General features: G+C 37.7%; 2 protein-coding genes and 1 pseudogene across 2 annotated transcripts; 1 reads left to right on the top strand and 2 right to left on the bottom strand.

The window, feature by feature from the left end:
- Positions 1 to 5,044: 5,044 nt before the first annotated feature.
- On the bottom strand, positions 5,045 to 7,183 carry EMB3131 (Pentatricopeptide repeat (PPR-like) superfamily protein). Its single transcript, XM_089981715.1, has one exon. It carries the CDS (start codon positions 7,181 to 7,183, stop codon positions 5,045 to 5,047), a length of 2,139 nt encoding a protein of 712 aa, XP_089837841.1.
- Positions 7,184 to 25,503: 18,320 nt separating this feature from the next.
- LOC149819987 (ubiquitin carboxyl-terminal hydrolase 24-like) lies at positions 25,504 to 44,024 on the top strand. The gene is made up of 7 exons (XM_089982549.1): positions 25,504 to 25,891; positions 28,601 to 29,623; positions 29,735 to 29,922; positions 34,192 to 34,439; positions 35,454 to 35,596; positions 43,323 to 43,499; positions 43,583 to 44,024. Exons 1-7 carry the CDS (start codon positions 25,877 to 25,879, stop codon positions 43,769 to 43,771), a joined length of 1,983 nt encoding a protein of 660 aa, XP_089838675.1. The 5' UTR covers positions 25,504 to 25,876; the 3' UTR covers positions 43,772 to 44,024.
- A 1,657-nt stretch (positions 44,025 to 45,681) lies between these two features.
- Positions 45,682 to 45,777, bottom strand: LOC149819986 (U6 spliceosomal RNA; annotated as a pseudogene).
- Between the last annotated feature and the right edge of the window lie 26,312 nt (positions 45,778 to 72,089).

The raw sequence follows: 72,089 nt of genomic DNA, 5'->3' as shown, positions 1-72,089 counted from the left end.
CATGTACAATACAAGTGGTTGTGAACATCAAATCTTCTTGAATTTGAATAAATGTTAATATTAACCTCAATGTCGAAAATCATCATATTATGTGACTAATAGATGCAAACCTAGTCAAGTATAATACTGGTTGCTACAAACATAGAATCTTTTTTATTTAATATTAATGCTAACCTTAATGATAAAAACCATCACATCTGTGATTAATAAGTATAGGCAGTTGTAGACACACTAATTTTGACCAAGTCACTTCTATGCCAAAATCACATGACAGAATCTAGTGTTTTAAGATCATTTTAAAATTGTTCTAAATTCAACTTTACTTTTTATCTTTAAAATGGCATCCTCAAAGTTTTTTACTCAAAAGGTGAAAAAAAATTAAAGAATTTCATCTTTTAAACGAGTCAAAAATCAGACCAATTCCAATCAAAAGTTATTACCAAAACAAGGTAACTTATTCAGTAAAAATCTTATTTTTCATGTATGACCTAATTTGAGTGTAATTTTGACCACCAAAATTATGCAATCTGGTTTTGTACTCAAAATATGATTTAAAGTAAATGATTTCATCTTTTCAACGCACTAAATTGTGCCTCGATCTGACATCAATATAGAAAGTTATGGCTAAAATAAGCCAACCTATCAAACCTATTATAGCTTAGTTGCTAACGACACATCAAGAGTGTCATTAGGAACTTTGAAATGTCGTTAGACAGTCATTGGATAGTCATTAGAACTGTTGAATTGTCATTAACAATGGCTTCAACTTGGAATTTCTATTAGCATTGAGCCATGTACCGTTAGCATTATATGTCATTAGTGAACCATTTTGTCTAGGTTTACATGCAAAGAAATGCTAAACCTCCAACTTTCTACTTTCATCTCAAAAACTTTAGAATTGCATTTGTTGAACCTAGATTGAATTCTAGAATCCCAGAAAGCTCTCCAATATATCTTCTTATCCTAGAACCTTAGCTTATAAGCTAAGAAACTTTTAACCAATAAAAAAGAGACCTTCTAGCCATCATCCAACCAGATCTCTCCATGTCATCTGTCGGCATATCTTGATCTTCAGATATTGGATACCTACGAATAGGATCTGTCTCCACCAAAAAAATCTACCCTAACCCAACATTTGGCATTTGAGATCTAAAAACACTAATACTTTGTTGCATTTACTACTCACCCTTAGCTTCTTAGAGCTCAGCACCCCAACTCTTCTCAAGTAGGTCTATCCTAGTGGAGCCCACTTAGCCTAGTCTAGGTCTAGATTTCCTATCTAACTTAACCTATTAGAGCACATGCCTAGCTGGCATTTCTACATGCCCATCAATGTCATCTTAAGAAAGGGCTACCTAAGTGTTAGAACCTCTCTGATATTTGAATTTGAAGGTTCGAAAGAAGGTCCAGAAGGTAGGTTCGAATTCGAAACAGACGAGTACTTCAATTTGAGCTTGACGAACTCAAGAGGATCAAGCCTGATATTTTTGGATCGTGGGACCTTAAGAGCACATGTCGGGGGTTGTTGAACCCTACTAGACATGGTGAAAAAGAGGTCTAAGGGTAACCATGGAGGCGGTTTGGAAGAAAATGGGAAAACAGGGTTATTCAACTAAATCGAGTAGATGTGATTTCATATGAGTAAGTGATTCGAGTATAGTTTTAGTCCAGATCTGAGATGCTCTAGTCCAAGGGTTCTAGGGTTACCTAGGAATATGTGAGAAGGTCTAAGATAGGTCTTAGACATAAAAATAAGTTGTGGGAGATCAGGGGTTATCGGTTTAGAAAATTCAACAATTTCAGGCACCCAATAGGATATAGTTTTGGGTTTGGGGACCTAAGAAATTAATGAAAGGTAAAATAAGGTTATGAAAGGTTTGTAGAGGTACTTGAGAGGTTTGTAGCAGTCTGAGATGTTATTTACCATGTTCTAGAATGTGTACACACAATCTACAATGAAGAAAGGTCGTTCAGCTCATCAAAAAAGCAAAATGCATGATCTGGTCTTTGGGTAAAGTTTGGGTTTCAATGGAGAATTGGACGTCCCATCTAGAGAGGTCTGATATGCAGAGAGGTCCATGGAGAACCAGAGAGTCGTGAGAGAGAAAAGTGAGAATAGAGTGAGAAGAGAAAAAGAAGAGAGAGATGTTAGAGAGAGAGGGATGGCTAAAGAAATATATGAGGAACTCAATTCAATTTATTCATGCCCTAATGCGCTCTTCTAGACCTCCTTATATAGAAAGAGTTGGGGTTGAGTCCTAATCAAAAAATTCTACATCTAATTAAGAAAAGTCAAAATCACACATAACTAGGACTCCTATTTAATTAAGAATTCTATATAATTAACTGAACCATATAAGGACATCTAATTAAATTTATCCAATTCATCTTCTAGAAGGGGAGAACATCCTCTGAGACTCTCTCGATTCATGCTCTCCACATGTGGGCCTCATCCAGTTAATTGACTTGCTATCTGGTGGTGCGTGTCCAGCTTCTCTTCTTTTGATTAGAGTTCTGAATCCATGTTATCTTCCCTTAGAAAAGCTTCTTGAGCTGCCATGTTACCTTCTTGGGTCCCACACACTGATTATTGACACTCATGGGTCTCTCTTGATTGATGATGTCATAATTAGAACAAGTAATTATGTTGATTGCTATGTATTTGTTATTATACTCTATATCTTGCCTTTCATTGAACGAAGGGTTCCAGGTATTATAACAACACAGGTAAAGGTCAACTACAGGTATTATACTGTAGTGTTTTTGCTTCCCTTTGTCTGAGAAAAATAGAGAATTTTGGGTTGATATCTTGTTTTCTGCACCATTTGTATTCTGAAAGTGCATATTGTTTTGCAGGAGCTAAAAGCCCATAGAGTAGCTTTATCTGAGAACCAAACGATGTATGCATCACCTTCCACGCGAGTGGAGGCATGCGGTGAAGAACAACATCCCCCTTCATGCCAATTGTCGATGCAGTGGCTGAAGCTCATCTTCCCCAAACAATTCATTATTGAAAATATCTATAACTGATGATGTGAAGGGGGTCTATTGCATGGCAATCAACAGTCTTATGTGAGTGCTAGTGATCCATTTAAATACTGTTTGTGATCCATTTAAATAATAGACTTACAACATATTGCTAATAAAGCTCATATTGTTCTTAATCCCACGACATGTAACAATGCCCAGCTAAGGATTAATTCAGTCATGATATCATATGCAAATTCCAAGTTGTATCTGCGTGTAACTATGCATCCAAATGCTTAAAGACCTACATCCGACCAATTTTGGTGGCAACATAGAGTTCTTCTCTCCTTTTTTTTTCTTGTTTTTTGGCACAGTCTGACGCCTTAGTTTATACGAATTTGAACAACTAGCCATGATCAAATTAGCTTAAACATAATAAAAGTAACTTGTTTCCAATTACTTAGAAATATGAAAAATGTTTCTCTGATTTGTTGGGTTACAACTACTAAAGCAAGCCCTGGCCAGCAGTCTGGTGTGATAAGTCATGTTTTCCTTCAATTAATTCCTGGAATATCCTGATTTTGCACAAGCAGAAGCAAAGGAGTTGGGTTCCAGTGTGCAGGATTGCATTTTAGCATTTTCAGGGGACGAGCATTTTCGCATCTGTGTTCCAATGTGCAGGATTGCATGAAGTTCACGTGCACCCATCTGATCAGCATTGTGTGTTCAAGTACCTGTAAAACACATTCTATAAACTGTATGAAGAAATGGACGAGTGATTTGTTCTTCTTCTCACTAACACGATGACGCAAGAAGGAAAACAATGTTCGACGCCAGAAACAACTGATTGCCCAAGAGGAGGAGACGCCCGAAACCACAGATGGCCCAAGAGGAGATGGCCAATGCCGAAAATCACTCAGGAGGAGGATCTTGTTAATTAAGGTCGGGTAACCTGGAGATTAGGGATGGTAGTGAACCAGGGGGGAAACGGGGCCCCGCCTTGCCTCACCCTGTTTGGATCGAGGATGGAGGACATGAAATGGGGATAGAGGCGAGGATGAAGGTTAAAATCAAAACCTGTGCAATGATGGACTTATGCTTTTCCCCGCCCTGTCCCCGATCCTTGTTTAGGGATGGCAGTGGATCGAGGGGAAACGGGTCCCTCATCCGGTTTGGATCAGGGGTGAACAACATGAAATAGAGATGGAAGTTAAAATCAAAACCCGTACAGGAATGGAGGGCAGGAATAGGATTTTGAGACAGAGTAAGGGTGGGGTCCTTGTCCCAATAGATGGAGAGAGAGATGAAAACACTAAGGGGTTGAGTTTGTAGGGTATGTTCAATTTTGGTTTTGAAAAAAAAATAAAAATAAACGCTGTTTCATACACCATTTTGGCATCAGGCTCCAAAGTAACCGACGTCCGTCTCCGTCGTCGATTTACTCTCAGGTCACGTGTCACGCACTGAGGTGCTTAATTTACGTTTTTTGTGCAATCATATTGCACCCGATCCGGACCCAAACTTGGCCGTCTTTTTTAATGTACTTCTTTAACCATGTATTAATGTCTCTCCGGAGACATCCCATAAAATTGGAACCATGGTACTAATTCTTTATTGAATCTTTGCTGTTTCACGTATTGCTAACCATGCTCGATTGGGCTCGACTCCTCAAAAGCCTGTTTGGTCTTGTAGGTTGAGCTCAGTGAGCTGAACCACAAGCCAAGGTACAATCACGGGCGGGGTGTTCAGCTCAGCTCGGCTCGGCTCGACTTGACTTGGTTTATGTAGGCTCGTATATACGTAATGTAGAAGCGTTGCCGAGATATGAAGCATTCATGGCAATGAAGAAGTCCAGATAATCAGGCTCCAAAATACATGAGAACAAATAGTAAATTATATTACATAACAGACTTCTCCGTGAAAATATGCCTCTCAAATATTCAGATCAGAGTGTGAGGTGTAAGCCAACATGATGCTGCTCTGTACATTGAAAAACAAAAAGGAAAAGAGAAACTTTTGAGAAAGGAACTAGCACCTCTTCTACCACAGGCAGAAATCAATCAGCTGTTCCCCAAATTCAACTAGGATTTGGACCAAAAAACTTCAGCCCAGAATAAACCAAGTCCATTGTAGTCTTTCTTAGATGTTCATTTAGTAATTCATTATACATTACCAAATTTGCATCTGTAATTGTATTGTTTCTCTCCATAAAAGCAAACACCTTCCGTGCTTCTTCAGCAGTTCCATGCTTGCACAGACCATTTATAATGGCACAATATATAATGTCTTCTGGTGGAATATCCTGTTGCATCATCTCATCCAACACCTCTATCACCTTTTCTGACTTGCCTGACTTACAAGCATGGAGGATGGTAAGTGTATATTTGAAGACCATTGGTCCACTGGTTACATTTCCCAAACAATCTTGAACTAAAAATAAAGCTGCTGTAATCTCTCCACTCCTACAAAGGCATTTAACAAGAGAGCAATATGAAGCAACACTAGGCACCCAAGACATCTCCTTCATCTTATTATAATACAAACATGCATTTAACATCTCACCACTATCAACCAAGCAAACAATTATTTTGCTATGTGTGAAAGAATTAGGTTCAAAAGCTGAAGCCTTCATTTCCTCAAAGAGAGACAGTGCCATTGACAGCTTCCCAATGCTATGAAGCCCACTTATAAGAACATTGTATATTGAACTGCTGCAATACCCCTTCGTCTTTAACTCGTTGAACACTTCCAATGCTTTCAACACTGTCTCATCCTTGCTCACCATGAAAGAGAAAAAACCAAACAGAACGTCATTAGCATCTAATCCCAGCTCAGAGATCTGCTTGAGCAAACTGCAAATGGCGTCTATTGTTTTTCTTTCTGCGTACCATAGAAGCAATGGCCTAACCGTTGCAGTGCTAGGGACAAGACCTTCATGAATCACCATTTGTAAAACGTTATTTGCCTTATCGATTTTGCCCTCATTACACAATCCCTCTATCAACGAATCATAAATCGGCAAATCTGCTCTGTACCCCATTTCATTCATCTCCTTATAAAGGATACAAGCACAGTTCGTCCTGCCAACACTGACCAGAGAGGTGATCAAACACCCATAAACCAAACGATCAACCAACAACCTCTTTGATTTCATCTCTGCAAACAACTCATAGGCCTTCTCCACATCACCCACCTTACAAATCCCACTAACCATAGTAGTATAAGCCATTACATCAGGCTCAACACCATCCTTAACCATCTCCTCCCAGATCCTCGATGCTCCATCCAAATTACCGCCACGAACCAACGTCCTTATCATCGCCGTGTACGCGAAAACATCAGGTTTACACAAATTGCTTCGCATTCGTCCCAATATATCGAAAGCGTCATCGATTCTACCAGCTTTACAAAGACCCTTTATAAGAATCATGAAGGTAATGCTCTCTTCCACATACCCATCGTTTCTAAAATCATCGTAGACACCCAATGCCAAATCCAAATGCTGGGTTTTAACAAGAGCATCTAGAACCCTATTGTAGAGGAAAACACTGGGTTTGCACCCAAATTTCTTCATCTTTTGATACACAAAATGAACCCTAAGGCCTCTACCGGCATCGGAATGCATCCTGATCAAAATCTCGAATTGCTTCTCACTCGGTTCTCTGCCATACGATTTCATGAGCTCGACAACCTGATCGGCCGCCCGGTACCAATTCGATCGGTTCAGGCAATAAGCCAAGGCATTGAAAGTAGAGAAATTGTGGTGGAAACCCTTCTGCTTACCTGCCCAGCTGAAGAACTTAGAAGAAACCCGGGGATCGTCGCACGCCTTGAGCACCTCCGCCACCACGTTGGGGTTCACCCTCCGGAGCTTCCGCAGATCGGCGATGACCTCGTCGCCCCAATTCTTGTGCCGGCGGAAGCTGTCGACGACGTACCGGGAGATCGGCGACAGTCTGCGACCGGAGGCGAGGAATTTCTCGGATGGGTTGTTTCGAATCGGTGTCTGATGGACGGAATCGGGGTCCCAGAGGCGGAAATCGAAGGTGGGTAGTTGGGAATGGCGGTTTCCGGCGGGTTTCTTCACGTTGGTGTTGGGGAGGAACACGGTCTTCCGGTTGGTGAAGAAACCGCCGAAGACGACGGGGCGGTTCTGAGAGGGAACCCTGTGGCCGTAGAAGAAGTTGTACTTCTTGGGGATCGTTGAGGGCGGCATTTCCCTTCGTCCCTCTCCTTCCTTCTTCCTGCATCTGGTTCGGCGTTCACTAGCTAGAGTAGAAACTCGAATCCCGCGACTCTGCCCACCGGTAGGGATATCAACGGGTCGAATCTGGGTTTACTGGATTCGTTTTTTTCTGATGTACATACATCGGATTTGAAGTCCGTTAAGCTATTTCCTGTACTGAATCCAAGTCCGAATCCAAAATTGCTTACCGAATCTGATATCCGAATCCGCTTGCATACTTGGTTTTGGACTAGTTTACAGTATACCGGATAGGATATCGTTGGGTCGGGTTTTACTTGGACCCAACCCATACTGACCCCTATAGTCTCAGGGTTTGGTGATAAAGAAGGAGGTCCGATTAGAATCTGGATCAGACCCAAAGGATCCCATTAATCTATGGAGCCGAGTATGGTTTATCAAAGTCCATACCAAACCTAGGGCCCAACCCAAGTTTCGATTAAGATCCGCAATTATTCAATGTAAAAAGAGATAAAAAAACTTATTATTTTGACAGGTCCGGTTCAATCGATTCTTATAGGACCCAGGAATGGTTTCTCTTATGGTGTCCTATTGGACTGGTGTCCGAACCGAGTACCATCACCTCAAATCCGGTTCGGGTTTGGTTCCACCTGAGTCCGAACCAGATCTAACCCATTGACACCCCTAATACCCTAAACTGAATCTACATTCAAACCCGATACTCAATTGAAATTAAACTTATACCTGAATCTGACAACAGCAACACAAGATCATAGCCAAGAAAATTTAATTTAAATGCTCTTAACAATGAAAATGTAATTTCACATTAAACTCACCTCTCTTTCATAAAATTTCACACATTCATACCATATATGGTTCATACATCTAAAAACAAAATAAATTGCAAAAAAAAAAAAAGATGAATCCCTCTTTCCACCAAATGCACCAATGAAGCCATAAACAATGCTTTCCTTCTCCTTTGTAAGGGAGAACATTATGCTAATGCACTAGGCCATAGACTCTCATAATTAGACTTTTCCTTTCCAAAGCTTGATTCAAACAAGCAACTATATCCTTCCCTGCATCTCAATAGCACAATCCATTGTTATTAAGCTAAACTCTACAATAAATGGCATACTTAAAGATAACATAATAGTAAAAACATAAAATTGTTTTGGGTTGCAACAAAATCCTTGTATTTGTTTCCACTAGTCAAGAATTTTCCTGGATAATGAAATAGAAGAGATTAAGCTATGAAAAATAGTATTTATTAGCATCAAACCAATGTCCACTTATGTTTGTCCTAACTTTTGAGTATATGTTGTCTAGTCATGCAACTAAACAAATTGTTCCTGATAACCAAAGTAAAGGGCTACCCTAGCTCACTTTGCATTGTGTTTTTATGAAAAATTCTAAGACGCAAACATATGATGATAAGGCAAAATTGAGCAAGTAAAAACTAGTTTGTTTCTTGAGTGGTGTAACTTCTCAAGTTTTTTTTAGAAGAGTGTAACTGCTCAAGTTAAAACAAATTTTCCTACCTTCATAAATCTACTCCAAAGCAAGGTTGGTCATGTCATATTGCAAATTTATCTAATCAATTTCTTAGTAACTCTAGATTCCATGATGTGTTAAGTGGTAACCATATTGATTTTTCTAAAAATCATGCATTGAATGAGTTCTCAGATTTGTTCAATTCAAGACGTTTCTCTATTATGTGATAAAAAGAAAATTCCAACAAATATAGATAAAACACATACAAAAGTTTTTATTCTTTAGGAGCACCTTATCTCCATTATGATGATTACAATATTAATCATAGACTACTCGCTGTTCCAGCGACAACAAAACCCTTTGTACACTTAATTAAAATACCATAATCAATGAAAATTTCCTTCACATGAAAAGAAAATGTGAAACCGATGTCCGGTTTCCTAACATGAGGCAGGTGAAACCTCCCTCCTCAGGTTTCAACAAATATCCCAAGCACATAGGCAATGAATTCAAACAATTCCTATAACAATTATGTAATAGTATAACATCATGCAACAACCAATAGAAAACTTGCCTTCTTGAAAGCTACGTTTTTTTTCCTATAACACCAAGCAACAACAAAAAAAAATAATAAGCATTTGGCTTTTTCTACAATACAAAATAAATTGACTGTTCTCCTTGTAATGACCCCAAACTCACTCCTGAAAAAATTGTGAATGTATTTTTTTAAACGAATATATGTTTTTAAATCACTACTGAAAGACAAACCCATAGATTTGGGGTACATCACAGATTTATATCACCAACTCATATTCATTCCAAACCAAAAGTTTATTTAACAAAGATTTAATGTAAATCAAATCCAATATTAATAGACTCAAACATTATGTCCAAAAGTTTAACAAAAACAAATCCCAACATAGTTAGAATCTCAGCAGCCTATCATAAACGTCGCTGCATCTAGTAATTCAGCTTCACAATCAACATACTCAGCTAATTCTGAAATTCAATACCTGAAAAAGGTTTTTAAAAATGGGGTAAGAACCAAAGTTCACGTACGAGACCCTCTCAAAAATTCAATAGTAAAAAAAGAAACATATATCAAAACAAACATAAGTTTAAGAAATCCTTAAAACATAATTCACAATTAAGATATGCTTGCAATATAAACCAATTTAATACAGGTAATTAAAAGTCGTATGCTACATAAACCAATGCATAGTTGATGCATGAACCAATGCATAATTGATGTTTGAACCAATGCATATTTAATGAATGACTCTTTATCTAATTATTAACCAATGCTTTTAAATGCATGTTAATACTTAATGCACCTCAATTAAGTTTTTATCTCGCACAAATTTTCTGGATACTACAAACGAGTCAAATCTCAAGGTTCAAAGCAGTCCCCAACTGCATTTTAAACACATAATGTGTATGTTATTAACTGGGGCTCACACATGTTTCGACTAACATCGAGAATCATCACCTTATGTTGGAACATTCAGAATCATCACCTAATGCCAGGATGACAAGGGCATTATCACCCTTTGATGTCACTTTTCTTGATATACCAATAACTACAAGTGAGTCAAACAACATCACCCACAGGCAAAGTAGTGGAAGTTCTCTATAACCGTGGTGAGGAACATAAACCACCTATTGGGTTCTTGAGGTAAACAGTGCACACGACATTCAGTATCCTTATAGTCTTCTATGACCACCATCCAAGGATCTTACCATTTCAGAAGGCTACCATGAAAGAAAAATAATTACATTGTTTGGGTCTCTTATACTTTTCTTAAATTATTAAAGGTTCTTTGCACAAGAACAACATGCAAATCAACAAGCATTATCTGATTGGGCCCAATCGATTATAACAGTGTAATATGTATCCCACATGTGAAATTAAATCATAAGCATCATAAATTAACATGCCAATGCATTTCATGATTATATAACTATCAGGGCACAATACATAGCCTCAACAAGCTCACGAGCGGTTCAACCAAATCCACCCCACAATCAGAACACAATCGCATATTGACCTTTGGTTCACATGAATACATAAGTGTGTATTCACCTTAGATGAAATAAATACATGCTCACGTTCTTAGCTAAACCTAGGTTCATATCATAGTCAAAAGAAATTACACCACTTAATTTAACGCAGACTTAGAACCAAGATAGAAAAAAAGAATCGAGTTTATGAGCTTTGGTTTAAAAAATATAATTTTAACCGCAACCCAAAATTGAGTTTTATAAACATACTAGCAAAAATGTTGGACTTCAAAACAAAATCCCAGATTTAAACCACTAAACAAAAATCCAAATTTAAGTAATAAATTCCAGACTTAACTTGAACTTGCTTAACTAAATTCAGATTTATTTCAATTAAGTCAAAAACTTAGATTTTCACTTGAATCAAAAACTCTGATTTAATAAACTAAGATTCGGGTATATTTAAATCTAAACCAAGTTTAATTAATCCACTAAAATTGATTTTTAGAAGTTAGTTAAGACTTGGATTTTGTTTTTATAAAGTCTCAATTCATATTTTATTAGATCATAAAACCAATTTAAACTATCTAGATAAAGAATTAGATTTTATTAAACCACATAACTAGTTTTAATCTAATCGGGAAACACAGATTTAATTTAATCAAAATCTAATTTTAACTAATCTCATGAGAACCCAGACCTTTACTTAGTTTACAACTAGTTTTAACAAATCAGATAAAAACTCTAACTTAAATATAACTCCAGATTTAATGAATCAAATAAAAACTTAGATTTTATTAGATACTAATCACAATACAAAATTTCCAAAATGCACGACTGAAACAGTTCTCTCTCTCTGTATATATATATATATATATATATATATATATATATATATATATATATATATGTTGGGGTCGTCCGAGATCACCTCCCCTGTTGGCGCCGGTGACCCTGTACTGTGACAGAAAAACAAAGACACGACAAAGATAAAGGTTGTTAGGTAAACAACAAAAGCACATGGGAGGTGTTGTGTACCTGAGGCAGCCATTGACGGGTTGTTGTTGTCGAGAATCGAAGGTCGCTGGAGCAGAGGAAGACTAATTGGATTCTAATGATCAATCAGGTCAAGGAGATTTGTCTGCTCAGACGGACTGTAGCCAACAAGCGCAGGCTTCCGAATGCAACCGGTGAGTCGACCTCTTCCCGCTTTAGTTTGCACACACGCACTTTTCTGATAGCAGATGCTTCATAAAAAGGTTGCTCATGACACCCTTATATAGTGCATAGGGTGGGAACGGTTTACGTAACCGTTCCCCCTTGATCCTATGTTGGTTTATCGGAAGAGATCATCCCAGATGAGGGGATGAATCCACGTCGTGGATAACCACCAGGTAAATCATAGTGGTTAATCCAACATTCTCCCACTTGATTCGACGATAAACCCTTTAACTAGAAAACATTATGGGAATAACTTGATGAATAGAATGGCTTTTTTATTCTATTCTATAGGTCCTTAGTTGAATCTCTAATCCTTATGAGATTAACAACAAAAACAATGAGAATCAAGAACTGAAAGTGATCACTTTATTTATATGCATATGTTAAAAAAAGTTTAACAAGCCCATCCTTATTACATGTTCGGAATATAATCTCAGTGTTAGCCCTTTAGTAAGATGATCAACGATCATCTCTTTGGTACCAATATTAATAATATGCACTAAGTGATTCTATGTACTTTCTTTAACAACAAAATACTTCAATTTCATATGCTTACATGACGTAGTACTTTTTTTGTTGTTCAAAAAAGACACCGCAACTTCATTATCACAGTAGACCTTCAGTGGCTTCCTAATGGAATCAACCACCTTTAACTGTGATATAAAATTCTTTAACCATATAGCCTGCAAGGTAGTCTCATATAATGCTATGAATTCTGCCTTTATGGTGTGGGCAACATTGGTCGTCTGCTTCTCACTCTTCCAAGAGATCGCGCCCCCAGCAAGTAAGAAGATGTACCCAGTAGAAGACTTTCTACTATCAAGGCATCCTCCTAAGTCCACATCTGAGTGGCCAATGACCTCGAGGTGATCAACTTTATGATATGTCAACATATAGTCTTTTGTCCCTCGCAAGCACTGCAAGACTTTTTTGGCAACCTTCCAATAGGGTAAACCTAGGTTAGACTGAAATTTGTCAAGCACTCCTACTGCAAAAGAAATATCTGATCGGGAACATGTTTGCGCGTACTGCAAGCTGCCAACAACTAATGCATATGGATAAGCACTCATCTGTGCTTTGTCACTTTCGTCCCGTGGACAATCCTTTAGGCTCAGCTTGTCACCTTTTCATATGGGTGTTGAACTAGGAGAATAATTCTCTATCTCATATCGTTTTAACACCTTATCTATATAAGATCTTTGGGAGAGGCCTAGGAAATCTTTTGCTCTGTCTCGACGAATTTCAATGTCAAGAACATAAACAACCTCACTCATATCTTTCATATCAAAATATGATGCAAGAAACTGTTTTGTCTCTGAAAGCAACTTTATATCATTGGTTGCAAGTAAAATGTCATCCACATACAACATCAATATAATGAACTTACTCCCACTTTCCTTAAAGTATATACATTGGTCAATAATTTTTTTACTTGTTTCACTTCACAACCAATCACTTCACAATTTTGGAGTCAAACCTACTTTAATACTCATCAAGGACACATCTCCACATATTAGATGTTGATTTATATGAAACCATGAATTATAAAATAGCTAAAATATTGGGTGTCATCTGTGTCAAAATAGGGCACTTGGGTGCATTTACCTTCCACCATATCATAATATCGATTGCATTGTTTCTAGGGTATACTACATCTCTTAAGTACAAGTCCAATTAATTCATTGAGACTCTAAAGATTTATTAAAGAATTCATATAGGCCACACAACAACGAGCGATCCACCACAACTGTTAATTTTCATATCAATTGTCCTTTAAGAGAATTATGATTTGCACAAGTTGAATCATAATATCATACTCGTTATAAATAAAGGTTAGACAATCTCTAATATTCTTAATACGATAATTGTGTTATCACAAATGTATAATTATTATAATAGTACTCAATTATTATCATCTTGTAACGAGGATCAAGGACAACTGCCACTATCAACTTTAAGTTGCAAATGTCTCAATATTTGTCAAAATTTTCTTTCATGCTTAGAGCTATTATTAAAAGACATAAATTAGAGTTACAACACAAATAATCAAATTCTAACTTTATTTTACAAAACTCTTTGAAATAAATGTTAGATGTTGGATTCTTTATTGAAAAAATGATATTAGTAGCATCATAAAAAATACTTCAAATGTTCATATACAATAAGAGTTTTTCTCCACTCTTCCTTGGTTGGTGCCAAGTTATATTGGTTGTCAAGCTCATGAAGATGGCTGAATGCATCTCTATACTTGAATAACACATCGAACATTAGAAATGTTGAATTCCAACAAGTGACCACATCAAAGCATAGTTTCCTTTCACAAGCAATTTTATACTGCCAAACAACTCTATCATAATTATTTTCTCTTATTTGTGACCCCTTAATATATTTATTACTTCTTCAAATTTTGTAAAGAACTTTATAAATTTCTTTCAAACCATTTTTTATAACTAAGTTCAAGATATGAGCTCAACAACTCACATGGAATTTTTTTTTTAAAGATAGTCAATCTATCATTCTAGACATAATATTGTGATTTGTAAAAACAATTGTATAAAGTGAAAATAAGTTGGTATCAATATTTCACTTTAATAAACACATTGTAAGAGCTGAAACAAGATTTTTTACCTTTATGTGGACTGAAAACAACTCCAAAATTGATGTTTTTTGTGTTCAACTGCCACTTGTCATCAATAAAATGAGTAGTTAAGCACATATAACCATAATGTTGACAAAAAGTCTGTATATTTGATGTAAGTGATTCTACAAGCAAATTTGTTAAATATATTTGAAGTTGTCATTTCAACCTCATAAATCTTTAGATAATATGTTCAGATAATGTTACGTGATATCAATTTAAAATGGGGTTGTAATCCTTTGGCAAAATTATGAAAACCAGCATGACCAAATATAACAAACGAATACTCATGAAGAATTAACATGTTTGTTATATTGATATGGCTCTGATATTGATCAAACTTAAAAGTGGTAATATCATGTCTCATCCATCAACAAGTTGTTATTGGCATGAATGATCATTAGTTTTTTTGGGACAAACATTCAAATGGTTGATGTCACTTTTGTTGTCCCCAATAAGTGCATTTTTTACAATGTCGGCACGTAGCAGTAGCTTGACGATCACACTTTTTTTCCTTTTTAAAATCTTCTCAAACAAGAGATCTTAATTTTCTTCGTAGCATGCAAACTATATTACTTGCCACATTAGTATTAGGTTTATAAGATTAGTCTTTAGGAGTAGACATGTTGGCAATATAGATAGTCAGTATTTTCAAGATTCTTTGAAAAGCTAAGGATCTTATTATTTGAAAAACAATACAATTTTTTCCCCTAAGACTAATCAAGAAAATGAAAGAACTATTCAATATTAACTAAGAATCACAAAGGGTCACAGGTACAGAACCAGTAACAAATATAGACTAATAAACTGGTACAAGCGTAGACTACTCAATCTAAGCATGCATGTAAATGCAAATAGAGGTACACATAGATTGATGTGCATTAACAAACAAACACTGTTGGGAGGGACGAATGAGTGTTCTATCGAGGGCATGAAAATAACATAGAAAATAGGGGATTAGGCACTTGCTGGTAGAGGTGATGTTCGTGTAGCCTCCAAGAGTACACCTTTATCACTAGGGCCACAACTGGCAAGCCCACCAATAGTGATACCAGGGACGATTGAGTGTAGGGATGGCAGTGGGGCGGGGCAGGGCGGGGGACAAGGTCTCCACCCCCGCCCCGCCTCAAGATTTTATCCTCCACCCCCGCCTTCATCCCCGACGGGGAATGAATTTTATCCTCCATCCCCGCCGTCATCCCCGTTTCATGTCCTCCATCCCCGGTTCAAACGGGGATGAGGCGGGGCGGGGAAAAGTGCACGTCCATCCCCGCCTCCACCCCCGGACGGGGATGGATTTTAACCTTCGTCCCCGCCTCCATCCCCGTTTCATACCCTTCATCCCGGTCCAAACGGGGCGGGGCCCTGCTTTCCCCCGGTCCACTGCTATCCCTAATTGAGTGTCCTATCTCTATTATTCTTTGTGAACAACAAATGGAAAATGGAAAGGGCTTCTTGAGCTTATGCATCCGATGAGCAAACATGAGTTGCTACCCCCTTCATTCTAGTGAACCACAACTTGTGACTACATCGTTTGGTGAAATGCAGTGCACCTCCTTCATCTCTCTTGACCCTCAGCTATGCTGCACTCCACTGCTCCAAAGCACCAAGTGTTGGGCGATACCCTGTGTAAATAAATAGACAGGGAGCGTACCTGGATTCGCCATTGATCGTGTAGGTGATTCGGCGTTCTCCTCAGCCGGTCGACGCCCACAATGAGCCCAGGCCTAATGTCGACGGTGAGCAGGACCCGTTTTACTGCGCCTGAATGCAGAACTGAATTTGGGCAGGATATGGCTATGAACTCTCATCAACTTCGTAGCCCCTAACCCCATATATATAATGGAGAATTGGGCAGTTACGTGAATGTGGTCTCTCCACATTCACGTAACTCCCACCCACTACCTCCATTATTCAGTCACTTACGTGACCCACTAACATGGTGTCAAACCGGGTCAGACTGCGGGTTGGACCCGTAACCCATAATGTCCAACATTCTCCCACTTGACCCATTGACACCAAAAGTGTACTAAATCGAGGTGTATACCGTTATCTCGATTTAATTCTTCATGTGGGTTCATATGCCACCCTTTATCACAAGGATAAATCGTATGAGTCAAGGATATGAACACCCCCTTTGTGAAATGTCATATTTCCTTGTACTACACTACAATTCACCTTCAGTGCTTAGGCATGTAAAGAAATTACCTTTATGAATAGGTTGGTCTCTCACCTATTCAATTGGTCCTTTAATATTGTTATTCTGTTATTCTCTCTAACCCATATGAGAGATCATTTATGCAAAATCAACAATAACTCAAAACCTTAGAGAATCAAAACATGAACACAAATGTGATTACATAATGTATTGTCATACATCAGAATGAATCAAAAAGACCCATCCCCTTTACATGTTGGGAATACAATCCCGGTGCTAGCCCTTTAGTAAGGGGATCCACAGTCATTTCCTTCGTCCCAATTGTATCAATACATACCAGATGATTCTCAGTCCTTTCTTTAACAACAAAATATTTTAACTCCATGTGTCGACACGATGTTGAGCTCTTGTTGTTATTTGAAAAGGACACGGCTGCTTCATTATCACAAAAGATCTTTAGTGGTCTCTCAATAGAGTCCACTATACCAAGACCCATAATGAAGTTCCTTATCCAAATGGCCTGTGACGAAGTCTCGTATAGAGCAATAAATTCCGCCTCCATGGTATGAGCAACAGTGGTAGACTGCTTTCCGCTTCTCCATGAGACAGCACCACCCGCTAGAAGGAAAATGTATCCAGTAGTGGATTTTCTACTGTCAATACATCCCCCTAAGTCCGCATCAGAGTATCCAACGACCTCTAGGTTGTCAGCTTTCTTGTAGGTCAACATATAGTCTTTCGTTCCTTGTAAATAGCGCATGACCTTCTTCGCTGCCTTCCAGTGCGCAATGCCTGGATTTGACTGATATCTACCAAGCATTCCCACAGCAAATGCTATATCAGGTCGAGTGCAGGTCTGCGCGTACTGTAAACTCCCAACTGCTGAAGCATATGGGACATCATCCATCTGAGCCTTCGCAATATCATCCTGAGGACAGTCCTTCAAGCTTAATTTATCCCCTTTCACTATAGGTGCCGAACTAGGAGAACAATTCTCCATCCCATATCTTTTAAGAACCTTAAGGATATAGGATTTCTGAGATAGGCCAAGGACACCCTTAGTTCTGTTACGACGGATCTCGATTCCAAGGACATAAGTGGCCTCACCCATGTCTTTCATATCGAAATGAGAGGAAAGAAAGTCTTTTGTTTCATATAAAAGACTCAAATCATCAGTTGCAAGAAGAATATCGTCAACATATAAAACCAAAATTATGAACTTACTCCCACTAGTCTTAATGTAAATACACTGATCAACAATGTTTTCAGTGAATCCAAAGTTCATTATAACCTGATTGAACTTCTTATACCACTGGCGGGAGGCCTGTTTAAGTCCATAAATTGACTTATTCAATTTGCAAACTAAGTTATTTGAGTCATCTATACTGAAACCAGGAGGTTGTTGCATGTATACCTCCTCATCCAGATTCCCATTCAGGAAGACAGTTTTCACATCCATCTGATGTAGCTCTAAATCAAAATGAGCTACGAGGGCCATGATTATCCTTAATGAATCTTTAGTTGAGACAGGAGAAAAAGTCTCATTATAATCAATGCCCTCTATCTGTGTGAAACCTTTTGCAACAAGCCTAGCCTTGTACCTCTCCACATGACCTTTAGAGTCTGTTTTGGTTTTGTAAACTCATTTACAACCAACAGGTCTAACTTCATCAGGTCGAGGTACAAGATCTCACACTTGGTTCTTTGCCATAGAGTCAAGCTCTTCTTTCATGGCATTGATCCAATGTGTTGATCTTTCACTTTCAATGGCTTCTGCAAATGTGAAGGGATCTTCATCAATGTCTATGAAATCATTTGACTCTTGTAAATACACCACATAGTCCGGATGGATAGCAGATTTCCTAATTCTGGTGGACCTCCATACAGGTGCTACAGGTGGTTCAAAATGAGCCTCTATATCCTGTTGTTGTTGTATATCGTCATCAACAACGGGATCTAGTTGGGATTGATGTTCATTGACTGGACTTTCTCTTACATTACTCGAAGGAACAATGATAGAGAAAGTCGGGTCATTATCCTCAGCAGGTGTAGAACCTGAATCCTGCATTTCCTCAAAATCAATATTTTGAGATGCATCTATCCCAACAGAACCATTCTCAAGAAATCTTGCTTTATCTGTTTCCACTATCTGTGGTGTATGAGATGGACAATAAAACCTAAAGCCTTTCGATCTTTCTAGATAACCAATGAAGAAACCACTAGTTGTCCTAGGATCAAAAGCTTTTATATGTGGGTTATACAATTTAGCTTCTGCTGGACATCCCCATATGAGCATATATGACAAAGAAGGTTTTCTACCTGTCCATAACTCGTAAGGAGTCTTTTGAACAACCTTCGTTGGAACCTTATTCAGAATATGCACTGCAGTCCTAAGAGCTTCACCCCACAAGGTTAAAGGAAGGTTTGAGTGATTCAACATCGCTCGAACCATTTCTTTAAGCGTACGGTTTCTCCTCTCAGCTACACCATTCTGATAAGCACTACCAGGCATGGTATAGTGAGATACAATGCCTTCCTCTTTTAGAAACTGCGCTAATGGACTTTCCTTTTGTCCCATCTCTGTGAAACGACCATAATATTCGCCACCTCTATCTGACCTGACAACCTTAATAACTTCACCGATTTGTTTCTCTACTTCTTTCTTGAAGTCCTTAAAAACTTGAAATACTTCAGATTTTTCAGATAATAAGTAGAGATACATATACCGTGAGTAATCGTCTATAAAGGTGAAAAAATACTTTTCACCCGTATAACACGGTGAAAAAGGGCCGCAGACATCCGTATGCACTATTTCTAACTTTCCATTGCTGCGTTTGGCATATTTCTTGTATGTGTTAGACTGCTTAGCCTTTATGCAGTCAACACATGGCCCTATATTCGTAAAATCAAGGGATCCAAGGATTCTCTCTTTCACGAGTCTTTGGACTCTCTTTTTGGAGATATGTCCTAACCTCGGATGCCAAAGCAAATAAGATTGATCATCCTTTAGACCACGTTTATTGCCAATCATTGTGTTCTCAATGAAGTGAGATTCCTGAATTTGGAGTTTGGTTCTTAATCGATACAAACCATCACACATATATGCAGAACCTATATTCATTGAATTTTTCATAATAATAAGTTCAGATTTTTCAAACTTAAACACAAAATCAAACTTATCAAGTTTTGAAATTGAAATTAGGCTCCGACTATAAGATGAAACATAAAATGTATCGACCAAATCCAACACGAATCCCGACTCCAACACAATTCTGCAGGTCCCAACGCTCTTGACATGTGAACGCATCTTATTTCCTGAGAAGATGCTTCTTTCATGCTCCGTTGGTTCCCTTTTGTTCAGAAATGCCTGCAAAGAGTTGGCAATGTGCACCGTGGCAATAGAATCAATCCACCAACTATGCAATGGAACACGAATTAGATTGCACTCATGAGAAACGAATGACTTATTACCTTTATTTTTGAGCCACTTCTTAAACTTCAAACAGTCCACCTTCTTATGCCCTTTCTTTTTGCAGAAGAAACACTTTATAGAAGGGCCACCAAACTGGGATTTGGCTTTCGCCTGAGAGTTTGAACTCTCCCCACTGGCTCTCTTCTGATTCTTCTTTTTAAAGGAGCTTTTCTTTGGCCTCGTCCTCTGTTTATCCTTATGAGAGGCCATATGTGCACTTGGCACCCTCTCACCCTTCAATCTCTTCTCTTCCTCAACACACTTACTCAAGAGGTCATTAAAAGATCACTCATCATTATGTGTGTTGTAGGAGATTTTAAATGGTCCATACTCAGTAGGTAACGAGGTTAATATCAGATGGACTAAAAAGGAGCCAGAGATGGCGAACTTTATGTCATTCAGTTGAGTCGCAATATTCCTCATTTCCAAAATGTGCTGTCGGATGTGACTGTCACCAGCATATTTCATAGACACTAATTTGGACATGAGGGTACTGGCCCTTGCCTTATTAGAAGTGACGAACTGAGCCTCAATGGCTCCCAGAAATTCCTTCACAGTCCTACATTGAGGAATGGCGCCTCGAATGTTCTTAGCCACCCGAGATTGCAAAAGCAACATGCTAAGTCTGTTCGAGCGCTCCCACTTATCAGAGGCAGCCTTCTGATCGACTGTACTCTGCTCTGTAAGAGTGGGAGGTTTGTCAATTCTGAGGGCCAGATCTAAATCCATATAGCCCAAAGTGAATAACACAATTTCTTTCCAATCAGAAAAATTCGATCCGTCTAAGATAGGGATACTACTAGAACCGTCGATATGGAAGGAACTTGATAAAAGGATCGAAAAACGGAAAGATGTTACTATTATTGCTCAAACGAGACTCGTGTTGAAAAGGTAAAAGTGAGACCCTTTATTCTCACCTTTTCTGAGACAAACATAGTTGAGCCATTATCGTTTCACTTTGGTGAAAACGATAATACTCATAATTGCTCCGTCTCTTCAATTCTCAAGGAATTGACTTCAGTTGATGAAACTAGTAGATCATGAATCCAGAGGCAATTCAGCACTGTACCTTTGGGTACGAACATGCTTCATGGGCTGGAATTCATATCTACTATCACACCTTGTGTAAATTTGGAACACAGCGACCTACCTTTGGGTAGAATCGATGTTTCGTAAATTCACACACAATCATAATTACGAATCTTAATACGGTTCAAAGAATCCTCAATTAACACGACTCATATCACTTTGGTGATTGATGAATCGGTTAATCAAAATCTTTTACCAAAAAATTTATTCGTATTATGGAGCACACCCATGCACACATTTTAATGCATGTATATTCATGACCTAATATCTGTTTATACTACAACAAAAATGCATAAACTAATTGTCATAAATTTAGTCATAATTCATGCTTAAAATCATTATGTATAACTTAACCAACGCTAAATACATGAATTAACATGCATAAGTCATGCATTATTCAAAATAAATACTTTATAAAGCATAAAAAATAACAAAGGCATGCTCATATGGGTAAAACCCAAGATCCTCATGTAGGAACCAGTCTTAAAACACTCTGAACCGGTCTGAAATCGCCCTGAACCGGTCATCTAAGGGTCCGAACCGGTTCTGAATCTTATAAACTGATACTTAATATGAACAAAAGTTCATAAAATCCTATAACCGTATGCCAAAATCCCTGTAATTCTTTATATTTATGAAAACAGGGTCTCAGCATTCCGGAACCGGTGAAAAACTGGAAAGAACCGGTCAAAAACGGCTCTGAACCGGTTCCGGAAGGGGTCGGATCAGGTTCCTGATCCGATTCAGTCTCAATAGTGTTTGGATCCTGTTTTTATGGATCCAACCCAGTTTCAAATGGGATCCGGGTCTGACCCGACCCATACTTAATACGGGTCAGACCCGGACCGAACCAAAACCCGGGTTAGACCCGGTCCGAAACAGGCCCGGGTCGGAACCGGTCCAAAACAGATACCGGGTTCGACCCGGTCCAAAATGGATACCGGGTTCGACCCGGTCCAACATGGACCCGGGTACTACCCGGTTCAAACCGAATACCGGGTTCGACCCGGGTATGACCCGGTCCTACATGGACCCGGGTATGACCCGGTCCAAATCGGACCTCGGGTACGACCCGGTCCCTTATGGACCCGGGGTCGACCCGGTTCTTAATGGGTCTTGATCGGACCCGTTCCAGAATGGATCCGGATCAGACCCGATCTAAATGGAGACCCGACCCTTTTCGGATCAGACCCAGACCCGATCCCATTATGGGTCCGGGTTAGATCCAAAAATAATAGCAGGCCCGATCCATTTCGGGTTTGGATCGGGCCTGATATCGGGTCTTCACACGGGACCCGATCCGGTCCCCAGATTGAAATTAAACAGAAACCCGATGGGTTTCTGTTTAAAATTTCTGGGAAACCGAAAAGGGTTTCCGCCCTTTTCGGTTCCACGGCGACCCACGTCGCCGTAACGGCGACTGACGCCGGACCCCGGCGACCTGCGTCACCCCACGGTGACGCCGGTCCGGCAACAACCCCATGCCCCGGCTCCAAAAGTTCCAGACGGCGGCAGCCATATCCGGATGCCCTAAAATCCGTCGGCGCCAGCAAGGTCACCAGCGACTGACGGCGCCCTACGGCGACGTCTTACTGTCGGCACCGGCTGGAATCGCCGACAGACGCCCCGACGATGGCATCTCCATGGCGGCCTGAAGGAACTCCGAGCAGAGAAAAAGGGGTTTTTTGAAGCCTCAGATGCCAGCCATCCGACGTTCAACCCCGGCAACATCACTTGCATAAGCCGACCACCCTGCAACCCGACGGTGCAGGGGATTTCAGGTGACGGCTCCGGCGATACTCCCGGCGACGGCAAAACCGGCCACATGTATAAAAACTTACATTTTTTTTATGAGTTTTACCAGTACAGGGAAAAAAGATGTCGCCCTTTACGGTGACATTTGCCGGTGATGACTGTCGCCCCACAACGACAGTCTGCGGCTTACCGGTGGTTGTCACCCCACGACGACTCCACCGCTGCCAAAATGCCAAAACCGGCCTATGCGGCCACGCGCAGCGGAAATGCGTAGCAGTGGGCCCATAACCCAATGTTGGGCGATACCCTGTGTAAATAAATAGACAGGGAGCATACCTGGATTCGCCATTGATCGTGTAGGTGATTCGGCGTTCTCCTCAACCGGTCGACGCCCACAATGAGCCCATGCCTAATGTCGACGGTGAGCAGGACCCGTTCTACTGCGCCTGAATGCAGAACTGAATTTGGGCAGGATATGGCTATGAACTCTCGTCAACTTCGTAGCCCCTAACCCCATATATATAATGGAGAATTGGACAGTTACGTGAATGTGGTCTCTCCACATTCACGTAACTCCCACCCACTACCTCCATTATTCAGTCACTTACGTGACCCACTAACATGGTGTCAAACCGGGTCAGACTGCGGGTTGGACCCGTAACCCATAATGTCCAACACCAAAACCTTCCAGCTTTCCACGAGGACCCCAACTCTAAAATGCATAGTTTTAAATCCCAATCACTCGTCCTTGATTGACTGGTTACTCGACCGGGTCATGATAATTTTATATTTGATATAAAATATGTAAATATATTTATATACTATATATATTATAGCATATTACCAATATATTATATATAATATGCATTATATGAAATTTTTATCATATATTTAATGTATTATTTTATTAATATATGTATAACCATATTTTTATATATAATATATGTAATATTTGTAATATATTTTATATAATATATGTAATTCTATACAAAATATAATATATATGTATGACTCAACTGAGTCATGGGCTGCCTTAGCCGAGTAATGCTAAAATCGGTTGAGTGAGTCAGCCCATGACTAGGCCGAGTTATGTTCATTTATGGGTTATTTACTGGGTTGACCAGTAAATGATAGAGTCAAACCGAGTCACTAGGTTGACTTGGCGAGTTTTTAAACCTTGCTAAAATGATGAATCGAACCAGTGACTCAATTTGACTCATTGTCTCTATTCAACAAAACTGACTTATGGTGACATGTCCGAATTGTCTCTCCTCTCAATTATCGTAATTTATTATTTATTCATTAATAATAATTAAAACATTTAATACATTATTAAATAGCAATCATTCAAAATAACATTAATACATATATACATTATACACATTTAAAAATATGTTTAATTTTTAATATATTATCAATAATTTAACTTTTAAAGTAACTGATTATCTAAGTGAAATAATCAATAATAATATGATAGAATATCAAACAATGGAAAGGGGGCTCCCAAACCAAAAGTACAAACCGTCCAAACCACTTTGAAAAATCAAATTTAAAAGTGTTTTTTTGGCAAATATTACCATACAAATGTGATCTCCATGGTCAAAAACCTAAGAATCGGTTTTGGATGTGTACTTTGGATTTTATAATGTACTAAAAATCAATGGTTTAATTTTTGTTTGTCTTTTAGATCATGAAAATCAAATCTATGGATAAAAAAAGTTTGATAAGAATCAATTCTTAGGTTTTTTATCATAAACATCACATCCATTTGAAAAAACTTTTAAATATGTTTTTTAAAAGTGATTTAGATCGTTTGTACATTTGTTTGGAGGGTTCCCCTTCCCTATCAAATTGCTTACCAAATGGAATTAATCGGATTCAGGTTAGTTGGATATCCAAGTCCAAACCCAGCCGGTGACATCCCCAGTTCCCCACCCAATGACCCAGTTACCAGAATAAGAAGCGAAGCGTGCGAGAACGTTAGTGCTAAGAGGGAATTTGCAGCGGAAGCGAGGAATGGGAAGTGAGAAGCGCGATGCGTGAATCAGAAACTGGGAAGCACGGAGTGGGATGCGTGCATCAGTAAGCAGAAACAAGAAGCGGGAAGCACAGAGAAGGAAGCGGAAAGCTGGGAAGGTGCGAAGCCGGAAGCGGGAAGTTGGAAACTGGAAGCGAAGAGCAGCAAGCGCAATTTTGTCACCAATAATTTGGAAAACATGGACTTTTTTTTTACTAATTCAAACACAAAATATTTAAATTAACAAATCAAAAAATCGAATCCTGTTTCTGTACGATATTTATGTTTTAGTCGGTTGGACAACGTATCACGTTTTTTTTTCCGTATTTTTCCTGAAAAAAACGTCGATATTTATGCCTCGGTTCACTACAGCTGGCATTCTGCACACTGAGAGCTTGATGTTTACGTGGTGACAGTAATCACCATCTGAGTAACCAAAAATAGCAAAAAAACACACCGAGGTAAGCAAGCAAAACCCTCCTCACTCACCCACAAATTACCTTGCATTGCACCCCCAAAACACGCCAGAGAGAGAGAGAGAGGGCCGAGCGCGGCCGCGTTAGGGTTTCGTTGTCGCCGCCGATGCCCTCCCCACCACCACCGCCGTCCATCCTTTCTTCCCCCTCCCCTTTTTAAATGTTCTTCTCCATCACCACCACCACCACCGCCAGCAGCAGCACCAACTCTGCAACTCCCCACCTTTTCATGTCTTCCTTGTGCCCTTCCCCTTCCGATGCTACGCCGCTCCCGGAAACCCTAGCTCCCAGCCAATCGCACTCTTCTTCCCTCATACGATCCCTCCGGAGCTGCCGAGAATCCGAACGTGGAAACTCTCCTCTTCTGCAGCTCCGTCTTCGGCCATGAGCAATCCCAAGGTTCTCCTTTTTTGGTTATTTGTTTGAAGCTGTTTTTATGGCTTGATTTCGTTTGTTCAGGTATTTTTATGGATTGATTTTTTGTTTTGAGTTCTGGGTTGAAATGCTGCTCGAGTCGTGGAGATGTAATTTGTTTTTAACGTCTATATTGGTGATGATCTAGGGAAACTAGGCCTTCACCCAACAGTTTTTATTTTTGGGTGAAAGTAATCGAGTGATTCGGGAGTTCGTTTTTTACTATGGTTGACACGAAGGGCAGGAAGGGAGGAAGATATATAAGAAGCCCAGTCGGCAACGCCCTGTTTGATTTCGTACGAAATCTGCTCTCGTTTTGTACTGTCTTTTTTTTAGAGAATAAAATTCCATTTAGCGTTAAAGTACACCTGAAATGTATGGGTGTGATGAGGCATCAGGCCCATAACGTCAAGTGATTAGAGATAGAAATAAATATTACAGAATTGAAAATGTGAATGAGAACTGCAGGGAGCGCTAGAAGATGGCTATGCGATGTCCAAGCCAATCGCCCGATTGGCCAGGCCATTTGCCGCGTGCTCTGTTGGTGACTTCCTACCTGAGTTGGAGAAGAATACCGTCCGGGTAGCTTCTGAAACCCCTGAAGATGCACTGGTTGCGCTCCATCCAAATCAGTCTCCAGGCCGTGAGGATCCAGACGCCCCAAACAAACTTCCGCCGTTTCCCTGATGAGTCCAGGTGTCTCTCAATTATAGGTTCCCTAAGAAATTCGATGTTGTCCAATCCTAGTTGCAAATCCCCCCAACCCTGGTTTAGAATAATGCAAATGAAGGCACACTCCCAAAATAGGTGTTGCAGTAACTCATCTTCATGCATAATGCGCACCTTTCCCTTCAACATTAGCCACCCCATGCGGGAACTCTGTAGTGGCAGTCCCCCCCCCCCCCCCCCCCCCCAGTGATTTTTTGGGCAGTCAAGGAGCCGACGGTCTGGCCTGTGCCTGATATAGAGTGGATGCCTTGAAGCCATCAGCGAGCGAGCCGACAGAGACAAACGCCACAGCTTGCTAGTGAGGAACGGCCACTTCTCAAATGCATAATCAGAAGAGTTCCTTCACAATACGATATCCCAGGATCCCGTTGAAGGAGACCTGACCTTCGAAACCCAACTGTACTTCCCATGCCCAGCATCATACACGTCGGGAAAAGCTTCACTGAGGGGCCACTCTCCCCACCATCAATCCTGCCAAAGGAGTGTTGCATTGCCATCCCCAACCTGTATTTCAATGAATTGACAAAAATCTTGTAAAACCAAGACCCACCCCTTCCAAATATCAGATCCTCTTCTCCATTTGTAGTTTTCCTCCCAGTTCGCAGGCCAACCAGATAAATCATATTTTTCAGAGACCCTTCCCTCGAAACCCCCAAATGCAAAGTGAGGCCCCACGTATTTTATAGGAAGGGACCCCCTTTCATAGTCAAAGATTACACATGCTTGTCTTTGTATCTCACCTGTGGGGTCGTTTAACACTATTACTTGACTTTTGCATCCATTCATGTGCAACCCAGGGATTTCCTCGAAGCATCTTAGAATGAACCAAAGTGCCCATTTGAGTCTGATGCTTCACCAAACACCAAAAGATAATTGGCAAATAACAAATGAGATATGGAGACACTATTAGAGACCTTACAACCTTGAAATTTACCATCATCCTCGACAGACTTAAGCATCACTGATAGAGCCTCCATTGCCAAGTTGAAAAGAATAGGCGAGACAGGGTCCCCCTGCCGGAAACCCTTCCTGGGTTTGAATAGTTTCCCTTTTTCTCTATTGATTGACACCACAATCGAGGTTACTGAAAGCAGCCTTTCAATCAAATAAAATCCATTTTCTGCCAAATCCCATATTTCATAGATAACATAATAAAAATTTCCAATCAAGGGAGTCAAACATTTTTTCAAGATCTATCTTTAAAATAAAGGATTGTTTACCTGAGAGTTTGATTGAATGTAATGCCTCATGGGCCACAATGCATGATTCATGTAACCTTCTCAATGAAAGCTCTTTGTGAATCTCAAATAAGTTGGCCAATGATCAGTTTTACTCTCACTGCTAAGGACTTGGTGATAATCTTAAAGATCGTGCCCACTAATGAGATGAGTCTGAATCTACCAATCGCGTTGGCCTATGAGTCCTTAGGAATGAGGATAAGTAAGGATCTACCCAAGACCCCAGGCACCTTTGCATTAGAGTGAAATTCGTCCATCATTTGAAACAACTCCCCCTTCATGCAGTCCCAATTTTCCCAAAAAAACTCAATCGTGAACCCATCCATGCCTGGAAATTTCCCATTTGACAGGGACTTGACCACCATTTTGATCTCCTCCAATATAAATTTGCCGGAAATGGCCGACCAATCAGCCTCATTAATGGAACTAAAATGTATAGCCGACATGTCATAAGGGGAAATCTTCTGCAGAAGCATTCCCATGGAAACTGGTTAATATGTTCTCTGAGTGCACTATAATTTATTTGGTAGTTCAGTTATTGTTTGTGGTTGTATGAGGAAAAAGAAGAAGAATATGAAGAAGAAAAAGACCCCATCCTTTTACTTTATTATAGGGTGATTATTGTGCAATATGTTATTTGATCTACAACAAATTTTTTTTTTCTGAAGTTGCGTTTATGCAATATTCTGCTGTCTGTATATAGATTGATGGTTTATCTGTTGGGCAGGTTGTGGTGTTTGGATCGTTTACGGAAGATGAAACAAGGTTGTTTCATAAGGCTTTGGTGGAAGATTCCGCTGAGCCTGTGAAGAAGAGTGAGCTACAATTTGGTTCATTGGACTATTCATCAGTCGTTGGAAGCTATAGTACCAAGCATTCAGATCACTCACATGGTTCCAAAAGTGGTGAACCAGAAAAACCACTTATTGAGAATGGGGTATCAAAGAACCAGAAATTGAAATCTGGGGATGGTGTATGGAGAAGTTCCACAAATATCAAATCAGGCACTGCTAATTCCCATTGCAGTGCTGTTAATATTGGTATAGAAGCAAGCAAAAAGAGTGTTGCAGAAACTAGGTCGGCACCTGATTCACCTCAAAATGGAACGGGTTCCCTAAAGCCTTTAACAAACTTGCTGCTGGAAGATGGAGGTGCCCATCCTGTTGGGAACCCCAATGCCCGACTTTTGGACTTGGAAGAAGCAACAAGTAATTCGGGCAATGTTGTGGATGCTCAAAAGAATGTCAAGGGAGGTTCTCATTCTGATTCTAAACCTATCTTTTCAGACAAAACAACGACAATTTCTGCTTCCCTACAGAAGTTAAATTTTGGGTCAGGCATTGTGTGCAATGGTGTGCAAGTGCCTAAACAGTCTGATGTTATACCTGGAGATCAGGCTATGTTGGTTTCAGGAGAGTTGGGGAAACCAAAGGGTGGAAACCACCCTGGGGATTGTGGGAATAATTCTCCACGGAGCCCTGAAGATGAAACACTGAAATATGGAAGTAAAACCGTGACAAATGATACCATTAGCACTAATGCTTCTGTGCAGTCATCAAATGTTCTAGCTTCAGGAAAAGATGCCAGCAAAACAATGAATGGGATAGGAGAAACTGTCAAACATGTGCAGCCAAGGGGACTAATAAACTTGGGCAATCTATGTTTTCTTAATGCAACTTTGCAAGCACTGCTGTCCAGCTCACTCTTTGTCCAGCTTTTACAGAAACTTAGAGTTCGTGATGTTCAGAAGGTTAGGATCTTGACTTGGAAATTTAGAATGATAGTTGATGGACTTTCTTCTTTTGTAATTTGGATGAAAATTGTAATGAAGAATTTTCCTTAATTTCTTTTTCATTTTTAGATGGGATATCCAACATTGCGAGCATTTACAGAGCTCATTTCTGAGTTTGAAACATCCAAGGATTTGAGTGCAAAAAAGAATATGACAACTATTGTTGAGGTTGGCAAGCCTTTTAGCCCTGTTATGTTTGAATCTGTCTTAAAAAAGTTCACTCCAGATTTGCCTTCAAGCATATCCGGTAGGCCAAGGTGCGTACTTCCTCATGGATCGTTATGTTATCCTTGCTTCCAATGATGTTAATTTCTTTCATAATTGGTGTTTTCTCATCTTCTTTATCCTAGGCACATTATACTGTTAACCTTGTTTGCGGTTAATTTTTTAATTTACACTACCTCCTTGTTAGTCTCTCTTGATTCTTATGTTCAATTCTCTCTCTCTCTCTCTCTCTCTCTCTCGTATACACACACACACACACGAGTTGTAGATGCACTCACCTGCAAAACCTGGAGATGCTGTTAACCAACATGTTATGTCTACTCACTCTAGTCACAGACATGGTTCCACGAGTCATTATGAAATTTGTTAATGTTTTTTAAGGAGAATTTTAAAACAGTTGGGTTTTCTTAATAAAATCTAGGGTTACAAAAATAATAAAAACGAAAAGCGAAAATCTGAAAACAGTTTCAGTGTGACATTTGTCACTGTGATCCACCCAAATGGTGAACATGATTGCATATAAGATTCAACATGTTAGTTTTATTTATGATGTTAGTCAAAATGAGTGTCTGTAGATCATGCCGAATCAAGCTTGTAATGTGTACAAAGCAAAAAGCTTTTCTTTAAAAGAAATCCCACATTTAAAGGCACTGACAACACTGGGATTTGAACTACAAACAAAGGTTGCTAGACTAGGAAGCGAAAGCAGGAAACAATACGGGAAGCGGAAGCGAGAAGACGCAATGCATTTTAAAATGTATAGGAAGTGGGAAGCGAGGGATAAAAAAATAAATATAAGAATTGAATGCGAATCAAAATGAAACACAAATAAGAGTGATTAATATTAAATTTCATGATTTTTTGTGTAAGAATTAAATTTTTAACAAAATTTAAAAGTTATGACTACCAATTTAGAGAAAGCACATGAAGGTGATTGAGAGAGTGAGAGAAAATACATAAAAGACATGAAAAGTTGAGTAAGAGAACATATAAGAAGAAAATATGAAGCGTGTGGAAAGTATAGGAGAAGAGTGGGAGAATCGAGGTTCTCATCAAGTTTCGGAAATGAGGAGTATCGTGCTTCCGAAGCGAGTTTCTGGGAAGCGAGCTTCCCACCTATCTAAGAAGCTTCCGGTAACTCTGCTACAAACCATCTCTACCACAACCATACAAGCTGAATACCAAACCAAATGCACTTTCCATGACATGTTTCACATATATATTATATATATTCTCTTTATACAAGCCTAGAGGAGCTGTTTCATACTTGGCTCATCTACCTTATACGAGCTGCTCACAGCTCGCCTTGCCGAGATCATCTGATGAACATGAATGAACTTCAGGCAAGCCAAACTGTGAACTGCTCGGTCCATTTCCCAGCCCTAATCCTTGGTAGAAAATCATGATAAAAGGGTTAGACCTAGGATGGTATGGAATTTGGAAGGAAATCCAGAACAGCATTATGCATGCACTTTCTAAAGATGCATCCCCTTAAGTCAGGAAAGTTAAGAACAAGCTCCTACTGTAGGAGTGCTACCTTCCATGAATGGCCCTAACTCATCCAATGTAATACACTGACAAAACTATTAGCATTATCATTTATTTGACACAATATTTATTACTCTTTTGTGATCTCCAAGGTTTGTATTTAAAATTCCCTTTAAAAAGAAAAAAGAAAGGCTTTTTGCTTTGTACACATTACAACCTTACTTCGGCATGATCTACAGACACTCATTTTGACTAACATCATAAATAAAATTGACATGCTCAATCGTATATGCAATCATGTCCACCATTTGGGTGGATCACAGTGACAAATGTCACCCTGAAACTGTTTTCAGATTTTCTCTTTTCATTTTTATTATTTTTTGTAACCCTAGATTTTCTTAAGAAAACCCAACTGTTTTAAAATTCTCGTAGAAAAACATTAACAAATTTCATAATGACTCAGCTTGAGCTCGAGCTCTTCTCGTCTAGACCCAAGCCCGAGCTGGGTCCAGTGGTAAACAAGCCAAACCTGAACAAGCTGTGTTCTGTTCATTTGGCTCGTTTACCAACCCTACCATGGATGAGGAACCTGATACTTGCTGGAGAATTACAAAATTCAAAAGTGATAATAATTTCCAGTGGGCAAGAGCTGATTGAGAGAGGTGAGAATGGCAGGCATGGAACAAAATGCTAGTGTCCTAGTGATTTATCAAGCATCAGATGACTTGCCATAGTGTGGCCACAAGTTTGAAAGCTGTTGAATGCAAGTTGGCTGCTTCTCCTAAGTTAAGTAATGTGGTACAAGTAGAAATTGTGGCTCCATAGTATTTGATAAATGGAAAATAGAAGTGATATCCTTAAGCCAAAGAGAAGCACTGTATTCTTGGGTGTTATTCTATAGTAACTGTGCTGTTATTCAGTCTACAGCTTGTGATGGGCATTCAAAAGAAAATATTGAGTTATTTGCATGGATTTAATGGCCTGGAAATTTTAAATCACCATAAGTGAACAGACATGTCATGAGTCATGGTTTCTGTGGTAGCTCAGGTGCACACATCCACTAAAAAAAGTTGACGGCAGCTCACCATCTTCATGTAAACTGTTTTGGATGTTAAGGTCACCTATAAATTTGACACCCTTTCTGTTTTGGATGTTATAGTCTCTGATAAGTACAAAATGAAAGCCTTTCCATTACCTTTTGTCTTGATTTCTGTGTTGATGTCCTTTATAGATTTTGTGTAGCCGAGTGCTAAACCATTTTCATTTGACCATGATAAATATATGTTTGTGTAACATGGCATGGCTATGATACCATTCAGATCTTTGATACCCTTTGTGGAAGAGGTCTGGAGATCAATTGAGCATGATTCCCTTTGAACAATATTTGGTTCAAATTTCGTTTGGGCGAGTAATCTCTGTTTGTTTGATACTGTTTGCATATGATACCATTCAAATATTTGATATCCTTTGCAAAAGAGGTCTGGAGATCAATGGAGCTTTATTACTTCTGAACAATATTTGATCTGAATTTTGTTTGGATGAGTAATCTCTGTTTGTTCAATAGTTTCTCCATTTGCATATGAACCATATGGATGCTGGTTAAACTGTTATAAGCTGCCTTGTGCTGGATGGTATCAAACTCTGTTCATTAAGTGGTCTTTATGTTAGAAGATACCTTTTTATCTCTGTCACAGGGATTCGGCCAGACAGGTGCCGCACCCGCGTCGACGCGACGTGGGTGTGGCACCCGGTGCGGTCAATGCACCCAGGGTCATTTTGGTTCATTTTTTGGATTTTTTTTTAAATTTTGCCCTATGAAATGGGCTGTGGAATTTAAAAAAAAAATCTTGGGGGTGGGGGATCCTCTCTCTCTCTCTCTTATATATATATATATATATATATATATATATATATATATTTGCCGCACCCCCGCACCCAAGGTTTTTGAAAGTGCCCCACCCGCACCCATGTGACATAGCTTTTTATAGATTCTAAAGAGTATTATGGGAGGGTATGATTCCCATTTTATTTGCAATTGCATTCTTGACTTTATATTTGAATCACTATAATTCTACTGGAAATAGTTTTAGACTTTAGTGTTCATGATTCCACTGCCATCTAACATTCCATACTGGTTTTCCTTTTGTTATAAAGTGTTCTGCCCTTTTATTGGTGGTGGTGGTGGTGGTGGGGGGGGGGGGGCGGGCAGCCACTATGTGGCTCCGCAAATTGGGCAGAACACTTATATAAGTGTTCTGCCCCGAACACTGGATCTGCTTCCAGGGTTTAGTCTCCTGCTTGGCTACTTCTGTTTTCCTCAATTAACTTTTTGGTACATTATGTCATGATGACACCCTTTTCTGCCATCTTGCTTGAACCTACTAGAACAAGTATGTTTGTTGGAATTCTTGTCTTTCTTTAGGGATGCAGAAAATTATTTGATCTCAGATACCTTGGTTTCTTTAGAACTTCAGTTCATAATGGCCTGCAGTTGTCTCTACTTTTCTGTTTCATTCCTGAAAGTTGTATTTTTTCATGAGACAACCACGAGGGAGCATACACATGCGTGCACACGTATTTATATGTATCCCGGTGGTCATCAGGTTGCTTGGAAGTCCTCTACACATGGAAATATTGGACAGGAAAATATATTGGAAGAAAGATAACCATAGATTTACAAATTTGATGGCATTACTCATAATCTAAATTCACTTAATGTTGATCGAAAATACCTAATTTATCTAATATTCTAAGTGAAAGGAATGCTCTAACTTGTGTTGATTGCAGTTCATAACTTCTGAAATCATGTGCAGGCAAGAAGATGCTCAGGAGTTCCTAAGTTTTGTGATGGATCAGATGCATGATGAGTTACTAAAACTGGAAGGTCACTTGTCATTCTCGGAAGGGGGAAGATCGTCATTGATCTCTTCTGCTGAAGATGATGACTGGGAAACCGTTGGACCAAAAAATAAGACTGCAGTGACTAGAACTCAGAGTTTTGTGCCATCAGAGTTAAGTGACATATTTGGAGGGCAGCTACGAAGTGTTGTGAAAGCAAGAGGTTTGTTAATTCTGTAACGATAAGTCCGATGAGTGTAGATGTGCATATGTGCTTGTTGTCTGAGCACACTTTACAGGCACCTTTCATGACCATAGTTTGAAAACTCAGTGACTTGTGATCTGAGTTGTCTATACTTGGGACATTTGTTGTGTCAATTTTTATTTTATTATGTTATAAATATGCAGTTTTATGTGATGCATATATACATGTATATGCCCTTTTGTTTCTTTACACTCAAAAACAAGGATAAATGCAAGATGCATATTCATGTGTTATTGTTATAAGTATATAGATATTGGGCATGCATTTAATTTCTTAGAGAAAAGTATAACGTTGTGTGCACACATTCACAAAACCAGTGACCCAGTAGGTCAACCAATTGAACTGGCCTAGTCAAGAAAGTCTTATGTGAGTTTTGCCAAGAACCTGGTTGGTACCTATGTCACACGGACTCGGCTAGGAGGTCGATGCACCCGCGTCGACACGCCCCAACACGGGTGCGGCTTCGGACACGGTCAACGCACCGGGGCCGAGTCTGTCCACATATTGGACTCAGTCAACTTTGACTGAGTCTATTTTTGTCCATTTTAGGGCAAAAGATGTATAAAAAGAAAAAAATCGATCTTTATATATATATATATATGTATATATATAGCCGTGTCCCCTAATGGACACAACTTTGACCGAGTCTTATTATTGTTATATATATATTTTTAAAAATATATATACATATATATAGCCGTGTCCCCGTGTCCAAAAATTTTGAAATTGCTCCGCACCCGTACCTGTACCCGCACCCATGTGACATAGGTTGGTACACAATCCATTGGTTGATCAATTTGTCCAATTCTAGTGCCAGATCAGGATGACTTGGGTGAGTCACTGGGTTGAATTAGAATAAAGTATGATTATGCTTTCTCACACTTGAAAGGTTTCTTTGCATGTACATCTCTACTGTTTCTGTCTGAAAATTCAGTCCATGTTACCATTAGATCTATATATTTTTTGGTGTAGGCAACAAAGCATCAGCTACAGTGCAGCCATTCCTTTTGCTCCATTTGGATATATTTCCTGATGCTGTTCATACTATAGATCATGCACTTCGCCTGTTTTCTGCACCAGAAACACTTGAAGGTTACAGGGCATCTACAGGAAAGGTACTTTCTTTTAGATTTTCTCAACTTCCACCTCCACCAATTGAACCAAGTGAGGGCTATCTCTGAAAATTGACACATTGTTAATATGAGTTACCATTTAGGGCGTGTTTGCAATGCCTTGTGGTTTTTGTATTTTCTTGAGATCTTGTGATTGTAAATCATAATCACAATATTTTCTCAAGGTCATGTGATTGTTTTTGCCTTGAATCTTGTGAAAGTTGGTCACAAGGTTAACCTTGTGGCCAACAAACACTTCTATTTTCTCAACTGTGATCGTTCATCTCCACCTGTGACCCAAGGCAAACATGCCCTTGGTGAACATGTATTGAGATATCAGCACATCAATTTATCATGCTTTAAAGGATTTTCCAAAAAATGATAAATTTATTGCAATAAAATAAAATAACGTAAGAAATGAAAATATCATTACATTATCACAATTTTTTGCTTTTCATTCTGAATTAAATATCATAATATTATCACAATTTCTTTGCTTTTCATTTGAATAAAAAGTTCCCAAGTTTTTTTCTAAGACTTCTTCTAGAAACCAATTCTTTTAATTTTTGGGGGGTAAAACCCTTAACGACACTGTAGCAAGTCCAATATTGACGACTGTGTATGATGTAACTTTGTACTCTTTTGGAAGCTTATAACAGATTCATGTGGATGTTTATGGCCATTAATAAAAATATTGTCTGCAAGAAGTGAGCTAAATTATTGAAGAAATATGTATTAGCTTGTATAATAATGGAGGATGTTTGAGAAAGGACGAATGTGTGCCCACCCACCCCTCCTGCATGGTCTGCACGTAACAATTACATAATCTTAGTCCAAAATGGCTAGTCCTGATCTAATTGTTAAGATGTATATTTCTGCATATGTATATTGTTGTTAAGATATATATATTTCTGCATATGTAAACTGAAATACCCATCAGGGGTATTTCAGTCATTTCCATAGTTGTAGGGTCAACACACTAGGGGTCTTTGTTATTTTTTTTTATTTTTTATTCTATTTTTCTTTTTTAAAGTTTGTGTACAATATGACTGTTGGGACAACCCCAACTAGTTGTTGGGCTGCCCCCTTTACGTCTTTTTTTGCTTTTAAATAGGGCTCTCCCCTATGGTGTAACCCAATGCTTTCTAAGCATTTTTCATAATAAAGATCATATTTTTTATGTGTTGTGTGTGCCCTTTGTGGCTTTTGTATGCACATATTGTGCCTTTGTGATTGTTCTCACTTGAATGTTGTATTGTCCCATGGTGGACCATTGCTTGCAGAATTTCTATTGTTTGTTGTAACCCCTTTGTATTTCTGAGTGTTTCATTACATGGGATTGTGTAAGACTTCTTCAAAGATCGTGATTACAAGGAAAGAGACTTTAACCAAAATGCCCTTGTGGACAACCCAAATTACATTATTCATTATATATATATATATATATGAATTTATACATATAACTTAATACCCTTGTCAAACTTATGGTGATTAACCGGAAGTTTGCAAATACACATAAACCCATGTCTTTAAAAGTCTTCATAGTCTTCATCATGTTTCTTCGTTAGTTCTTTCTATTGAAGGGTGTAGAGAGTCTTCAATATTTATGTCAATCATTTGCTCTAATCGGTTCTTCAATACTTGGGAACCTAAAACCAGAGAAAGCCAAATATCCTAACTATACAAAAGATGATATATATCACAAAAACAAAGAATCATAAAATGTATTGGTAACATGAAAGAAGGCGTGCTCATAAATCATTAATCACTTTAAACATTTATGAAGACATTTATGGAAATATGCATAATACCCCAATACCTCAAAATGAGAAAGTAAAACCTACTAGGGAAGCTTCACAATCATGCATAAAATGCGAAAAACTCAAGAAACATCTAACAAATAGAAGAAAGTTAACTTTAGGTTAATCAACACATATATTTATCAAGAAAAATTACATTAATGCATGCAAGACATGAAATAGGATTTATCGAGTAACATTAATACCATGAATAAATGACTCACTTTAAATAAAGAAATCATAGTTCTTAATTCATAAAAAAACATAATTGCATATTATCAAAACGAGAAATGCACAAAATATCTCAAAGATAAATTCATAACTCACTAATTATTTGAAACATTCATGAAAACATACATTATTCAATACACATATATTTATTACATTAATGCAAATTTTGAAACAATCATTAATACCATGAATAAATAACCTACATAAGAGTTTAAATCCCAAAATATTTTTACACTACGGAAGATGCAAGAAATGATTTCCATCACTTAATTAAGCGAAATCAAATACACAATATCAATTGCATCTTTGGAAGCAATATCGGTCATGCAACTAAAGAACTCACTTATGGACCAATTTTAAGAGATAACAATAAACAAACTTTTCAGAGCACATGCTTAGAAACAAAATGAAATACAAAAAAGAGATCCCAATGAGAATCCACACAAATACAATCGAAGTGCATAAGCACCTGTTTACCAACAAGTAATACACACTGAGAACAATCTCAAGAGCAATCAGATGCACACAATAGCCACTATGGGCAAATGTATAAACTTATGCAAATTATTCAAGACAACTGATCATGAACCTCTCATGCAACAAAAGCATATATAATGCAAAATGCATGAAAATATTTAACCATTTCTCATAAAAAAGCAAATGAGTTTAGAAAAATTATGAGAAATCTCATACATCATAATGAATGAATTTTATAAATTAAAACACTATTTTGACCACCACACAAGCAAATTACCTCATTAGACCTCCAAACCTCTAAATTTAAGTGTATCAGTTACTAGAACAAGAACACAATTACAAATGTCAGCAACAATCATCTCTGTGACCATTCACAAGCAATACAGGGCTTCTTGACAATACAAATTAAGAGATCAATTGCAAATGTCAACAACAATCATCTTTGTGACTATGCACAACCAATACAGGACTCTCTGATAATACAAAACCATTCTATGTCACATAGGTGCGGGTGTGGATGCCACAATGTGGCACTTTAAAAAAACTTGGGTACAGGGGTGTCGGGAGTGTGTATATATATATATATATATAATTTTTAACAGTTTTAACTTAACACTATGCATATTTGTGTGGATTTATGTATTTATATATGTAATATAGATAAAAATGGACTTGATTAGGGTTAACTGAATCTACTTTTGGGTAAAAATGGACCTCAGTGTGGTTGACTTCACCTAACACAAAGAAAGTTGTGTCCAAGTGTTGCACCCAACTGGGTGTGGGTGTGGTGCCCTGTTAGAAGAGTATGAGTGACATAGGTTACAATCCATAAGAGGTGCACATAACTCACCTTACAAATGATTGTAAAATTGTAAACATCAGTTTCAACGGGTGCACATTACTCATCACACTGATAATCCAAAATCTCTATTAAACAACGTCAGTTTTAACGGGTGCATATACCTCACCACACTGATAAACACCGTTTGTTGTCTACATAAAATAACAATTAAATAAAAGGCATAAAAAAGAAGAAGAGACATGAGCTAAGAAAGCTTGTAATGGAAACAAACTAATGTCACCGGTAAAAATATCAATTTTAACAATCTTTCGAAATACCATGGTTTCAAAAATAGATAGCCATCACAAACAAACATAATTATAAGCATCCATAATAATAACAATGGTTAATCAACAAATGAATGATGCCACACTCGCAAATCCAAAGATCAATCAACAATCAGTTAGAGCCAAACCACAAGTTGACAATTTAAATTGATTTAAAGCAAGGGTGCACACAACTCACCCCAGCACACATCTTTGAACAAATAACAAGGCCAAGAGAATGATGCATCATTTAAAATTCTGTGATGGACAATCCAAATGTCACAAAAGGAAATTCATACTCATAATTCAATTTCTAAATAGGTGAATTCATATCAAATATCCGATTTGAAAAAGCAAGTTTAAAATCAAGTCCAATAATGTTAGGTAAAAACCTTATAAAGATTTATGCAATCATATGCACACAAGGTATTAATTTATAATTTTTCATAAACCTTGTAAGTAAAGACAATTAAGGTATCAATAACAATGAAGAATGAGTATGGCCAATATAAACAAGCTATATAGAGAGATAGCTCAATCTAGTATATTATGAGACAACAATGATATACAACATAAAGGGGCCAAAATTTACAAAGATTCCCAGCGAACCGTACACAAGATCAAAAGCATATCCAAGTACATTCAATCATGAATACTCGCAAAGAGATTAAAATTCATGCATATCCAATAATCTAATAACTTTAAGGCCACATAAAATCCACTATAATATTTAATATTTTAAAAATAACAAGAACCGTTTACGGTTGAAGTGCTACTGGAGTGCTGTGCGATCGTAGAATGCCATTGCGGTTGAAGGGAAAGTTTTATAGGACGACTATTAGACCCGCTTTACTATATGGTACGGAATGTTGGGCTGCCAAGAGACATCATATTCAAAAAATGAGTGTAGCTGAGATGCGGATGCTTAGATGGATGTGTGGAAATACAATAAAAGATAAGATTCAGAACGAAGAGATACGTAAGAAGGTAGGTGTTGCACCCATTGAAAATAAGATGCGAGAGAATCGTTTACGGTGGTTTGGACATATTCGGCGAAGGCCTAATGATGCTCCAGTTAGAAGGTTGGAGAAATGGGAAAATATATTAGTTAAAAGAGGTCGGGGTAGGCCTAGGAAGACTTGGATGGAGATGATAGGAAAGGATATGAATGCTTTGAACCTCACCGAGGACATGGCGTTGGATAGAAATGATTGGAGGAAAAGGATTCATGTGGAAGACCCAAAATGAATTTCTTTTTTGGTTCATATCGCTGACCCCAATTGTTTTGGGATGAAGGCGTAGTTGTTGTTGTTGTTGAAAAATAACAAGAACCGTTAATCAAGAAAATTAGTGTCCATTAGGAGCACACCTACAAAAGCCCACAAAAGGGCATCCATAAAAGGCTCAAAATGAAAATTTCATTTGTTCAACAAGAAAGGAAGATGTATAAAAAACATATAATCATAGTAATTAGAGTTCTTAAGAAATAACATACTTAGGACATAAATTTTAATATATTATAGGAATATGCACAAATAATCATAAGACACTAATATGCCCGGAATACACTTTGAATTAATATGCAAGGAAATAAAAGTCTCAAAATATGTTGACCAATCAATAAAGTGGACACTCAAAGAGTTCCACCAAAGCACCACAAACCACAAAATGTGCTCACACCCAATCCACCCAAGGTGGCTAACACAATAATATTCTATTGATAATGAAATAATGCAAGAAGGGGTTGAACACCTTCAAGCAACGACAAATCATTTACCACCAAATGCAATATGTATGAAATTACCAAGATTTCAAAGAACATGCCCTGACATATGCATGAAGCTACCAATAATCATAAAAGTGTTTAAAATTTTTCAAATAAATGTATATTACTTTGCATGAACACATACACAATTTTACTAATGGATATACATGAGAGCATAGAAAATATATATTTTTGTAGAAAATAAAAATGGAGGATTTATTATAAAGAGCTCAACAATATGCTACTTATGAATACAAACTCTAGTTTCAATTTAATTTTTAAAGAAAACACATTTTACACGATTAAGAAATAACCATATTATTTCAAACATTTTTTTCAAAAATATATAAATACCCTTTTTAAAGATAGAAAACTAAAAAAATGGTCATATATATATATATATATATATAAGCCCACATCATGTAGCTTTAACTTTAAAGATTACAATAGAGAGAAAGATGTTGACAACACATCCTCTACCACGAGCACGTGATGATCACACTTTGAAGGTCTAAGAACACCCTCGCTCTAAAACCATGTAATGAAACAAGGTGTCTTCAGACCTCACTCAAGAGGCACAAATCACACCCACAAATGGTCCAAAGCATAAAAGCCACTAAGGGCTTACGAAGAACTTGGTCACAAAGTGCACATGCACAAGTCTACCATGAGACAATCTGAAGAGCACTAAGGCTTACACAAGCACAAGAGTGCATACAATATCAAAATAGAGACAACATTTAAAAAATAATGAGTTTATTCATTAAGGAGCTTCAAATACAAGGGGCTTTAAGCCCTTATTTATAGACAAGAAGAGGCCAAGAGGGAGCCTCCAAAATAGACGTTGGGAGGCTCCCATCGACTATGTGGAGGCATATACAACATTTCCTTTACATAAAGAAATAGAAAATACAAAAATTAAAAAGAATAAATAAAAACTTATTTTCTAACTTGTACAAAATGACTAAAATGGCGCTGGTGGGCAACCCATATATATATATATATATATAACTTAACAATTTTTACATAAAAATTTCCATTTGTTCTTGTATATAGCCAAAGATCATAGGTCATCAATTTTGTTCTTCTCTTTTTCTTTAAACGTAGTGGCCTTTAATTGTTTTCAGTTATCCAACATTAGTGAGTAATGCGCTCCTTCTGCCCGTTTTCTCATTCTGCCGCATTAGGCCCATTCAAAAATCATCATTTTTTTGTATTTTTTCTCACATCTAACACCATAGATGTGATCTATAGATTTTGTTTAGTGGGAACCAGCTTTTGGATCACCGGAATCTGACCTGTATACAGGTTTTTCAGGTGATCCAAAATCAATGGCTATGAAGCTATCAATTTTCCCCGGCTCCTAAAAATACATTTTTTCATCGAAAAAACATGATCCAAGAGTCGATTCCCACTAAATAGAGCATGCTTAACACATCTAACGGTTCAGATCTATCATAAAACACTTCAAACTATGGGGCCTAATATGTTCAGTTCTCAACATTAATATATCAACAATTGCTTGGATGGATTGATGGACCTGAATCATGTCTTATTATACTTGGCTTAAAGATGAAATTGTGTTGAATTTGCAAAGGTAATTAATTGAAAGGAATGTAGGAAGTTCTGTTGTTTGTTGACTTGAAATAGTTAGTTTCTTGGTGGTATGAGCGGTATAACAATATGACCACTCAAAGCAGTGTTTCACTGTTTTGTTCTTAAGGTATTCCAAGGCTTTCTTGTCACAGAGTATCAGGTGGATGTTATGCTATGTGCACATCAAATGTGTTGATGAATTGCCCAGATGGGTATTTGTTGACTTAGAAAAGCTATCTTGGATTTTTCTTGAGGATCATTCTTTCTTAAAAGAGCAAAAATGCGAAAAGTGTATCAAAATCTACTGTAAGAGCGTGAATTGGGTTCATGGCCCAAACTGTTGCAGGGAGCGCATGCTTTGGATTGCTTTTAAGTAATATGGGGGTTACTTGTTGGCCAACTTTCATGTAGTTTGAAAATTAAGACCGTTCCCTTCAAATTGCCATAACCTAAAGTTTTATTAGAGGATAAAACTTTGTGATCGACTTTCATAGTGTTAGACAGCTTTGGTTTCTTCTTGTTATTTGCATATAGCCAAGGGTCCAAGGTTGGATCAGTCCTTTTCTCATGTTTTTATATGCATATTCCACCTGTAACATGATAATAGAATTGTAACATTCTTCTTCACATATCTCTTTTCTTCTTTATTTTTCAAATATCAACGTTTGATTGGATCTACTTAATCTAATTTTTTGCATCATCTTGATGTTCAACATTGTTTCTCTTGTTATAAAGGGCGTTTATGTGATAACAGGCTGGAGTTGTCAGTGCCCAGAAGTCCGTGAAAATACAGACTCTGTCCAGGATTATGATTTTACACTTGATGCGGTTCAGCTATGGGAGCCTGGGAAGTACCAAACTGCATAAACCTGTTAGATTTCCTCTGGAATTGGTTCTTGGACGTGAGCTGCTCGTCTCTCCTACAGCAGAGGTCACCTTGCGCGTTTCTTTACTCTTTCTGTGAGCTGTTCTTTTTTGTGAATAATGCTGAAATTAGAGTATTGGATATTTCAGGGTAGGAGGTATGAGCTTGTTGCTACAATTACCCATATAGGGAGAGACCCTTCAAGAGGACACTATGTAGCAGACGCAAAACATTTAGAAGGCAGATGGCTACGCTTTGACGATGCATCAGTCAATGTGGTGGGTCTAAACGAGGTACTGCATGATCAGGCTTATGTACTTTTCTATCAGCAGGTTTAGATTTGCCTTGATCTTCCCTGTAAAGTTTCATGATCAGTTTGCTGTAGATAGTGTCAGAAAAATGGCTGTTGCCACCTTTTGTTTTACTGTTCTTGTATGAAGTCCATTGTGAGATAATGTGGTTTTCGGCCTCTTTTTTTTCTTTGTATTTTTGGTTTCGTCTGAATTCGATATGATTTAACCAAGCTCTCTAGTCTGATAGCGTTTATTGACACTTGTAAATTTATTGAAAAAAATTTCCACCATGTGTTCGGATATAGGTAACATGTCCTTTACGCTTGTGAACTGTGAACATCTTCATGTGTGTGTGTGTGTGTGTGTGTGCACATTCACGAACATCTGGAAAAGTGTGTATGTATCTGTGTGTGTCTGCCTGCATGCTTGTGCTGTGTGGGTAGGGTGGATGGGTGCATCAGTCAGCAGACTGAAATGCTGTAATACGTTTGTGTTAACCAACACGTGGTAATTGCCAGTACCTTCTTTTCTGTTCAATGTAGATCAAAGTCGGAGAATTTGATGGTCATTCATACAACATTTGACATGCTTCAGATTAAATGGTTTGACATGGGTGCTTAATGTCTTCCCCCTCCCCCACTCCTTCCCCCCTCGAGCGTCTCTTTATAACCAAGGGTCGTTTGATTACATTCAAGACAGCCAATTTTCACATGCTGTATGGGCCGTCTTGGCTTTAAAACCACTCAAGTTGAAGCATGTTGGATCATGACCACAGCCTCCTGTAGATCCTTTGTCTGACTAAAGGCAACACTAGTGGTGTTTATTTAGATATAAAATATGTATCAGTAAAATAGGGATTTGAATCAATCACAAGACTTCACTTTTATCATTCTCGGACCTCCCATCTAGGGTTGGCTGCATGTGTGATCTTGCCTTATTCTTTTCTGATGTTAAGGTTCTGTAGTTTAGATCTCAGCTTTTTCTAAGTGTATCCCATTGCTCTTTTATGCTAGTGATATAAATCTCCGTAATATGATGTCAAAACATTTAATGTTCTTTTTGTTGTTCATTACTAGGCGTATGTGATATATTTGATTCTTCTCTATTTTGTTATTTTGGAATCCATTTTAGGAGTCACTAGAATATGAGAACTGGAAATATGAGAACTAATGTGTGAACCACAATTTTCATAGATTTTTTCTTTTCTCATGAATCTAACGGTACTGATGTGATCTACATGCTTGATTTTATAAGAACCTGCTCTTGAATCTTCCCATGCATAAACAAGATTTTTTGAAAGCTTTAAAATCAATGGCTCATAATCTTCATAGATATTCAAGCATTCAAAAATCACATTTTTTCATAAAAAATACACCATCCCATCCCATGGTTGATTCCTGTTAAATACACCATGCCTAGCATATCCACATGATTGGATTTGCAAAAAAAGTGTTGGAAATGTCCATATTAGCAGTTCTCATATTTCAGTGATTCTCCATTTTAGTATGCATCTTTACATGTACGAGCTCCACTTTCTATGCACGTTCTTTGTAATCTAATGATCTATGTGGCACAATATTGCTTAAATTTTGCATTTATGACTAGTTATGAGCCCTCTTTATCACCTGATATACTTATTAGATCGTTATGCTCATGTTGATTACAAAAAATGCCCTGAAATCCACCATCTTATTGTATCATTCTGCACACACACACACACTTTCACATTGTCTTTTTAACTGTAATTCCTTCATTTGCTGTCTCGGTAAGCATGCTTACATGCTTCACGTATGTGCTATTATTTCTTGCCCGACATTTGTTTCTCAGGGTTATATACTAGAAGTGGTTTGATGAGAATAAGCTGATCTATATTTATGGTTATTTTTTGTTTAAATAGGATCTAGTGCCATAGTAGTACAACAGTCATTTGGTGATAAGCTGCCAAATTTATCCCCAGTAGTAGGATGTGATTTTTTTTTGTGTATCATCCTTTCTCAGGGGCCATGCTTATCTTCTCTGTATTCCAATTTTATTCGATGTTCCTGAAGAACGCTAGGATGTGAACTTTTAGGGTTTATGTGATTGCTTGTCTAAGTTGGACATAAGAGTAACAAACAAAACACATGTTTTGTTTATTCTGTAACTGTACTTCGTCCAAGGTTTGTTTCGACTTGTGAGAAATCACATTTTTTATGTAAAATTTTTAAATATAGAAAGCCCTGATCAAATCAAACCCTAAATAAAAAAAACCCTGTTTGAACCCCTAACTCTAACCTTAAATAAAAAAGCCTTAATTCAAAACTCTAAATTGAAAAGCCCTAATTCGAAACCTTAATTCAAAAATCTCTAATTCAAAACTTAATTGGAAAATCTCTAATTCAAACCCTAATGAGATAGAAAGAGAGAAAGGAGTCGGTGTATCTCCCCTTCTGCCCATTTTTTTTAAATGCCATTTCCCTCGTCCCTGTTCCAAGCGTAACAAATGAGGGGGGCGCTTGAAACTGCATCGTGCAATCAAACCTTTATTCATTGGATACTGATTCTTTTAACCAAGTTCGGTTTGAAATTGGTCTGCTGCGGAATGTAAGATTCTGATCTCTTTTCCCTCCTAGGCTTTCCTTCATGTTCTTGTTCATTTTTAAGTTGGGTATCACTATTCTAACTCTTTAAGCTGTTTAATATTTTGTCTAGTCCAATGTTGTCAGAATTGTTTTCTGAACCAAACAGAGTAAAAAACAATGCCCAAATTGGTTTGAATCGAATTGATTGGCTTGAAAATTGAAAAGTAATCACACTTTAAGACCAAAATGACAGGTTTCCCAAATGCCCCAAAATTTATGAAATTTGCATGGTCTAAAATGGTAAATAAGCAATTTATAGGACATTTTTGCCCTTTTTACAAACAAACGTCATGAAGTTTGTGCGATATATCTTTCTCCAGTCAGTTAAGGCAAAATCTCAATTAAACGTATATCGGCACTTTTTTTTTTGGTTCTCAAGAAGCGTACAAAAAATAATGTTATTTGTGCGGTTCCGCTCTGTTAATCGTAAAATCATAAGTATCTTAGTAAAATCATATATTTTACACCAAAGTCAGAATATCATACAATTTTTTTTTTCTTTTTTGAACCGGCACTTAAATATATGTTTGCACTTATTTTTGGCAGTATTCACGAAGTGCGCAAAAACAAGCTTTATGAATCTCCTTGTGATTGTAACTTCTCAAATACCTTAGTAAAATTAAATATTTTATACCAAAATCATTGAAGACTTCTTTTTTTTTTTTACCTTTTTGTAACCTTCACTTAAAATGTACATTTGTATCCTGTTTTTTGGAGTCCCCACAAAGCACCCATATATAACTTATGCGAACTTCTTTTAATCGTAACTTTGCAAATAATACAATAAAATCACATATTTTATAAAAAGATTGCATATTTAATTGTGTGAAGAGACAACTATATATTTTATAAGAAGATCACATATATAATCATTAATTTCATTCATTGAAAAAGTGATCATGTTACAAAAATTTATAGTACATTGCTCAGCCTTAGAGAGTTTGATCTTTGGCTTTTTAATGTTAGTCAAATTATTATTTTTGTCTACAGACTCTCTCTTTTCTTGAGCAAATGATTAATACAAAATTGTCTCCTCTGCAATTCGACTCTTGACATTACAAATCCTGCAATCCGACCCCAAAGCATGCACTTATTTCTTCAAGGGCTCATTTTCAATCAAACATGGCTCTATATCACATTTTAGGTTTGATCTTTGGCTTCTTATTGTCAATCATATTACTGTTTTACTACGAAGAATCTCTTTTCTCGAGCAAATGATTGAGGCAAAACTGCCTCTTCTATGCACTCTTCACAATCGAAAACTTCTTCAAAATTTTCTTCACTTCAGTCATGACATTTTACTCTTGTTGTTTCAAAATCTTCTCCATCATTGTTTTTTAAAGGCGAAAACAAACCCTCAAATATGAACCATCACTTTTTTAATATTGAACCGTCATTTTAAATATCAAAGCATCACAATTAATGCTATTTGGGAAAATTTGTACAGATTGTAATGTATTGGCGGATCCCATGAGAGAAAATTTATATATTTAGGAGGACCTTCATATATTTGTGAGAAAAACCACATATTTGGGAATAAATTTACATATTTGTGAGGAACTTCACATATTTAGAAGGATATATATGCGAACTTAGCTTGAGTATTTGTGAAGTTTTGTTTGCAAATATAATTATGCAAACTTCGTGATGTCTGCAAAAAAGCATGTGAACCTCCTTTGTGATTCCCGATCATTGGAGCGATATATCATGCAAACTTTGTGAGCTTTGCACATGAGAAGGTTAAAAAAGTCCTTTCGCAATTGTCTATTTACCATTTTGAACATTGACAGATTTTGACAAACTGTGAGGTTTTTTGAAAAATACATCATTTTTGTCATACAATACAGTCATTTTTTGTTTTAAAAAATAAAAAAACACAAAAAAAATTAAAAAATTTGCAACCTTATTCAACCCCAATTCTGGCAGATTCGACCAATCGTGTTCACTTTTTAGTCCGTCACGTTATGACTATTTCTCGTGTGCTCGCTGTATGTCCAAATGCATTTATATCTATTAATAGTTTCAAATAGATTATCATCCCAATATCAATCATCTACTTGCATTTATTGTTTACTAAAACATATATAAAAAAATGTTGCCATTTATTATTTAGAATTGTTGAACATAAACTTTATTTAATGTCTAAAACTCGTTTAAAATGGAGTTGGCTAGGCATCTTTCTTGCTATAGCATCGAATAATTTTCAATCTGGAGGTAGGCTGAAAAAACTCTTAGCACGGTTTTGGTTTCCACAGGATCAACGCATGTCTGCTCATTCGAAGTTAAAGTTAAAGTATATATATATATATATATATATATATATATATATATATATATATATATATATATATATATATATATATATATATATATATATATATATATAGAGAGAGAGAGAGAGAGAGAGAGAGAGAGAGAGAGAGAGAGAGAGAGAGAGAGAGAGACGGGCATAATGGTGGACGCAACCATGAGACGTGCTTACTTTCAATGGTAAGTGCTGAATTTATGCAAAAATAGCCTTTAGCGGTGGCCTTACAAGCAAAATGTGTTTTGACTATAAGGCAAAAAGACTGCCACTAAAGACCTTTAGACCCGACACAAGACTGTGTCCACTCTTTCGTAATAAAAATGTCCAAAGACACTCCTCTCTCTCTCTTATATATATATATATATATATATATATATATATTGGAATATGTAAAACTAGTGTGAACCCTGATTTTCATATTTTTTTTGTAAATCTAACCTTACAGATGCATTCAGTGTGGTCCATTTGCTTGGTATCTACTGTTGGATAATCATAATCGAATCAAGAAATATTATTTTATATGGTTGAATATTTACAAAAATTCTGAGTCAAGTCATAAAAGATCCTTCTTATATGTGGTAGTCAGATGATCTAAGAGTCTGTTTCTATAAAACCAAGCATCTAGATCGCATCCTTACAGTGAAATTTTAGATAAAAAAAACTATGAAAATCTTTGTGCATTCCAGTTTGCATATTTTGCTGGTTTACATATTCCAGTTACCCTATATATATACATTCATTAAGCAAATGATGAGCAGACGCATGCTATCTCATCAGTGCAAAAATAGCCTTTAGCGGCGCCGCTAAAGGCCTTATAGGCAAAATGTGTTTTGACTATAAGGCTAAAAGACTGCCACTAAAGACCTTTAGACCCGACACACGACTGTGTCCACTCTTTCATAATAAAAATGTCCAAAGACACTCCTCTCTCCCTCTCTCTCTCTTATATATATATATATATATATATATATATATATATATTTGTAAAACTAGTATGAACCATGATTTTCATAGTTTTTTTGTAAATCTAACCTTACATATGCATTCAGTGTGGTCCATTTGCTTGGTATCTACTGTTGGATAATCATAATCGAATCAAGAAATATTATTTTGTATGGTTGAATATTTACAAAAATTCTAAGTCATTGATGTTCAAGTCATAAAAGATCCTTCTTATATGGGGTATCTGTTTCTATAAAACCAAGCATCTAGATCACATCCTTACAGTGAAATTTTAGATAAAAAAAACTATGAAAATCTTGGTGCATTCCAGTTTGCATATTTGGCTGGTTTACATATTCCAGTTACCCTATATATATATTCATTAAGCAAATGATGAGCAGACGCATGCTATGGCATCAGTGGAAAAAGGGAGGTAGAGCTCATCATGTGACATGTTTATTGGATGTTTGCTCAATTTGCTGAAGTTAGGAATATATATATATATATATATATATATATATATATATATATATATATATATATATATATATATATATATATATTACCATCATCATTGAACCTTATCCCAGCTACATGGGCTCCACTTTGTGAGTCCTATTTTTTCCGTTCTGTTCATCTAATACTACAAATTTGGTCATTTTATAATCTTTTATATTACCTCAAATCTACATTGATCATCCTCTTTTACTAGTTTCTTCTACTTTATCATGGCAACCTTTTACATAGGAACCGTGATAAGTCTTCATGGAATATGCCCAAACCATCTTAAACGACATTCATTTATTTGATTTTTTATTGATCTAACTCTTGGATGCATTCTTATATATTCATTTTTTATTTTAGATTTTTTCATAACCTTAGACATTTATCTAGTATATGCATATCTGCAACATGCACTTTATCTTCTTGTTGCTTCATAGTCGACCTATTGGTCTTATAACAGTCATGCAGGAATGTCCTTTGAATCGTAGATGTACTCATTTATCATACAACACGCTGCTTGCATGTCTCCACTCAACCTAACCAGAAGTAATCTTGTTTGTGATATCTTGTTGTAATATAAACATTAAATATTAAAACTTATGACATTGATGATATCTTGTATTTGTATGACGTTGCTCTCATTGGCTTCTGTATTAAACTTGTACTTCATATAATTTAATATTTGTTTTACTATTTCTTAAACCATTTTTCTCTTATATGCTTTACTAGAGTTTTAGTTTTTGGATTTTGGATCAGATCAGATCCAATGTGACCCATATTGACATGGGCACATTGAGGGACATATATGGGTATGGTTCTTGGGTTTTAGAGGTTACATGGTCTCATAAGTGTTCATTCATGCCCATTAGGACATGTTTGATGGCTCATCCTATGCATTGTGTGGGACGAAAAAGACAAAAAGAAACTCTCTTTTTTCAAACATTGGATGTGGCGGATGGCATTCCGCGTGTCCGTCGCATAAAAAAATGAATATAATTTTCGTCCCCCGGCCCCCCGTTACGAAAATAACAGGATGGGAGAACCAAAAAATATTTACACCTTGATGGGGGGCGCCTGACTTTCTCTCTCTCTTTGTGTGTGTGCAACGGCAAAGGGGCGAAGATGGGGTCGGTGGAGGGCTAACGATGAGTCCAGCGGAGGGTCACCGACGGCGAGGCTGACAGAGGGTTACAAAGAAGGGTTGACCCAAATCAGTTGAAGAGTTGGGGCACACCGCATCTGTTGTTGGACCCAACCCTTCAAAGGAAGCAAAGGTCAGCCACTTGATCATCATCCCTCTGCACATATCTTTTGTGATCAAGTAAAATTTTTGCTGCTTTTATGATCGAGGCATCGTGCTTAAATGTTTTTCTGCATTTGGGCTTGATGGTTTCCTCTTTCCCATCTTGAACTTTTGGTTTTAGATTGAATTTGTTGATGTCGTCTTTGTTATTCTTATGGATATTGACTTTTTTTTTTGTTAAATCTAGGATTTTTGGTTTTTGATTGAATCTTTTTATGTCGTCTTTGTTATTCTTTTGTGTATTGACTTTTTTTTTTATGAAATCTAGGATTTTTGGGTTTTAATTGAATTTGTTGATGTCTTTGTCATTCTTATGCATATTGACTTTTTTTTTTGTGAAATCTAGGATTTTTGGTTTTAGATTGAATCTGTTGTTGATGTCATCTTTGTTATTGTATTTGTATTAATCAAGAAGTTGTCTTAGGTGATTCTCTGTGTGATCCTTTTGTTTTTCTTTGATGGGCATTCATATTCAAGTTTGTTGAGCTTGAATTTGAATTGACAATCCTAAACTTGTACAACCTTAGGAATTTGCACAAACAAGGTGAAAGATGAAATGATTTTGTTTTTTGCCTTTGGAAGGCACATGTATAAGTTGTTTCTACATTTTGTAGTGTCTTTGTTTTCAGACTCTTGTCCAAGTTGTTCGCTGGTCAAACATGGGACATTTTGAATAACATGGGAGTATGGTCCAAACAAATGTTGGACGTGGTACAATTGTTATGGAACACATGTAATCAATGTTTTGTTCTGTCTTTTTTGTTCATTTCGTCCAATCCTGGACAAACAATCAAGCATACCCTTATGGACCTCCACTAGGGACCATTAGAGACCCATTATGGATTTCCACAAAATCTCCCTATAAATAGGAGAGATCCATGGTAGCTTGTTGAGGACTACCATGAGGGCATATGTGGTTGTTGAGTGCCACATACATGTGTAATTTCTCTCTCTCAGTTCAAAGGGTTCTGCTTACCTTTCGACATTTTGGCCTGGTCTCATTGAGAACATTGATTGGCTGAGGAGAATGTTGACAACCCACATCCACCAAAGCGTCGTTCAGATAATCCAAGGTCGTATCTGATAAGTGGCTCTTTTGCGATCCATTTTATGCCAACATTGGGATATGGGCCCACATCGCGCGTTCATTGCTCACATATTCAAGGTGTGGGTGTGTCGGCATCCATGTGGCGCTTGCTAAAAAAATTTTGTCAGCATTGTTCTCCTTTGTTGAGCCTCCTTTGGTTTTGGGATGTCAGACGAGCATTGACAATCGACCCACCTCCTGCCACAGTCGTTTTAGCCAGTCATTCGTTTAGCTGACATTGGTCATCAACCGACGATTGTTGAGGCAGCCTTCACTGTACATTCTTAAATTATAGCCATCTCCGACGGAGGATCGACGATCCACCAGTGGATCTGGGTTCATTGACGTGTGAGGATCTTGTTTGAGTGATTTGAGTATCATCAGAGTTGTGTGGAGGGTTCCGACGTGTTTTCTACAAAATTTTTGTAGAGCTCTGTCCAACCACAATCTGACACCTTGATTTGCATTTTCTGTTGAATCAGTATGAAATTGGGCAACGACGTCAAAATGAAAGTTATTCCCTCAGTAACTTCCAATGAGACCTTGTCATCATTTGAGATCTTCAACCGTCTGTATTTCAAGAAAAGCATTCCCAGACCCATTAGGGGTTTCGGGTGGACCGGGTCTATGTCTGACCCGGTCCAAGACTCAGACGCGTTGGGGTTCCAAGTGGATCAGAACTGAAACACGATCGGACCCAGTCTGAAACTTGATCCCATTGGGGTTCCGGGTGTAGCGAGTTTGAGTCCTACCCAATCGAACCTGGTCCGAGACCCGAACCTGTTGGTGGTTTCGGGTGGACCGAGTCTAGGTCCAACCTGGTCAGACTCAGTCCGTGACTCTGACCCATTGGGTTTTCGGGCGGACCAGTCTAAGTCTGACCCAGGACTCAGACCCATTGGGGTTTTGGGTGGATCAGTTTGAGTCCGACACAGTCTGAGACCCGACCCTATTGGGTGTTTCGGATGGACCGAGTATGAGTCTGACCCAGTCCCGGACCCGAACTCGTGGAGGTTTCGGGTGGATTGGGTTTGATTCTGACCCAATCCGAGACCTGGACTTGTTGGAGGTTTCGGACCTAAGCCAGACTTGGTTCGAGACCCAGACCCGTTGGGGGTTCTAGATGGACCTGGTCTGAGTCCAACCCAGTTGGACGCAGTCTAAGACCCGGACCCATTGGGGCTTTGCATGGACTGGATCTAAGTTTGACTCGATCTGAAACCCAGGCCTGTTGGGGTGCCAAGTGGACCGGGTCTGAGTCCATCTCGGTAGGACCCAATCCCAGACCCGAACCCTTTGGGGGGTTCTGGGTGGACTGGGTCTAAGTCTGACCTAGTCGGACCCGGTTCAAAACCCGAACCCATTGGGGTTCCGGGTGGACTGGGTTTGAGTCTAACCCGGTTCGAGACCCAGACCCGTTGGGGTCCCTAGTGGATGGGGTCTAATCTTAACATGTTAAGACCTGGTCTAGGATCCAATACTGTTCCAGAGTGGACCAGGTCAGTAACCATGAGTCGAATCACGTTTAGAACTGGACCCATTAACCGGTCCAGCAATCGATACGGTCCTTCTGGGATTGGTTCAGGGGTCCCTGAGACCGATTCTGAGGTTTCTAAAATCGGTTCAAATATTCTGAAACCAACTCAAGCATTTTGAAAACTAGTTCAATGGTTTTTTCAGTAGTTGCATTTTGGGACTGGTTCTGGCTTTTTGGAACCGGTTCAGTTCAATGGTTTCTGAGACCAATTCAGGCCTCCTATGACCAGTTTGGGGGTTTTTCTGATCGTATCATTGGTTTTCTGGATTGGTTCAGAGTTTGTGTTACTGATTTAGAGCTTTTAGTGATCAGTTCAGGGTTTTAAGGACTCGTTTAGGCAGTTTTAAGACCTCAATCCCATATACGACTAGTAAATGCATGTTTTTGTCATTGATCTTATACTTTTTTATAACTTTAACATGATATAAGGTGTATTTCATGTTGTTTTTTGAGTTATCCATGATTATTTAAGCATGAGAATACAAATGTATGCACTTTATTTGTGTTATGACATGTTTTACATGAACTTGCGGTAAAATATTTTGATCAACTCACTTCGGTTATCACTAAAGTTATTCGAGTTTTGTTGATTGAGGGTTTCTTAGACCATGTTGAGATTGAAATTCAGTATTGAGATTGTGTGTGCCTTTATGAAACAATGATTTTACCCAAAGGTAAGTTATTATGTTTCAAATTCACATAGGGTGTAATAATAGATGTGTACACGAGCTCATGAAGCATGTCCGTACCCAAAAGTACAGTGCCAAATTTTCTCTGGTTACATGATCTACTAGTTTCACTAATTGAAGTCAATTCCTTGAGAATTGAGAAGGCAAAACAACTTTGAGTATTATTATTTTTACCAAAGTGGAACGATAATGACTTTATTATGCTTGCCTTAGAAAATATAAATAATAAAGGGCCTCATGTTTAGCTTTTCTATATGAATCTCATAAAGAGCGATTAAGCTTTCACTCATATATAGAATAATACAGTCGATCAGAAGGTTGTCTATGAGAAGTGAGAGCGCTCAGAAGGCTGCTTATGAGAAGTGTGAGTGCTTAAATAATTTTAGCATGTTGCTTTTGTAATCGCGAGTGGCTAAACATATTCGAGGTGTCATCTCTCACTGATGGATAGTGAAAGAATTTTTTAAAGCCATTGAGGCATAAATTATTGATTTAAACAAGATTTCATCTTAGGCCATATGGATCAAAAACTTTATTATAGGTCTTGATATAATAGACTCTATTGTGAGACTACTAAAGACCTTGTGTGATAATGAAGTTGTAGTGTCTTTCTTGAATAACAACAAGAACTCCACCTCATGTTGACATGTGAAGTTAAAGTACTTTGTTGTTAAAGAAAGGACTGAGAATCATTTAGTGTATATTGATACAATCGGTACAAAGGAATAATTGTTGATCCTCTTACTAAAAGGCTAACACCAAGATTATATTCTCAACATGTAATGAGGATAAGTCTATTTGATTTCTTCTGATGTATAACAATATATTATGGTTATATGTGATCACATTTATGAAACTAAATTGATTTTCTTTAGTTTTGTGTATTGTTGATTCTGTATAAAGTATCTAAGAGAGAATAATAGAATAACAATATTAAAAAAACTAATATAATGGGTTAGAGACCAATACATTCATAAAGGTATTCTTAACATGCTAAATACTAAAAATTAATAATACTATAGTACATGAAAATATGACATCTCATATAGAGGTGTTCATCTCCACGACTCGTATGATTCATTCTTGTAATACAGGTTAGCATGTGAACCCATATAAAAATTAAATCGAGATAATGGTAAAGGACTTCGATTATGTGCTTTTTCATGTCAATGAGTCAAGTGAGAGAATGTTGAATTTTTAATTGGATCGGATCTAACCTGAATGTGACCTATATTGGCATGGGTACATCAAGAAACATATATGAGTGTTACTCTTGGGTTTTGGAGGTTACAGGACAGTTATGAGGTCTCATAATTGTCAGTTCATACCCATTAGGGACCTCCACTAGTGTCCATTATGGACCCATTATAGACCTTTACCAAATCTTCCTATAAATAGGAGAGATCTATGGTAGCTTGATAAAGACTACTATGAGGGCATACATGGTTGTTGAGTGCTACATACGTGTGTGATTTCTCTCTCTGGGTTCAACGGGTCATGTTCACCTTTTGACATTCTGGCTGAAGCTCATTGAGGGCGCTGAGGAAAATGCCAACCACCCGCGTCCACCGAAGCGTTGTTCGGATTGTTCAAGGCCGCATCCGATAAGTGGCTCTTTCGTGATCCATTTTATACTAACATTAATTGTTTTTGTATATTGTCTTTATTTTGACTAACAAGAACTATACCATTTGCGTAGATCTAACCACCAAATGTTAGGTGTAACCATACAAATGTGTTCAACATGATTTGCTATCCAAAATCAATGGCTACGAAGGCATCATTTTTTCTTGGCTCATAAAAATATATTTTTTGGTTGAAAAAACATGATCCAAGTGTCGATTCCCACTAAATCTAACATCCTAAACACATCTAACGGTTCAGATCTATCATAAAACACAACAAACTATGAAGCATAATGGGGCATAACTAAAAAAGTGGGTCTAATATATATATATATATATATATATATATATATATATATATATATATATATATATATATATATATATATAGTAGTGCATAGGTGCTAGAACATTAGGGGATTGTGATACATGCTTGTTGAGTTTTTCAAGTTTTTTGTTTTATTTTTAAATTTTGACCGTACAGATGTGATCTATGTACTTGATTTTATAGGGATCAACTCTTGAAGTGTTCAATTCCAATACATGGGTGGGTTTTTATAAGGTTCGAAAAATCAACAGCCCAAAATCTTTGTAAATTTTTTACGCTCCAAATATCATTTTTTTCATTGAAAACACATGATCCAAGTGTAGATTCAACATAAATCGATCATGCCTAACACATTTATGGAGTTGAAACTGCAAAAAAACACGGAGAAAGCAGAAAAACCCATGAAGCACGTATCACAAGCACCTACGCTCTCTCTCTCTCTCTCTCTCTCTCTCTCTCTCTCTCTCTCTCTATATATATATATATATATATATATATATATAAAGAGAGAGAGAGAGAGAGAGAGAGAGAGAGATCTATTATTTTTGAAAGACACGCTGGGGTTAGACAGATCGTACCAGTTATACAATGATACCATTGTGATTAGAACTTGCAGTGTCCCAACACAAGGTGATGTGCATGGTCTAAGAGTGACGCGTCTATTGGAACAATGCAAAAAGTTTTTTTTTTTTTTTTGCATAATCCGCCCCTTGAGTATTTTAAGAGTGCAATAATTACATCTGACTTATCTTCTCTTGATTCCTATATTAAAACTCTGGTCTTCTGCTACTCAATTATGTGGATGCACAAACCGAATCGACTTTTGAGGGTGCATTAGTATCACAAGCACCACTAGTGATGGAGATTAATTGCAAGCCTAAACCTGGCCTAAGATGAATAGTACAGAGGGCCATCATTGATGGTTACGGCCACCTCCGTCATGTTTTTAAGTCTAGCTTAGGGTCGGTCCACGCTTTACATGCCCATCAAGAATAAGCACCACAGCATCATATTCATATGCACCACTAGTGAATAGTGACAGAGATTAACTAAAATATTACCAAAAAAATAGAGAAAAGAACTGTACATTCACGAGTATTGAAGCAGTTGGGTTGGTCGTTACAGATGTTGCAATCGACTCATTAATGTACTAAAATAAATGAGATATTTTTTCATGCAGAATCAAATCGTAGTGGGATAGATTAACAACTTAGGAAGCATCTGTTTGGTATTTACTCATGATAAATATTTAGTTGACTTTGTTTCTGGTTACTAAGTTAAGCATAAGCATCTCTCTCTCTCTCTCTCTCTCTCTCTCTCTCAGACTCGCTTGGAGGGATTTGTGCAACCATATGAAGTAATCCACTAGACCTATACTGAAACCAAGACAGGTTTGGGCTAGCAATTGATTATGGGGGGTTAGAGATCCAAGGAGTTTAGCATAGTGGGATGGGGCCTAGACTGTTAGACGGGCAGTCTAGGCTGAAATACCTTGGGCATCACCCTCCTGCGCAAGCCGAAGCTTGGTGACTCCCTGGGTTCGAGGGGTAAGCCTTCAGAGTTTTACGCCAACATGGACAGAGACCGTAGTACAGCAGGCTGAGCCAACGCGGCTAGGTCTCTTTGTTTGGGGCGGTTTCTCTGAGTAAAACTCAAAAAAATATATTGCTTCAGACTCACCCTCCTGCACAAGCGAATACCTGGATTTGAGGGGTAAGCCTTCAGAGTTTTACGCACACATGGACAGAGAGCGTAGTACTAGGTCTCTGTGCAGGGTCGGTTTCTCCGATTAAAACTCAAAAAATAAATTGCTTACTGGGGTTATCATAAGCTGACCTCCAAAAATCTGTTCTGTGCCCATTTTGGTGAATCTATAGATCAAATTGTCATGATAAGTCAAGACCAACTCCATCTCTCAATTTCAAAAGGAATGTGTAAAGAAAAACAAAATGCAAAGATAGACAATGATAAAATTGTTTAACGTGGTTCGGTCAATGTGACCTCGCTTCTCTCACAGTGTTTTATTAATCTATTGTTTTTTTATCTTTATACAGAACATAATGCAATACAAAAACGATAATTCTTTTTCGTTAGATCCAGAATAGGGAGGATATCAAATTCATTTCTGCCACACTTCATAACTTCACCCATTTTCTCCATTTCCTTAGAGAAGAATCACGTCTTCTCTATTTGCCTTTTTTGAGAATTTTTTCTATCTTGAGAAGGATTGAGAGAAGTCACGTTTCCAAGGTTGGCAACGTGATTGGATCCAATCCGATTATTTCCCTGCGTGCTGGAATTGCCAATGGTAACTATATCTGATCCAGATCAGATTATTCTTCTTTTTGGTCTTGATTTCTATCAAGTGAGCTTAGCATAATCTATCTGCGGATGGCTGACATTCTTACCTTTTTGTTCTTTCATTCCATTGAGAGACATCTTGTGCTGGCCTGATTTGATCTGCTCAATCTGATCTTGAGTAGGCTTGTCATACTTGGATTTCAACGTAGGCTGGATTTGATCAGCCTTGCTAACGTTGGCAGACTTTAACGTTGGATACTCAAATCTGTTTTTGAGTTGGCTTGCCATGCTTGGATTTCAACGCAGGCTGGACTTTATCAACGTTGCTAATGTTGGCAAACTTTAACGTTGGATTTGAATCATTTGAATATCTCGACCAGCTGGGTCTGGTCCTGATCTGGATGACTAGCTGGGTCTGATCTTGGATCTGGATCAATCTTATTACTCTCCCTCAAACGATGTTGTTCATAGAGGCCAAGTTTTTTGCCTGGACCAATGAATTATGCTTTTGTTTTGATGGGACATACTTGGTTACCAAAGTTTCTTATGTCACTTTCTCTAGAACATAATGATAGTCAATTCGAATGTGTTTGGTCCGGTTGTGAAAAACTGGATTTATAGACATGTGCAAAGCATTGATGTTGTCACAGTGGAGCCAATGTTTTGAAGGATGGAGGATATCCAAGTGATTTCAGCTGCAATAGATGTCATGGATCTGTATTCGAGACTTCAGTGTTGATCGAGCCACTGTACTTTGTTTTTTTAGCACCCCAGGAGATGAGATTGCTGCCAAGAAAAGTATAGAACTCTGTTGTGGATCGTCTAATGTCTGGACATCTAGCACAGTTTGCATCAGAGAAAGCATAAAGATCCACAATACTTTGCTTTAGAATCTGTAATATGAAATCTACAATTGCTTTGATGTATTTGAGTATCCGCTTGACAGCATATGGAAGTGATATCTCGGGGTGAGTAATGGTAAAATACTGGAGAGCTCTTACAAGACTTTTGTACTGAGTTTGATCATGAAAATGTTTGAAGATATTAGATTGGTACTTTGGGGCCATGGGAATAGCAATGGCTTCGCATTCTTGCATTTGTGCCCACTCCAAAAGGTTTTTAATAAATTTCTCTTGACATAAAAATATGCTTTGAGGATTATAATCAACTTCAATACCTAAAAAATACTATAGGTGTTCGAAATCTTTAATGGGAAATTTCTTCTCGATTTTTTCAATGAACCTTTTTATGAGTTCATTGTTGCTTCCTGTCAATATCATATCATCGACATATATAAAAGCAAGATTAAAATTTTGCAAACATCATGTCTAACAAACTGCCGTGCTACAAAAAAATCTTAGATTTGCAAAAACATTGCTTAACCGACTAAACCAAGTCCTTGAGGCTTGCTTGAGACCATAGATGGCATTTTTTAATTTGCAAAGATACATAAGGTTATTTGGATCTTTGTATCCCAGAGGTTGCTTCACGAGGACTTTTTCTTTTAAAATCTCGTGCAAAAATACATTTTTAACATCAAGTTGTTGAATGTCTCACTGTGGCAATAGTGAGAATAGATCTAATAGTGACTTGTCTTAGGATGGAAAAAAAGTTTCATAAAAGTCTATTCCCTTAATTTGGGTAAAACCATTGGCAACAAGACGAGCATTAAGATGATCAAGAGTATCAACTAGCCTCAACTTTACTTTATAGAGTTACTTTGATTCCACAATATTATCAGTAGGTCCTTTAGGAGAGACCTCCTTTTCTATTCTTTGTCGACACTATTCGGTTAGTCTGTCCTTTATAATATAATTAAAATTTTCCTTTATAATATAATTAAAATAAAAAAATTCAAAAACATATGGTGGCTCCGTAGTTAGTTGTTTCACTGACAAAAGATCTTTCTTAATTTTAGGAACCTATAAAACTTTTCTTAAAGTGATAGGGGATGGTTTTGAATTAATTTTTGAATCCTCAATATGTGAAATATTTAATTTTTTACCATTTTAAACCATAACATAGTCATGACCCGTGTATCCATTGAGATTAAACATCTTACCAATATCATACATGTCATGTGAGTGCTCGTACCAGTCAGGAACCATTCAGAGTCCTGACTATCAACCATGGTCAAAGCAACAACGGCCTGGGGGATCTTCTCGGCTTGTTATGCATGATTAAACTGGTTGAAGCAGTTAATGACCGATTGATTTCTCTTATTGCATATCTGACATATCATATTTTCACATTTCTTCTACTTGGTACCGCTAATACTCACTTGATTTTGAATATCAGGGCATTGTTTTTTTTTTCACGTCCTTTATTGTTATACTATTTCTGAATTTCGTTCTTCTTCGGGACTTTTTGATGGACATAGTAAGCAACTTTTGGGGGGGTTATAGGCTTCTTAAATTTGGTTTCTAGCCTGGTGACTTTGGAGAAGGGGGCACAACCTCCATATTCTAAGTAGGGGTGGCAAAACCTGACACGACCCGCCAACCCGACCCGCCAACCCGCCTCTTAGGCGGGTGCGGGTTTGGAAAAAACAAACCCATTTAATAAACGGGTCGACCCACCTAACCCGTTTATTAAACGGGTCGGGTTCGTGTTAGGGGTATGCCAACCCGCCAACCCGGCTGACCCGTTTAATAAACGGGTTAGGTGGGTGGGTCAACCCGCCAACCCGTCTGCCGACCCGCCAACCCGACCCGCCAACCTGAGAACCCGTTTACTTGACCCAACCCATTTATTAAATGGGTTGGCAGGTCGTGATGGGTTACCCGTTTATTAAACGGGCCAGGTTTGTGTTTGCCACAGCTGACCCGTTTAATAAATGGGTCGGGTTCGGGATGAGGTATGCTGACCCACCAACCCGTCGGGTCGACCCGCCAACCCGACACGATTGCCACCCCTAATTCTAAGGTACAAAGGGCATGAGAATAGATGTGACAAAAGACTCGTACTCTTGTCCAAGCTCTTGAAGAAGCCAAAAAGCCTTTTTATTTTTTTTATCGTTATACCGAACATAAACAACCTCAGCAACTTGCACATACAAAAGCAAAAAATTCTTTATCGTTAATTAGATCCAGAATAGGGAAGATATTAAATTTATTTCTGCCACAATTCTTAACTTCACGCATTTTTCTCCATTTCCTTGAGAAGAATCACATGCCTTCTCTATTTGCCTTTTCTGAGAATTTTTTTCTATCTTGAGAAGGATTGAGAGAAGTCACGTTTCTAAGGTTGGCAACGTGATTGAATCCAATCTGATTATTTCTCTACGTGCTGGAATTGCCAACGTTTAGAATATCTGAACTTTTCAGATCAGATTCTTCTTCTTTTTGGGTATGATTTCTATCAAGTGAGCTTAGCATAATCGATCTGCTGTGTTGGCTGACGTTCTAAGCTTTTTGTTCTTTCATTCCATTGAGAGACATCTTGTGCTGGTTGGCATCCTTTTCTTTCATTTAATTGAGAGACAGCTTCTGTTGGCCTGATTTGATCTACACATTCTGATCTTGAGTAGGCTTGCCAGCCTTGCTAATGTTGGCAAACTTTAATGTTGGATTTGAATCATTTGAATATTGAGCTGAATCTAGACCCAGCTGGGTCTGGTCTTAGATCTAGATGACTAGCTAGGTCTAATCTTGGATCTGGATCAGACCCCTACCAGTTATACAACCATACCATTGGGGTTGGAACTTGCAATGTTCCAATACAAGGTGACGTGCACTAACTGTTACTGCCCAACAAGTGGTGCCCCATTGGTAAATGGGATAACATTCTTGGTGTGTGCATATAAACAGACACACACACACACTATCACGGGATCTGATGACATTTGGGTCTGCATACCAATCTCCCAACCTGACCCTGGGGCTGTTTTCATATTTAAGTTGCTTGATCCAATTGGATCCGGCCGATCCTATGAAATAACATTTGGGTCTTATGGAAATGTCACCCTTTCCATGCACTGCACACTCGTGAAAACTTACTATAAAACAAACGCTGAAAACCTTTTTCCCACAGACTCATTTCTCGATGGATGGGATCGGAATTGTTTTCTGTAGATGGCTGCAAGACACTGCTTGGGCATGAATCTTTTATGCAAACCACACAAATTCCGATCCAAAACCCAGACCCGTTGATATCTATAGAGTGATCTAAAGCATCCCCATAAATTGTGTAAATTCTAAAACCCTCGTCAACAAAGGAAATGAAAGAATGCCTTTCTTCATGGGGGGGAGTGACAAAATGTGTTACAATACCTTCCACTGGTGACTTTTTCAATATACAGCAGACTGATTCAATTACAAACCATGGAAAGGGAAAAGTTGGCTCTTTTTGGTACAAATCTCTGAATGCTAATTAAAGCTCATATGTGCTTGTTTCCCACAAAGTCCATGATGCCTTGCTGGACCCATTTTGGGTGGTTGTACCTAACAGGCCTCCTGCCCTGACAAAGAAAAGCAGGACCTCTCATTAAGATGGGACAAGGAAAATCTAGGGTTTTGAACTCTCTGGATATTAATGTTATTTTCTTGGAAAACTACATGAACCCATTTAAATATGTTTCTCAATTGGTTGGATCTTGATCCGATCCATGTCAATCCTTTACCCATATCCAAGGATTATGATTTATGAGAAACCCTCTCAAAAACCAGATCGGACCTAGGCCCAATGTTTAGCAAGCTAAGCTGAATCCGATTCATATTTCTAGTATCTCTGTTTGATATTTTAGATGGAGAAACCGGACCTAAGTTGGTGACCTTGGTGCGTTGGGTTAACCTGTTGAGCTTACAGTCGCACACCCAGGTGAATGGATCCTGATGGTCAGAACCGACGCCCTTGGGTACCACTTTTGTTGGGTCCAACCAGCTAATTGTTGGGCTTTTACTTTAGTTCCATCTCTTCAGTGCTTATATAGTTTGGATCTGGGTTAGGATTTGGATCCAAAAAAGACATTGATTGGGTTGAGACAAATCTAACACTGACAACCCCAATTTTTTAAGGTGCCATGGCGTCTAAATCTTGGACATTTGATTATTGACTGTAGATTGCGTGGATCTAGGTTAGGTCCACCAAATAATGGTCCCATAAAGTTTTCTTTAATTCTTCTTAACATCCTTGGACCAGTTCATATATTGGACTTCAGGAAGGTTAGGTCCTAGTCAACACAATATGATGGTCAATAGTTGAACTGATCACCTCTAGGCCCAAGTCAAGGCCAAGCAATTTGGACCAACCCGAGCCTACTGGCCCGAGTGCTGCTCTTTCCAGGGTTCCAATTGGTGAAGGTTCCCCTCCAAGAAATTTTTATAATAAACAAGTAAACATAGAAGTCAAAACACCAAAGATTTTGCTGGGGTAGGGGCAGTCACAATTTTCACTTAAATTTATTCTTGATGACAACCCCCTTAATTAATTTAATAATTATTAATTAGCACAATGATATTCTCGAAATCTCTGCGTGCTAATTTAATAATGAAGTGGAAAAAATGGACCCTGGTCAACTTGACATGGACCTTGTGGCAGGGCCCACGTGATGCAGTATGGGACCCATGTGGGGCAGGGTAATGTGTGGGTCCCACAGAGTAATGTTAAAATCGGCTCGCATTCCACCAATTCTCTGAATCGTTTTCTAAAATCAATTCGATATTGATTTTGACAACATTGAACCTTATTATCCTCTTGTCCTTAAAATAATGCACCCACCTTGTGTCAACAAGGTTTGTGGATTATGTCAGACCCATGGGATTTGGAATAGTGAGATGGGGGCTAGGGTTCTTGACGGGCAGTGCAGGTTCAAATCTCATGGGCATCACTCCCTGCCTAAACCGAAGCTTGGTGATTTCCTGGGGTAGAGGGGTAAGGCCTCATAGTTTTATGTTGACAGAACAATGGGCCTATGCGACTAGGTCTATGCACCTGGAGTGGTTTCTTAGCCCTTGGTATAGATGTACAAAACTGGGCCATGACACTTAACTTATATATATATATATATATATAAATAAAAATCCTACCCTTCATCCCAACACGGGTTTTGATTTTAACCTCCATCCCCAATCCAAATGGGGCGAGGCGTGGCAGGGACCCGTTTTCTCTCTATCCCCATCTCACCCCGTTTGGATCGAGGACGGGGTAGGGCAGGGCAAGGCAAGGATCAAGGACGGGGACGGAGCGGGGCAGGGGAAAGCGTAAGTCCATCCTTGTTTTTATCCCTGCAAGGGTTTTGATTTTAACCTCCATCCCTGCCTCTATTCCAGTTTCATGTCCTCCATTCCCGGTCCAAACGGGGCGAGTCGGGGCAAGGCCCCATTTTCCCCCACTGTCATCCCTAGCTTCCACTCATTTTGGCCTATCAAACTCACATAGTATTTTGTCAAGAAAACAACTTAGCAACCCAAAAAAAATTGTGAAAACAATTCTTTTGAAGTGAAGCCAAGGCAGGTTTGCCCCCCAAGATCTACACACCTGGCTAAGTGGGTCAGCTTAAAGCCTTCAAGTTAATTAAAGGAAGTTGCTAGTTTGATTCCGAGGGTGTGCCTCCCTTGTCGTAAGATTGAAGCCACTAGAAAATTATTTTTGATAGATAAGGAGAATACTCGAGGAGTTTTGCACTATAGACACCAATAAAGGTTCACCATCAAAATAGCATCTCTTAAATGTAATAGGCAATGTTATCAGTATTCGGCCCATACTTTCAATACTCTTCACACAGAATCGGCTATTTTTTAAATAAATGGTAAAAAATACTAAACAATAATTTGTATTATTATTGTAATACTATTTTAAAAGTTTTAACACGCATCAAGTTATGGTCGACACATAATATTTTCTTATTATTTTCAGAACGATTCAGCTGAGTATCAGTATCGGCCCATACAGCTGAATCAGTGGCCCAACTATTCAGGGCCGATACAGATAACGGTGATGGTGGTTCTCCTCTATTAATAAAAAAAAAGGGAAGATTTTGTGTTGAGTTTGCCTATCTTTTAAAGCCTCTAAAAGTTCACAGGCTCGTTACAGTGGTTCAATCCAGGAGATGGGGGCTTATGATTGCAATGCCTTGTGATTCTCCAATTTTCTCAAAATCATGTGGTTGTAAATCATAACGGCAACACTTTCTCAAGGTTAGTCAAACATGAGAAAAATACAAGTTGTGATTGTGATTGCTAACCATAATTGGTCATAGCCTTGGATCTCGTGAAAGTTGGTCACACCTGAGAAAGTAAAAGCCCAAGAAAGTACAAACTGTGATTGTGATCTATTTTCACAAGATTCAAGGCAAAATCAAATAAAAACAACCACAACTGAAAATTACAATCATATTTTTTTACTTTTTCATGATCCACTAACCTTGAGAAAGTATGGTAATTGTGATTTACAATCACAGAATAAAAAATCACAAGGCATTGTAAATATGACAGCTTCTCCTTTCTCAATCGTCATAGTTTATCTCTGCTAGTGACCAAATCAAATGTGACCCTACTATAATTTATTTATTTTATATTTTAAATATTTGTTAAAAGTTTTTTAAGATGCTTGAAATTTCAAGGTCTCGATAAATCCCCAAAATAATTAGATGGACATCCCTTGACATTATGAGGAATAAATAAAAGCCACTTTTAGGATTTTATATGCAAATTATTTGTTTCTTGGTCACTTTAAAATACCGATCACGAGGTGGTCTTGGGCATATTCCCATTTTTATGCATTAAAAAATGGCAACGACTAGAACGATAATAATGACTTGGCTTTACATTGGAAACATTGTTGACTTGTAATGGCAGAGCCACTTTGTATGGACCATTGGATTCTTTGAATTCTCTAGAAAACAAAATATTGGGTGAAATAACTAGGTCTCTTATTGGGATAGTAAAACCCTGATTGTTGCTTTGGAATGAGGTTGCTTTTTAAGCGAGGGGCATGTTCATATTAAAGTTTGCTGCAACTATTCATATGTATAAATGCCTTAGCAAATTTTATTTATTTATTTATTGTTAAACTAAATCCAGGGATGTGATCTACATACTTTGTTTGTGGGAACTAGCTTTTGAATCTCTAAATCCAATATGTGTGCAGGTTTTTCCAACAGTGCAAAATCAATAGGTATAAATGCACCAAAGTTTCTTGACTGAAAAAAGATTGTCAAAAAGACATGAGCCAACGGATATTAGATTGTGCCAATCAACTTCTGTCATGATATTCCGAATAAAGCATAGGTACAATTGATCATATTAAATACATAATCTCATGTATGCTGGTTGCATTTTTATTATTCAAAGATCCACAGTCACCTTTGATTTATTTGTTAGAAGATAAAGATCAGGAAAGGTCAACTAACAGGAAAGACATTCGCATCCTCTGTTAAGGAAAAAGAGCAACGATGAAATAGAAAGAGATTCATCCAAGAAAGCAGTTGCACCAACAAAGAAGGAAGTTAGCGAAGATAAAAATCAAATCAAGATGAAATAAAAGTTGGAATAAGTTTCTCTTGAAGATAAGAAAAGAATCAAATCCAAGAAAGAAACTAAATAAAAACGTTGGTAGAGTTCTAAACGCATTCTCATCTTCTAAAAAAAGGTAGAAAGACTTCCTATTTTGTAAGAAACAAATATCGGTGTAATCTCTATTATAAATAAAACTAGTGTGCCACTCCTTAAAACAATAAGGAAAGAGGAAAAATAGAAGTGGCCTTCACCGTAGAAGTAGGAGTTGCTCTATATATATATAGTTGTGTCCTTCATCTATCTTATTTCGTTTTATTATTAACTATAGTGACGTAACTAACCACTTTCAATCATAGAATGCCTTAAATATCATGTTATTGTTTAGTGGTTGACAATAGCTGACTGATTAAGATTGTGCCTAAGTGCCATTATCAAAATATTAAAGGATATTGCTATGGTGATGCTACATTAACAAAATATATGATTACCAAATCTCACTGCTAACAATACCCCTCAATTTGGTTGGTGAGAGGTCAACCGAGAGGGAAAGTAAAAGAGAAGCATCGAAGTGAAAAAGGCGATGAAGCCATGAGTGCCCCACCAGAGGGAGCCACGTAGGGGTGTCAACGGGTCTGGTTTACCCAGACCCGACCTGGACCAAACCCTATAGGGTCCAGGTATGGTGACAAATAAGAAGACCTAATTAAAAATTAGGTCCCGACCCGAAAGTCCGATTAATACATAGATCCGAGTATAGTTTGTGAAATTTTATTATCAGACCTCGGGCCGACCAGAGTTTCGATTAAGACCCATAATTTTTTAATGTAAAAATGATAAAAAATAGTATTTTATCAGGGTCCAGATTTGATTGATGTAGTTTTTATTGGGTCTTGGTATGATTTCTTTTATAGTAGACCTGATTAGACCCGGGTTTGGACCCGATACCATACCCAAAAATCTAGTCCAAATCTAGTTCTACCTAAGTCTCAACCAAACCCGACCCGTTGACACCCCTAGAGCCACGTAGTGACTGCCTCCTAATAAAGAGGGGGCCCCAGTGTATTGCCCCCTACTTTAAAGTGTTTGGCCCCGAACACAAAACCACGCCACAAAGACACTCACATCTATCCATTAACCCTTGAGACAATACCACTAAATACACATCTCAAAGGACCATCCTAACCAAGAAGCTGGGTACCAATGGAGGGCTCCGCTTGTCTGGCAGTAGTAACTAGTGCATGTCACCTTGTGTTGGGGTGTTGTAAGTTCAAAACCCAATGGTATGGTTGTATAGTTGGTAGGCGTCTACCTAAACCCAGATCACTAGAATTGGGGTGCCCTTGTGGTTCCACATTCTCTCTAGTGATTCTCAGTTGATGTGCACCCTCAATTGTTCGTGAAAGTTTTCTATTGTCTGTAGGTCTAACATCTATATTCTTAATTAATTCGGGCAACTGCATATTTTTCGTATAATATTACTATCGTTTCTTATTTAAGATAGTTGTATGTTTGGTTCATCAACATCATTTATTGTTTGAGATAGTTTAATGTTCAGCAACACACTGACCTAGATAGATTATTCTACATTCCTTCCAACTGCTTTATGTCGCACTATGTAAATCACTAAGCAAACATTGCCACTAAATAACATCCTTTCTGCATCATCTTCGTCAAAAATATCTACCTAGCCTGGCTCATTATCTATGGACAATGAATATGTATATCGAAGACTCATTAACTCTTCACTCTATCGTGTTTTTCGAGACAACCTAGCTACTAATTCATTAAAGCTAATGTTTTGGGGGATAACTGAAGAACTCCAATTCTATAATCATCAGTGACATGATAGTGCACTTTAGTAGATATTTGAGTCATCTTAACTACCTACACCAACCACATAAATTTTAAAACATTTATTGAGAATAAAATACATACAACAATCACTTTGCAAAACCAACTACCTACATTAACACCTTATACACGGTCAACCCAAGCCCCATTACACATACACAAAAAAATAAAAATTATATAATAATGGACAAACATATTCAAAGAAGCAAAAATATTAATTTTTTATGTGATAAAGCATCTTCAAAGCAAACACATATCTTCAAAAGAAACATATTATATTCTTTCAAAAAAAAAAAACCCTCAAACCATATGTGCAAAGGGGATTTTAGGATCCACAGGTTGGGGACCACAAAGAACTCACATTTTGATCTAACAAGAAAAGTCGATGAAAAGAATGAAATCACCGAAAAAGTAATCGAAGATAATAAAAACTAAAAAATTGTGTGGAGAGGATTTTGTGGACCACATGTTAGGGATCACGAAGAACCCTAGATTTTATTCTTAAAAGAGGAAAATTTTTTGAGTTACTGGTATCATGTCTGAAATAACCCTAATCCAGACCACGCACCAGCATCTTAATCGCATAAAAAAGGCATGCATTTTAAAATTTAAAAGATATTTCACTGATTTTTTATGTGACATTATTTCATTTTTATATGAAGTAACTTTGGTATTTGCGCAGTTTCTCAATTCAAGTTTAAAAAAAAATTGAAGATTTTTTATGCAAATTTAGGAATTTTGTATGAGAAGTAACTCAGGTATTCACGATGTTTAAAGGTTCGAATTTAAAAGAAAGTTTGCTCGCACTTATTTTATGAGAATTTCATAAACTTTTTATGTGAGGTAACTCAAGTATTTGTATGGATTGTTGGTTTAAGTTTAAAAAAAATTTATAGTTTTTTTTATGCAAATTTAAGAATTTTGTATGGGAAGTAACTCAGATATTCGCGATGTTTAAAGGTTCAAATTTAAAAGAAACTTTGCTCGCACTTATTTTATGAAAATTTTATAAACTTTTTATGCGAGGTAACTCAAGTATTTGTATGGATTGTTGGTTCAAGTTTTAAAAAAATTTACAGTTTTTTTATGCAAATTTAAGAATTTTGTATGGGAAGTAACTCAGGTATTCGCGATGTTTAAAGGTTCGAATTTAAAAGAAACTTTGCTCGCACTTATTTTATGGAAATTTCATAAACTTTTTATGCGAGGTAACTTAAGTATTTGTATGGTTTGTTGGTTCAAGTTTAAAAAAAAATTAAAGTTTTTTTATGCAAAGTTATATTTTTTTATAAGAAGTAACTCAGGTATTTGCGCAGTTTGAAGGTTTAAGTTTGAAAAAAAATTACATATTTTTTATGCGAAATAACTCAGGTATTTGTGCAGTTTATTGGTTCGAGTTTAAAAAAAAATTATAATTTTTTATGCGAAGTAACTTAGGTATTTGCGATGTTTGGAGATTTGAGAGTTTAAAAGAAAGTTTCTTCGCACTTATTTTATGTGAATTTTATAAATTGTTTATGCAAGGTAACTCTAATATTTGTGAGGTTTATCTGTTCGAGTTAAAAAAATACAAAATTTTTTATGCGACATTATATTTTTTATACGAGATAACTCAAATATTTGTGAGGTTTGTCGGTTCGAGTTAAAAAAAATACAGTTTTTTTATTTGATGTTATTATATTTTTTATTCGTGATAACTCAAGTATTTGTGATGTTTGTCGATTCAAGTTTAAAAGAAAATTTGTTCACACTTATTTTATATGAATTTGGTAAATTTTTAATGTGCAATAACTCATGTATTTGCGAGGTTTTGAAGTTCGAGTTTCCATAAGAAAACTCAGGTCATTTTCCACCGCCAAGTGGTGGCTCTTTTAGTCACGGCGGAATCCGCCATACCCTCACCACCAGAAGATCCACTAGAGACTAGTTTTTGACAGGACGATGAAGATTAAGCATCGGTTGAGGCGACGACTGCCAGTGATGGCAGTGGCTAAGGCGTTTTCAATGGAGACTGAGAAAATTCGCATATAGAGAAAATTCACACCGAAATGACATGTGCAAAGGCTAAAAAGATCCTAAAAATAACATTATTTGTGATTCTGGGCAGCAGCGCTCCTTTCTTGTCTTATAAGAAACGAAGTGGATGCATGTTACTCGTGCCTTGAACACCATCTTCCCAATCTATTTAGTTGGCATCACTTTCAGGTTACTCTTAGGGGCGTTTGTGTGTCATGAAAAAATTGGGTTTTTTCACATAAAATGCATCGACTGGCATGCATTTCTGCATAGCCCACAATGTCAAAACAAATATGGCATCATGAAAACGCTTCGATGGGTGTACCATTTTACACATTGTACCCTTCTTTTCTACGAAAAAGGTTCCCATGAGGGTCTGATTCAGTTTCTGCGACAAAGGAATCCACGAAAGGAGTGTCGCGGCATCAAACGTCCTCTTAGACTATTAAACTGTCATTGTCTATGAGATGTCAAATCCAATATGATTTTCATCCTACATGATCTGACCTTCATGGTGTAACAAAATCATTTTGTAGAGCATAACATTCGCATGATCATCCCAGTTAGTCTTGACTTCAAATATGCCACAAGGATGGATGGATGTGACAAGGACACGAGACACACTAATTGTGTGATTTTTTTTTTATCATTAATAGTATATAAGAGGGCACGACTGGAGAGTGAATTTGGAGTATCCATGTGACATAGCTTAAAATACAAGTAGGTTAATGAGCTATTATTACATCAAGTAAGCTACTCTATTGTTGTAAATGGATCAAGGTCAAAAGTCCCACA

Source organism: Nuphar pumila, chromosome 12, assembly GCF_984573655.1.
Source record: "Nuphar pumila chromosome 12, dmNupPumi1.hap1.1, whole genome shotgun sequence".
Taxonomy (NCBI): Eukaryota; Viridiplantae; Streptophyta; class Magnoliopsida; order Nymphaeales; family Nymphaeaceae; genus Nuphar; species Nuphar pumila.
The sequence above is the reverse complement of the archived record's forward strand: the minus strand, read 5'-3'. Positions and strand labels throughout refer to the sequence as shown.

Bases quoted from the DNA above. Each gene is read 5' to 3' on its own strand.
- EMB3131 (XM_089981715.1), bottom strand. From the start codon at position 7,183: ATGCCGCCCTCAACGATCCCCAAGAAGTACAACTTCTTCTACGGCCAC.
- LOC149819987 (XM_089982549.1), top strand. The intron at 29,624-29,734 runs GTTAGGATCTTG...TTTCATTTTTAG, and splicing joins GAGTTCGTGATGTTCAGAAG to ATGGGATATCCAACATTGCG. The intron at 35,597-43,322 runs GTACTTTCTTTT...ATGTGATAACAG, and splicing joins ACAGGGCATCTACAGGAAAG to GCTGGAGTTGTCAGTGCCCA.